Below are 64,714 nucleotides of genomic sequence, written 5' to 3' on the forward strand. Positions count from 1 at the left end.
GATCCAACCTTGTTTTGAGTGGTTTTAATCACAACAAAGTTTGAGTTTCAGGAAGATCATTTTAGAATTTTTTTTAATGAGAAGCCTGATTTACTTTTTGTATTTGTAATGGCATAAACAAATTAAAATGTGTGAGTATCTCTAAATACTTTTGCAAGGTACTGTAGTTCCAGTTTAAGAATGCTGTGTGTGTGTCTGTCGTTTCTGCATGTGTGTGAACTCCCGCCCATCACTGCCTCTTGGCTTACCATGAAATTAGATTCTTTCTTACCCAGTCACCATTACTTATGCAGGTGTCCTGCTCCTCCCCACCACCCCAATACTTTGTATCTCCGGCTGTTGAGAGTCTGCTGATAACGGTTTCAATGAGCTTAATTATAGTAATGCACCATATTTTATTGTCAGTAATGATAACGATGTCCCCATCAGTCTTCGAACTGAATGTGTCACCTGTGGTCATGAGGGTTGGGTCATGACCGAAAGAACTAGATCGCAGATACAAGCGTCTGAAATGGGTTTCCTCAGGAGGGTGGCTGGGGTCTCCCTTAGAGATGGGATATGAAGTTCAGTCATTCGCTGCTTCATGTTTAGAGGAGCCGGCTGAGGTGGTCCAGACATCTGGTAAGGATGCCTCCTGGACGCCTCCCTAGGGAAGTGTTCCAGGCACGTCCAGCTGGGACGAAACCCCGGGGAAGACTCAGGACTAGGTGGAGAGATTATATCTCCACACTGGCCTGGGAACGCCTTGGGATCCTCCAGACAGAGATGATAAATGTGGCCCGGGAAAGGGAAGTTTAGAGTTTTTTTAGTGGAACTCTTGCTCCCGCAACCTGATCCCGGATAAGTGGTTGAAGATGAGATTAGGAACAAATGTGTAATTTTTCAGGATTTAAATTGCACCAGAATATAATTTGCAGGACCTCCCAAACTAGTAAAAAATAAAGCACAATTTATACTCTGGAAACTGTGCTATGTGTAGCCGCATGCTGACACATTGGAGGGGGTTGGGGTCTTACTTGCTGACCAGTGCTCCAAACACCAACCAGATGAATGAGCTGAGCTAGAAACTGGAATCCACAATGAAGTAAAGACCTGTCAACACTCATTATCTTCTTATCTCATTATCGGCTTATTAGCGGCGGCGGTAATACACCAAAGTGCTTGTCAACCACCAATAATACCTCAAGAAGAAGAAAAAGGAGACGCAGAAGAAGAAGAAGCAGTTAAAGGCTATAGGCCTTGTTGGAGGAAGGTAAGTTAATAAGGTGTTAAAAGGACCTACAGAAACGTAAGACTAACGTTTATAAGTGTCGCTTCATTGTTCACATACGGTTAATTTGAGTCCGTTTTAAGCCAAGTGTAACACTTATCTAGTATATCAATTTTCCGATCTCATGCTAGGCTAATGTAGCCCGGTTGTCATTCAGTTCGTTTGCTTTGCGTACTGATTTTATTATTAAACTTCCCCTTGCTTCTTCTTCCTGTTGAGAGTAATGCATCATCTATAATTTATGTTTTATACACGTGACGGACTGGGATAAAAAACCAGTTCTGACGTTTGCAGCAGATCGGCCTAACGCAAATGTTAAGAAAAAGCCTGAGGTAAAAGATAACCGGATGCTTCATAGACACGGACCATTTATAGACAAAAAAAAAAAGGCGATTAATGGCACAAAGTGCAAAATTCATAGGGGGGAAAAAGACCATTCATAAACAGACTTACTGAACGAAGTCAAGTCATACTTATGAGATCACATCTGTGTTATAACTTGTATCTATTGTGTATTATACGTAAGGATTAAACAACTCGAAGCCGTGCATTATACGCGGAGTCTAAAACAGCGGAGTGGTGTTACTCCGCGAAGTGCATTCAAACCGTATAATGCACGGCTTCGAGTTGTTTAATCCGCTTACACCAAGTTCCCACACAGTGAGCTAACACACCAATTTTTAAGTTAACAGAACTTGATAAAAATGTGTAAGTATTTGGGACTATTTTATACCAGTCTCAAGACATTTTGTCTCAGATGCGCTTATCCTGTCTGCGGGTTCGTGCCGCAGCGGGCCACTCACACCGCCCCCTCGCTGCTGTGTGGAGCTCTGACCAACTGGCAACAGGTCCAGAAACTACGCTCCCTGTTTTGATGCCGAGCGCTCCGACAGCCTGCAAGGATAGAATCGTTCTCTTCTTTCCCGTCTTCAATCTTCTCCAGTTCGTCCGATGTTAAATCTTTACGTCGTTGCTTTTGCTGTTCTTCTCGTCTGCTCTCCTCCTCTTTCCATTCCTCAAACATTTTATTTTGGCCAAAAATATTAAAATTCACTTGGAAATCCATGTTTTATCGCATTTCTGTCATTCACCTGTCAAAACACAGCTGATCTGCGCCAACTGATTTGCGCGTTGCTATGGTGACGACCAGAGCGGAGTGATTATAACAAGTGACTTAACTCGCCGAACTATGTGTGCGTATACACGAAAATAATGCACGCCAGTTAGACATGGAATTCTCACTGACCATGGTATAAAGAAATATAATGTATTCATTAGTCTGTATTTTGTTTGTGTGTATATATAGCCTAATCATACATTGTCTCTTCAAATGACTAAAATTGATGACTTTCCTGCCACTAGTTTCCCTCTCTATATTATTGTGTGTATGTATATAAAGTGTGTTTGCACATACCTGTCTATAGTGTAGGCTATATCAGAATATTCTATTACTGTTAATCGCGATATGAATATTAAAATACAACAAACCATTTGTCCTGTATCATGGCTACATGTAAGACATTTACAGAAAAAAAAACACATGAAAATCGGTTTAGTATTCAGAGAGTTATGATGGATTAAATGCACTGCCATAGAATATCCCTACATCACCTGCCATAAACCAGTCCACATTCATCACCTGTGACAGTGCTGTTTTAATAAATAATGAATGATTCTTCATATGTGTATGCATGGCCCTTGTCTATGAATAGTCTCTTTTTTTTTTTTTTGTCTGTGAATGAATGGTCTGTAAACTGAGATAAAACCACAGAGACTAGGATTCAGACATTCATAAAACTGGACCTTTTTTTTCTTCCCCACCTTGACATTTCTCTGCGTTCTCCTCAGTCAGTCCATGAGAAATCACCAGAGGCCTTCTGTCTGACCATCCCCATTACAACACCAAATCAGAAAAAGTTGAAACAATATGGAAAATTTTTAGTGTCAACCCCAGATATTTCATATTTTGTGGGGTGAGCTTCATTTGATTTAATATACAGTGAGGAAAATAAGTATTTGAACCCCCCTTCGATTTTGCAAGTTCTCCCACTTAGAAATCATGGAGGGGTCTGAAATTTTCATCTTAGGTGCATGTCTACTGTGAGAGACATAATCTAAAAAAAAAAAAAAATCCAGAAAATGCAATGTATGATTTTTTTCTTTTTCTTTTTCTTTTTTTTTTTTTTTTAGAATTTATTTGTATGTTACTGCTGCAAATAAGTATTTGATCCCCTACCAACCAGCAGGAATTCTGGCTCACACAGACCTGTTAATTTTTCTTTAAGAAGCCCTCTTATTCTGCACTCTTTACCTGTATTAATTGCACCTGTTTGAACTTGTTACCTGTAAAAAGACACCTGTTCACACACTCAATCAATCGCACTTCAACCTGTCCGCCATAGGCAAGACCAAAGAGCTATCTGAGGACACCAGGGACAAAACTGTAGACCTGCACAAGGCTGCGATGGACTACAGGACAACAGGCAAGCAGCTTGGTAGAAGACAGCAACTGTTATGATTATTTATTAGAAAGTGGAAGAAACACAAGATGACTGTCAATCTCCCTCAGACTGGAATTCCATGCAGGATCTCACTTTGTGGGGTAAGGATGATTCTGAGAAAGCTCAGAACTACACAGGAGGACCTGGTCAATGACCTGAAGAGAGCTGGAACCACAGTCACAAAGATTACATTAGTTACACATGATGCTGTCATGGTTTAAAATCCTGCAGGGTAGCAAGGTCCCCCTGCTCAAGCCAGCACAAGTTCACCAGTGACCATCTGGATGATCCAGAGGAGGCATGGGAGAAGGTCATGTGGTCAGATGAGACCAAAATAGAGCTTTTTGGAATCAACTCCACTTACCATGTTTAGAGCATGAGAACAACCCCAAGAAAACCATCCCAACCGTGAAGCATGGGGGTGGAAACATCATCCTCTGGGGAGCTCTTCTGCAAAGGGGACAGGGCGACTGCACCGTATTGAAGGGAGGATGGATGGGGTCATGTATTTTGAGATTTTGGCAAACAACCTCCTTCTGTTGTGAAAGTGTAGTGACACGGACCCACAACAAGGGGGCGCAAATGAACGGACAATAGGAGAAGTCAAATTTGAACACTTTACTGTTGTGAATGCCACAACTACACACAGCAGATTATAGAATGTATACAAAGTCAGTCAATCAAGGTGTCGTGTGGGCAGGCTCGACGATAGGAGACGTCCGTCTGGAAAAGAACCGGAACAACACGATTTCCTCCGCCACCGAACCAGGAGAATACTGGAGCCGCCAGGTTCCGAGTCCCCCAGGTGGCCACCGTCTCCGCGTGTCGGATCTGGTACTGCTGGCGAAGAGCAAAAACAGTCAGGTGTGGGTGTGTGTACACCCTGTAACAAGTATGGTGGTTATTCCACCTCCACCTTTCATCCACACTCGTGCAGCTACTGTCAATCACTTATCTGGCGGGATGCAGAGCGAAGCAGTCGCGGCATACGCCGGTTCTTCAGGAAGACAGCTGCAACAACGTATTTACTGAAAACAACGTTAGTAACAGGCTGAGAAAGTTACCTCCTTGGTAGAACGATATCTCGGCGACGTGGTGGAGGTATCGTCCTGCTTTTATTAGGGGTGAGGCGCAGATGATTGGTGACAGCTGTCATAGCCGATGAGTGACAGCTGTCACCCCGGCCACTCTTGTGGGGCGGCAGCGCCCTCTCGTGCCTGAAGCCCGCACTTCAGACAGGGCGCCCTCTGGTGGTGGGCCAGCAGTACCTCCTCTTCTGGCGGCCCACACAACACCTTCCTTCAGTAAGAGCATTGAAGATGGGTCATGGCTGGGTCTTCCAGCATGGCAATGACCCCAAACACACAGCCAGGGCAACTAAGGAGGGGCTCCCTAAGAAGCATTTCAAGGTCGTGGAGTGGCCTGACCAGTCTCCAGACCTGAATTCAATACAAAATCTTTGGAGGGAGCTGAAACTCCAAACCTGAAAGATTTGGAGAAGATCTATATGGAGGAGTGGACCAAAATCCCTGTTGTAGTGGGTGCAAACCTGGTGGAAAAACTACAGGAAACGTTTGATCGCTGTAATTGCAAACAAAGGCTACTGTACCAAATATTAACATTGATTTTCACAGGTGTTGAAATACATATTTGCAGCAGCAACATACAAATACATTATTAAAAAATCGTACATTGTGATTTCCGGATTTTTTTTTTTATTTTTTAGATTATGTCTCTGACAGTGGACATGCACCTAAGATGAAAATTTCAGACCCCTCCATGATTTCTATTTGGGAGAACTTGCAAAATCGCAGGGTGTTCAAATACTTATTTTCCTCACTGTACATCCTGCAATTAAGGGCTGCAACACATTTAAAACAAAAAAGGGACCACGTCAGTTTATTCTGTATAAAATGATTAAATCATCATTTTTACACAAGTATTCTTGAAACAAGCGAGAGGATCGATACATGAATGTTTTCAAGTTATTGAATATGTTATTTGCATCAGTCATTAAGAACTACAAACAGTATGATAAATTTCTTTCAAGTAGACACTTTTAAAAATTGAGTGAACATGCTGGAAGAAGATGAGTGAGGGAAGCCAACACAACACCCAGATAACTCTGAAGTAGTTATAGGCTTTTGTGGTTGGAGAAATGGGTGGGCGAGCTGGGCGCTCCCTTAGAGATAGGGTGAGGAGCTCGGAGTCGAGCCACTGCTCCTCCACGTTGAAAGGAGCCAGCTGAGGTGGCTCGGGCATCTTTTCCGGATGCCCCCTGGACGCCTCGCTGGAGAGGTGTTCTGGGCACGTCCCATTGGGAGGAGGCACCAGGGAAGACCCAGGACACGCTGGAGGGACTACGTCTCTCGGCTGGCTTGGGAACAGCTCAGGGTTCCCCCGGAGGAGCTGGGGTGTGTGTGTGTGTGTGTGTGGATTGGGAGGTCTGGGCGGCTTTGCTTGAGGTGCTGCCCCCGTGACCCGACTCCAGATAAAGCGGAAGAAAATTAATGGATGGTTGGAGAAACTGCACATAGTGCAGCTTTTCTCTGTTGCATCACCAGTTGTACAGTTTCATGATGAAGTTGTATAGGCTAGGATTTTATCAAATGAACATTTCCTCTTTCTCTACTCTGGTCCAACATGAAACCATGTATGGGGGTGCAACAGGCAAATGTGTGCACCTTTCCCAGTTTCTCCACTCACATTCACAGAAGCCTGCAGTTATTTCAGAGCTGTCATAGGGTGTCTTCGTAGCTTCCTTCATTAGTGTCCTTCCAGCATGGTCACTCAATTTTTAAGAACTGTCTACTTGACACAGATTTTCCATACAGTACCATGCTGTTAGTATTTCTTGATTGATGTAAACAAAGTCCAAGACATATTTAGTGACTGAAATGTTCATGTGTCCTTCCCCTGACATGTCTCAAGAAACCTAGCTGTAAAAGTGATGACTTAATACTTATATTTAGGATAAACTGACCCCATACCCACTTTTTTGGAATGTGTTATAAGCCTTAAATGCATACATGAGTGGATGTATATTAATAAATAAAATGAAGTTGACCACAAAAAATAGGAATTTTCTTGTATTCGCACTGTCTGCAATGAAACAGAAGTTAAATTAAATGCAATGATCACTCTTTATTTGGATTTTCCATATGGTCCCAACTTTTTCTGATTTTGTGTTGTACTTTTACAGAATAACGTTCTCTGTAAACACAACATATATTCGTTAGTTTTTGAGATATTGGGCCTTTGAAAATGAAGTGTGATACTGATTTTACTATCAATAAGTCATTACTTCTGAACTGTCCATGCTAGGTGCATGAAGTTGAGTTTTTCTTTGGTAAAAATGTCTTTAGCTAGTGTAAAACTCCAGTTCCATATTTAGCAGTTTACAGCTTACTGAAAACTGGAAAAAAAAGTGCTTTGGAGAAATTTTGGTGTTCAATTGTGTTGTCCCCCCATATTGGAAGCACTCGTAGGCTTTCAAATTTTGGTATGTATTTCTCGTGTTGTGCTATTTTGGTGATAGTATTTTTTTTTCTTTGAGAAACAAAAATGTCTGATTTGAGAGATTAAAAATAAAGGAAAGTCACAGTTCCTTGACTGCCACTTGAGACTGCCTCCAACTGGTTTCCATCCATTTCTTAGTTTACATTGTCCAAATTTAGAACAGAAATAAAAATGTTTACAGCCTAGTACAAAAAAAACAAAAAAAAACTGTTTTGGTGTTTATAGATGGTTTCACCCTCCAAAACAACTGTAATGGAGGAGGTGAGACAGGCACTGGATAGAGAGAAGTGATGCTTGACAACTGGTCAATTCATGTAGATCTGGTGAAGGTGCCGGGAGTGACACATGGACAGAGGAAGGAAGATGGGGAGACATGTTGGTAGAATGAAGAGGTTTCTAAAATTAAATTGGGATAGTCTGAAAAATGACAGGAGTACCAGGTGGCATAAGGTGAAGACTGAGATGGCAGTTGCTGACGCCAGATTTCCACATACATTTGTGTTCCCTTTGCAGTCTGTTGCATCTGTGATAAGTGTCTGGAGCCAATAGATACCACTCAAGTCAATAGTTTTTTTTTTTTTTTCCACTAGCATCACTGCATTGTGCTTCCTGTGCAGCACTGCATACTGCTGCACAGCAAATGCGCAACGGGTTATTGTTGACAGATGTCTAAGCTGAAATGCAACTAAATTTCCAATCAGATTGTTAGCAATGACATTGTCATGCCCTGTCATCATGAATATTAACAGCACCCTTACCCACTGTACATGTTTTAAAATAAATACATTTTCAGGAAAAAAAAATTGCTTGAGCACAACACAGCTCCACACTAGTGGTCAAATAGTTGTTTCTTAATTTGATTGACAGCTGTACACGTTCTTTCTCTACTCAAAGAATCATCTGTGTCTCACTGTGCGCACACACACACACACACACACACACACACACACACACACACACACACACCCTGATGCATTCAATATTAGTGGTAAATTTCTGTCTTTCTCAGTCTCTCTCCCACACTGCAACAAACACAACATGTCAGATGGAGAAGAAAAAAAAACATGACGACATGATGGATACGCAAATGTAGTATGTGGAAATCAGGCTGAATGAAGATGCATATAGTGAACTGTAGTTGAACACTAAGGCAGGAGAAAAGTACTGACTGGGCAGACAGAGGGAACATGCTGACAAAGATGTGCCAGCGGTGAGGAGAAACTGCTTTTTGTGCAACTTGTAAATGTATCTTGATGGCTTACCTAAACGTATTATTACCTAATATTCTGTTGTTTCTGTTTTTATATGTATAAAACAGGTGAAAATACAAGTGAGTGCCATTTCCTGAATGCAGCCGAAGCGGACAAACTAATCACATGAGCCATGATTGGTCAGAAATCGAAGCTCGGCTGTGTAGAAGCCAATAACGTAATAACGGCAGATAACGTGATAAATTTTCCATTTTTAAAATATAATAGGCCAATAACGTAATAAAAGTCCTGAACTGATAACGTAATAAGCAACTTGTTTTCCGATGGATTGTTTGTTGTTGTGACTCTTTTCTGAACTTCACACGGTTGTATACGTTTCTTTTATTTCTGTTTAGCACTCTTCTGGTTATTAATTGTATCTACTCTGAACATTATTTAACTATAGTCCTGTTGTAATTCGCTAGCAGTTAGCATCAGTGATGCCGGTAACGCGTTACGCTAATCTGACCACTTTTTTAGTAACGAGTAATCTAATGCGTTAATGTTTCCAAATCAGTAATCAGATTAAAGTTACTTCTCCATGTCACTGTGCGTTACTATTATTTTTCATTGTGGGTCGATAGCAGCATTAAACTTGGTCTGTGGGCAGGAGGTCGGGGTTCGACTGAACTGCCCACTTTCAGCGAGCTGTGAGCTTTTCTTCCACGATTTTTTGCAGCTGCTCGACTCGTCCTCACCTCTTAAAACAGCTGATCCTCCGCAACACGTCAACAGCTAACACTATTTTCCACTCAAATGCACCTAAACTCTCTTTCTGAGGACCACATGATTTTAAAACGCAATAAAACTTTCTTACCTGTAAATCTGGTCCTGTTTTCTGCATAAATAAATGTTATCCATTCTTTGTGCTCAAATGCCAAAGCAGGGGCGAATCCAGATGGAATGGGGGCGTGGGGCAAAGATGTGCCCCCCTCCCCCACAACACCCCTAGATTAAAGGTCCAGTTTTGAAGCTGTTTTTATTACAACTACTAATATTGCTTAAAATAATAATAGTTTCGACAAGTAAAATGTTTAGAGAGAATTTAAATGTTAGAAAAATGTTAGAATTCAATAGTTACATTTATAAACAATGTAGGTTTGAAATTGCAAGTTTTACTGTTACAGTGCTGTCAGCAGTTAAATATGAGGTCAAGAAAGAGGTCTTTATTTTACTTTTTATAAAACAAGTATTTATTTTCATTGAAGTCAAGAAAACTATAAAGTGAGTTTTGGCAAAACAGGTATCATTGTCATGTTGACGTGGGTTGTTGTCGGCAGCTGGGGAAAGTAACTAAAAAAGTAACTATTAATCTAACTTAGTTACTTTTACAATTGAGTAATCAGTAAAGTAACTAAGTTACTTTTTCAAGGAGTAATCAGTAATTGTATCACTTTTTCAAAGTAACTGTGGCAACACTGGTTAGCATTTGCTAGCTAGGTCACTCCTCCCTTCCCACCCGTCGTTATTTTTATAGCTGGTTCTTTTTACCTGGTTAATACTTCTGTTAGTTTTTCAGTCGAACTGCTGTGAATTTTAAGTAATTATTTTACTCCTGTGTAAATCTTAGGAGCGACTAGCATTTTTGCTAGCGGTTAGCTTGCGTTAGCGGCTTCGGACCCTCATCTTCATTTTTTTATTTAATTTTTTTTATATACCTCTGTTAGTGTAACTGTTGTGAACTTTAGCTTAGTACTTTACTCTTGTGTTAATCTTAGGAGTGGTATATATACGAGGTCTGTTAGGAAAGTATCCGACCTTTTTATTTTTTCAAAAACCATATGGATTTGAATCACGTGTGATTGCATCAGCCAAGCTTGAACCTTCGTGCGCATGCATGAGTTTTTTCACGCCTGTCGGTTGCGTCATTCGCCTGTGAGCAGGCTTTGTGTGAGCAGTGGTCCACCCCTCTCATCAGATTTTTATTGCGAATAAATGTCTGAATGATTTGGAGCTTTGCTGCATCAATTTTTTCCAGAAACTGTGAGAGACCTCCAGGTGGTAACCAATCGGAAAATTCAAATGGCTTTGAGGGACAATTTTATGGGGATTACACAGATTAAGGAGTGCTCCAGCCGGTTTAAAGACCGCCCACAGCTGCTGAGAGCATGCCGCGCTCCGAGCGCCCATTGAAAGGCTGAAACCCCGCTGAAACAACCAGATCATTTCCAACGTGAAGACTTTGTTGATCCGGGACGTCGTCTGACTTACACAAAAATGGCAGGAGACGTGGACATCAGTACTTTTTCGTCACATTCCACTGTTATAGGAGTTTTTTTCATGGAAAGGAAAGCGGACGGATGCGCCACCGTGCCGCTCATGGTGCGGCACAAACCACCTCCGTGTTGGTCTCACAGGACGGCTTTGAGATGGTTTTCAGTCGTGTGACTAACCGAGAAATTGTGGATGAGCCTGGACATGCCAGAACATGTCCTGTGAGGCTTCATCACGGCGTTGCTTTGCGCCATGCGGCACCGCCGCGATGCGCGGAATTCCTCCGCTCCTCTTTCCATGACAAAAACTCCTGTAACAGTGGAATGTGCCGTTCATTTCCAAACTGGACACTGTCTTTTATCCAGGACATCCTCTGACTAGCACAGGAATTGCGGAAGACGTGGACATCAGCACTTTTTCGGCACATTGAGACAGACGTGCGCGGGAATTCCGCGCGTCGCGGTTGAGCTGCATGGCGCAAAGCAACGCCGTGATGAAGCCTCACAGGACATGTTCTGGCGTGTTCAGGCTCATCCACAATTTCTTGGTTAGTCACACGACTGAAAACTCACCGACAGCCGTCTGAAAGCCATCTCAAAGCCATCCTGTGAGACCAACACGGAGGTGGTTTTGTGCTGCGCCATGAGCGGCACGGTGGCGCATCCGTCCGCTTTTCTTTCCATGAAAAAAACTCCTGTAACAGTGGAATGTGCCGAAAAAGTACTGACGTCTACGTCTCCTGCCATTTTTGTGTAAGTCAGACGACGTCCCGGATCAACAAAGCCTTCACGTTGGAAATGATCTGGTTGTTTCAGCCTGTCGATCGGCACTCGGAGTGCGGCGCGCTCTCAGCAGCTGTGGGCGGTCTTTAAACCGGCTGGAGCATTCCTTAATCTGTGTAATCCCCATAAAATCGTCCCTCAAAGCCATTTGAATTTTCCGAATGGTTACCACCTGGAGGTCTCTCACAGTTTCTGGAAAAAATTGATGCAGCAAAGTTCCAAATCGTTCAGACATTTATTCGCAATAAAAATCCGACGAGAGGGGTGGACCACTGCTCACACAAAGCCTGCTCACAGGCGAATGACGCAACCGACAGGCGTGAAAAAACTCACGCATGCGCACGAAGGTTCAAGCTTGGCTGATGCAATCACACGTGATTCAAATCCATATGGTTTTTGAAAAAATAAAAAGGTCCGATACTTTTCTAACAGACCTCGTATATTTACTGTTCCTACATTTCTCATACTTCTACTATTTCAGTGTAACTGCTGTGAACTTTAATTCATTTATTTGCATCTGTGTGAGCCTTAGGAGTGGTTAGCTTATCCATTATTGGTTAGCTTGTGCTTGCTTGGCTATACTCTTGAATTTCCTAGTGCACAAAGTACACTACGTTACCTACTTTACACCCTCCATAAATCCTACGTGATGTTGGAAGATAAGGTGGCTCTCTTAGAGAGCCGTGTCCATAAGTTAGAGCAGCTTCTTAACGCAGTGGAGTTAGATGTTACGGGCACTCCAGATGAGGTTAGTGCTGGGCCGGCTAGCGAGCCCATTAGCATCAGCCTAGAAACGCCGGCTGTGGAGGACGGTTTTCGCACTGTGGCGAGGCGGAGGAAGCCTTGTAGGGCTTGGTGCCCGGTTGTGTCACCCTGATCACACTTGCCACTGCGAACTGTGAATCGGTTCTCCCCCTTGGATTTACCTGATGTGAATTCTCCGAGCCCACAAGTGACTTCCACTCCTATCTCCAGGCCGAAACACCGGACTTTAGTGATAGGGGATTCTATCACAAGCAAAGTCAGGTTACAGACGCCGGCTGACGTTAAATGTATTCCTGGGTCCAGAGCTCCCGACATTGCATCCCATCTTAGGGTGCTGACGCTGCAGAAGGGAAGACAGATGAAGGAACATGACATGAGATATAGTCACATAGTTATTCATCTCAGCACCAATGATATCAGGATGAAGAACTCAGAGGTCACAAAAATGGACATAGAGAGGACTTGTGACCTTGCCAGAAAGATGTGTCGGCATTGATTAATAGTCTCTGGTCCCCTCCCAGGGTACTGATGAGGCGTTGAGCAGGCTGACATCATTAAATAGGTGGCTGGCACAGTTTTGTCAACAGCAAGGCTTTAGCTTTATTGATAACTGGCCTTCGTTCTGGGGCCGCCGTGGCCTGCTGATGCCGGACGGCATCCACCCTACTGGGGAAGGCACCGCCATCTTGTCTGCGAACATAGATAGAGCTCTACGGGGGGTAACATTAGGAATGTACAGCAGGCCACGGAGCAGGTGATTAGAGACCCTGCAAGGCTTATGACAAATGTGGGTGTGGAATCCATTAGCTTAGTGGGGAAATTACTGCAGAAAATCCACTATGGTGATAGTGCAGTTTATCTGCCAGGGAGGGAAATTCAACAAGTTGAGACTGTGGCCTGCTCCCGTAGACGTGTCCATAAAAATCATAGAGGAATATGCTTTGCAAACTTAATACCCATTATTGTATTGGATCATGTTGAAATTGAGGATGGCCCAGTAGTTGTTCCAGTAATAGCAAAGATTTCGTGTCTGCTACCTACAACGCGTGTGGAATGTCTCAAACCTAAACCTACTTCTAGGCATCTTATATATGCTATTCTGGAACCACCTCTAAACCCAAACAGTTCAACTGTCAACCCCACTGAGGTCCTTAGACTTGGTCTCATTAACATAAAATCACTGTCCTCAAAATCATTGTTGATTAGTAATTTAATTATTGATCATCACTTAGATATGATTGGGTTATGTGAAACCTGGCTTAAACCTACAGCTGTCCTCCCCTTAGAAGCCTGCCCACCAGCATATACATTTAGTCACGTCCCTCATGATGCGAAGCAAGGTGGGGGTGTTGCTCTTATTTATAAATCTAGGTTAGCTTATTAGCTGTTGGGGGTCACAAATATAACTCGTTTGAGCATCTGATTCTCTGCGCCGCTCAGGATATTACGCATTGCCAAGGTCAGAAGAATAAAAATCAGCCGTATTACTTTGTCACTGTATATAGGCCTCCTGGCCCATATTCTGAATAATTGGATGAATTTGGTGCATTCATCTCTAACTTGTCAACTAGTGCAGAGAACATTCTGGTCATTGGTGACTTTAACGTTCATATAAATAAGCCTTCTGATCCCCTCTGCAAATCATTAATGGAAATTGTGGATGCATTAGGATTTCGGCAATGCATTCGGGATTCGACGTACATTAGTGGAAATACCCTGGATCTGGTTCTCGCACGTGGTATTGCTGTCACGAATATTGACATCATGCCTCTTACATCAGTGGTCTCTGATCACTCACTTATTAAGTTTACAGTTTCGCTGCCTTGTTTAGTGGAACAACAACCTTATTTATTACTGCAGCGATGCATCAACTCCTCAACTAAGACTGAACTAGAAGCTAGACTGCCTGATGTCTTAGCCTCACTTTTGACAAATACCCAGTCAGTAGACAGACTTGTGGATAGTTTAAACTCAGTACTCAAAACGACATTCTACATGATTGCACCACCTGTGTTGAAACCGCGGCCCCCCAAATCGCAGTCACCTTGGTTCAATGATTATCTGCGTGACCTCAAGCATAAAGCAAGAGGTCTAGAACGGAAATGGCGTCGTTCAAAATTAGAAGTATTCCACCTTGCGTGGAGTGATGCTATTTTAGACTGTAAGCATGCATTATTGGCTACAAAGCGGACCTACTATTCTGATTTGATCAACAAAAACAAGCATAACTCAAAGTTCTTGTTCGACACGGTGGCAACACTTATTCGTGGACAAACACCTGTAGCTCGCTCTCCTTTTACAGCACAAGATTTCCTAGATTACTTTGAGAAGAAAATAGATGACATTAGGTTGAACATATCCCAGCATGCCTTAACCCAGCCACTACACCCTGCTATTGAAGTGGGCGCCACTACTCAGGTATTACCTACATTTACAGAATTTGATAGTATCTCTCTAGACCTGCTGATGAAACTCATAACGTCAACAAAAAGCACAGCCTGTTTATTTGATCCTATGCCAACAAAACTGTTTAAGGACCTGTGGCCCACTCTTGGGCCGATTGTGCTGGAAATTATTAATCTTTCTTTAACTTCTGGATCTGTTCCTAAACATTTCAAATCTGCAGTGATTAAACCATTACTTAAGAAACCTAATGTTGACCCTAGTGTATTGAAAAACTATCGACCGATATCAAATCTGTCATTTTGCTCTAAAATTCTAGAAAAAGTGGTGTCACGACAGCTCGTAGACTATCTTACTGAGAATAATCTCTTTGAGCCACTGCAGTCTGTTTTTAGAAAATATCATTCCACAGAGACTGCTCTCACTAAAGTGGTGAATGATCTTCTGCTTACAATGGATTCAGACACCACTACGGTTCTGCTGCTGTTAGATCTCAGTGCTGCATTTGATACAGTGGATCATCATATTCTACTTGATAGGCTGGAAAATCATTTTGGGATTACTGGGAGCGCCCTTGCATGGCTGATGTCATACTTGACCAGTCGTTCTCACTGTGTTTTGTACAGTTACACTACCTCTAACCTTAGTGACATGAAATTTGGGGTTCCTCAGGGGTCTGTCTTAGGCCCCCTGCTTTTCTCCCTTTATATAGCACCCCTTGGGCACATATTGCGGCGTTTTGGGATTACCTTTCACTGCTATGCAGATGATACTCAGTTATATATGCCGATTAACTGCTGGTAATCTCATTCACATAAAATCCTTAGAAGATTGCCTTGCAGCAGTGAGAAGTTGGATGTCTAGAAACTTCCTACTTTTAAACTCTGAAAAGACTGAAATGATGGTTCTTGGTACAGTGAGACATCGGCATCAATCTGACCAGTTAACACTCAGCCTAGGCTCGTGTGTCATACATCACACTGACAAAGTGAGGAACCTTGGGGTAATTTTTGATCCTTCATTGTCCCTTGGCCTCCATATTAGAAATATTACTAGGACTGCTTTCTTCCACCTGCGAAATATAGCGAAGATTCATCCCATCCTGTCTATGGCTGATGCTGAGACCCTGATCCATGCATTCATCTCTTCTAGATTGGACTAGTGCAATGTTCTATTTTCTGGTTTACGGCAGTCTAGCATTATGGGTCTCCAGTTGGTTCAGAATGCTGCAGCCAGACTTTTGACACGAAGCAGAAAGTTCGACCACATTACACCCATTCTGGCATCTCTTTACTGGCTTCCTGTCCCAGTGAGATCAGATTTTAAGGTTCTGCTACTAACCTATAAAATTATTCATGGACTGGCACCTCCCTACCTAGCTGACCTAATTAAACCTTACGTACCGGCCCGGGCTTTACGTTCTCAGGGTGCAGGACTACTTTGTGTCCCTAGGGTGAATAAGAAGTCTGCAGGTCACAGAGCTTTCTCTTATCGTGCCCCTGTTCTGCGGAATGGTCTCCCTGCGTCAATAAAACAATCAGATTCTGTGGAGACCTTCAAGTCCAGACTTAAAAACCACTTATTTTCCCTTTCATATGTCTAGCATACTGGTACAGTTTTTTGTTTTACGCTTTTTACTCTTTTAATTCATGTTATTAGTAATTGGAGCGGGCCGCTGCCTCAACTTCACCTAAATTCTGGGTCTTTTAGTGAAGCTTAGGGCTAGCGGCCGGCGATCACCTTAGTATTTCTTTTTTTCTTGTTGATTAATGCTGGCAAATTAGACAGTATTTTTTTGTCTTGTGTTTGTGTTGGCGACCCTCCTGTCCTGTGCACCAACAGCAATTCTTGTATATTCGTCCGTGAATTGTTCTGTGAATTATTTCTGTAATTTATGTTTGTAGCATGGCCCAAGCAGAGGGTCACCCCTTTGAGTCTGGTCTGCTTGAGGTTTCTTCCTCAGAGGGAGTTTTTCCCTTACCACTGTTGCTCTCGGTGTTGGTAAGGTTAGACCTTACCTGTGTGAAGCGCCTTGAGGCAACTCTGTTGTGATTTGGCGCTAAAGGAAAATAAATTGAAATTGAAAAAAATTGAAATAAATTATTACGTTATCAGTTCAGGAGTTTTATTACATTACTGGCCTGGTTAAAAAAAAAATTTATTTGCAAATGTAATACTTTTGGCCAATAATGTTATTGTTATTTGCCTGGTTAAAAAAAATTCTTTCAAATGTAATAACTGAGCCAATAACGTAGTAATATATTAATATCACTTTATTTAATTTTTTATTATTGGATATAACTGTGAAAATGCATACTCTAAGTCTCTATGTCCCCCCCCCCCCCCTGCATTTAAGACTGTTTGTTTAGCTTGATGGTCAGAATTACTACATCCTGCCCTGCCTTCAGTTCCTTACGCCATTTAAGTTCCAACGCTTGTTTACAAACACAGACAATTACTTATATATTGCATGTAGACCTGTAATATGAAAACTGTGCCGCTTTGAGGATGACCTATTCTCAAATGAAATGACCACACATATTGGCCATGAAAAATGTAATCTTTATTTAACCTTTGGAACAATTGTTCAGGAAAAACGTCTTTCAAGACCCTGAACTGTAAAATAGAACATAAAACATGAGCTACAAAATAACTTTTGTATAATTGTCCCTTTTTTAAAAGAACTAAACAACATAAAAAAATCTAATTTAAATTATTTGCTAACAAAAACAAACAACAACAAAAAAACACCAACTAAAAATGGTCAATACGTCTTCCAGTAGATGTCCTTAATTTTGTACTGGCCAAAGGCCACGTGACTTAACATGATCCGGGCTTTCATCCATCTACTGGCCTTGCTAAACAGCTCTTTAAGACATGTGCTGAGACCTCTGCCATGTCCTGCATCCTTGTAGTTTCATAATGCTAATGGTGCAGTTGTTGTTTTTGTTCCAAATTCTCTGCAAGTTGCTCTCTGATGTAAATATGGGGATGAAATGGTGCAGCTAGGTCACGGAACAAGACGAAGACACGACTGAATGTCCCCAGCATGGACATGTCTTGCTTGAGACAACAGTCAGTGATCATTGATAGGAATTCTGTGATTAGCTATGGAGGCTCATTGACTGACATGGTAAAGTGGCTTCTCTCCACTTTACCCTAGCTGCGGGGATGATATGGCGAGCTCTCAATTATTTTCGCCTAAAGGGATTCCATGAGTTTTTTTTTTTTTTTACTGCACCCTTGAATTCCTTTCCTTGATCATGCTGTATAACCTTCAGTGGACCATTCTCAGTTATGCTCAGGATGTACCGATACGTAGCTCCAGCATGTTTACTCACAATTTCCACATGTCAAGCCGGTCTATCTGGTAACGAACTTGAACTACTTTGGCTTTAATGGATTTTGGAATGGGTTTGTTTTAAAAGGTAGTCTTATGCAGTTGGTAGCGTCTTGATCTGTCCAATGTGTCTTGAACACTAGATTGACTGATACCACAGTATTCTTCTCTGAGGTTTATGTTCAGTTTTCTTGCACCAGAACCTTTAGTTTCATCAAGAGCCTTGTTCACAACTGCAGCGATAGTTGACTTCCTAGCTATCAGTTTTCTGTTGAATGTAATTGCTTGGCCATCCTCACTGAGGGCATAGTGTTGCCTCTTCCACCACTGTCGAACAAGTGCAGCACGCTGGATCCTTGATCTCTCTGCTACAGGAATATTAAATTCCCCCTTGAGTGCATTGAGTATCACATCATAAGTGTCATCTGACAATTGCATCAGTCCGTGTCCTGTACATTCCCAGATGATACAGAGCACAAAGATTGTTTGTAGCATTCTCATCTTTTCAGATCTGTGAAATACATGCAATTGTGTTAAAGATTAAGGTATATTATCCTCTTCTTTAAACTGTAAACTCAGAATATTAAATGCCCTAACATACAAAACCTGACAAAAGCCACAAAGCTTTAATTCAAGGCAATACATGGATATTCATTCTAAAAATATCAGTCTCTTTCCTTGTAGCAGTGCTATCCAGTGACAGTCCTTCAATGCAGTGCCAGATACTTTTAATCTATTGAGGGTTTGTCCCATATTTTTTCTATTAATTTATCCATTCCTTTCCACAAAATTCACCAGAAGTCACCAGCTAAAACACACACACACACACACTTTAAAAAGGTTGATCTGCCCCAACATTATCAAACTGTAATAGTTAATAATATCTAGCCAACAGTTAGCTAGTTAACTGATGCCAACTGTCAGTTAACTTTGAATACGCTCTCAGTAATGTTATGTTCTCTTGCACTAAATATATAAGATTGTATGTGGTATATGCAAGAATTTCAACAAAATTAACTGTTCACCAAAGAAAATTGATCACTGATTAAATTCACCATGTGTGCTAGAAAGGAAGGAAGGGAGTTTGGACAACTGAAGAAAGTCAATGTCACACCAATGCCATTTAGTAGTCAATTATGGGAAATCAAAAAATTAACTGAAAAAAATATATATCTTCAAGAGTGAGTTACATGTCATACCATACATATTTCATATCATACCATTGTCTGTTTGCAAACATGTGCTTCCACTTCATTTGGAGATTAATATTAATATGTTATTGGCTCAGTTATTACATTTGCATAGATTATTTTTTTTGTAACCAGGCCAGTAATATAATAATCAGCCAATAATGTAATAAAAGTTATTACGTTACTGGCCAAAAGTTATTACTTTATCAGTTCAGAACTTTTATTACATTATTGGCCAGTTATTACGTTATTGGCCTATTACATTTTAAAAATTCCAAATTTATTACGTTATCGGCCGTTATTATGTTATTGGCCTGTTACATTTTAAAATTGCAAATTTATTACGTTATTGGCTTCTACAGGCTGCAATGAAGCAGTTGTGTGGTTTGAGCACAGAGTGGAGACATCAGGTCGACCAGTGGGTTTTTCAGTGACTGATACCAATTTTTAGAGCATATGGAGCTGATACCTGATGTGCCCCCCCCCCAACCCACCATCATTATTGTCCACCCATTTTAAAAAAAATGCAACAAATTAAAAGCACAAAAAACAGCCATGTTTTGACATTTATTTGTATTGCATTGGAGTGCACAGAGACGTTGAGATCTCTCCGGATATAAGTAGTTTGACAGAATAAATTTTAAATAGTATTACAGTTTTCTTCATAAATGTCAGTGGGTGAATACAGGAATGTTTCCAAGTTAATGGATATATCTTGGACTTGATTTACATCAACCATCAAGATAACTGTGTGGTACATTTGTTAGCAATAGTTAGTGCTCAAAGACTGAGTGACAAAGAGCAGGTTAGGTTAAGTAAGCCAGCAAATGACCTTTGAGATCTCTGGAGTAGTTGTTGTACTTCTGTAGCTGTAATTGGAGAAGCTGTACTCGTGCAACTTTTGTTCGTTGCACCCCCATTTACAGAGGCAGACCTCTTTATACATTCACTACACGCGTTGTGTAACAGCCCACAAATGAAGAAAGGCTCTGCCTTCCCTTTGTGTCACAGGGAATGATGATGACGACTTTGATGGGATGATGAAGTCAAAGGTCATTTTCATGGGAAATGCTGTACAAATGTGCTTTCCTGAATGGCCACATGGGCAAGAGACAGTTATGTTCATGATTATTGCATAAAAATGGAGGTTTGGGACACACATCGGCTTTTGATTTGATTTCCACTTGTGATACTTCATGATCAAATATTTAAAAAATTAGATTAGATAGAACTTTATTAATCCCTTGGGAAGACTGCCTCAAGGAAAGTGAGGTTCCAGCAGCATTGTATAGTAGCACACAGCGTAAGAAGCACACAGAGTAGCAGTGATGAAAGATTACCGGAAATACAGGTTTTTACTCACGTGGTGAACATTTCCGGGCTATTTTTGATAACATATGTCAGAATCCAGTCATTTAGTTCCACGCCCAAACAGTTGGTGGCAGTAATGCTCTGTGTTGGTTTGCAAGCCGCCAATAAGCATAAAGGTTATTTTTGTTTTGGGTTAAGGCTGTTTATTAAGCCATATTTTTTGGGGACTGTGTGGTTGTTTTAATGGTTTCCTTTGTTGTGGACATTAAAGTTATGAGCTGCGTTTTTTTTTTTCTTCAGTAGTCATACATTAAGTGGAGCTAATGGGTGAAGCTAAAGATGCTAATGCCTTTAGCCTACAGACAAGCGTTTAACTCTGTCTTTGTCACAACCACAAGATTGAGTTTGAGCAACAAGCTTCTGCAAATTTGTCTGAGTTGAGTGAGTAAATTTAAAAAAAAAAAAAAATACATGATGTTAGTGCTCTGCTGAAATTAATCAGTTAACGTTAGTGTTTAGCTGCAGGATGGAATCACTGTCTCGCGGAGTGAACATTTTACACTCAACAAAAATATAAACGCAACACTTTTGGTTTTGCTCCCATTTTGTATGAGATGAACTCAAGGATCTAAAACTTTTTCCACATACACAATATCACCATTTCCCTCAAATATTGTTCACAAACCAGTCTAAATCTGTGATAGTGAGCACTTCTCCTTTGCTGAGATAATCCATCCCACCTCACAGGTGTGCCATATCAAGATGCTGATTAGACACTATGATTAGTGCACAGGTGTGCCTTAGACTGTCCACAATAAAAGGCCACTCTGAAAGGTGCAGTTTTGTTTTATTGGGGGGGGGGGGGGGGATACCAGTCAGTATCTGGTGTGACCACCATTTGCCTCATGCAGTGCAAGACATCTCCTTCGCATAGAGTTGATCCGGTTGTCAATTGTGGCCTGTGGAATGTTGGTCCACTCCTCTTCAATGGCTGTGCGAAGTTGCTGGATATTGGCAGGAACTGGTACACGCTGTCGTATACGCCGGTCCAGAGCATCCCAAACCTGCTCAATGGGTGACATGTCCGGTGAGTATGCCGGCCATGCAAGAAGTGGGACATTTTCAGCTTCCAAGAGTTGTGTACAGATCCTTGCAACATGGGGCCGTGCATTATCCTGCTGCAACATGAGGTGATGTTCTTGGCTGTATGGCACAACAATGGGCCTCAGGATCTTGTCACGGTATCTCTGTGCATTCAAAATGCCATCAATAAAATGCACCTGTGTTCTTCGTCCATAACAGACGCCTGCCCATACCATAACCCCACCGCCACCATGGGCCACTCGATCCACAACATTGACATCAGAAAACCGCTCACCCACACGACGCCACACACGCTGTCTGCCATCTGCCCTGAACAGTGTGAACCGGAATTCATCCGTGAAGAGAACACCTCTCCAACGTGCCAAACGCCAGCGAATGTGAGCATTTGCCCACTCAAGTCGGTTACGACGACGAAATGGAGTCAGGTCGAGACCCCGATGAGGATGATGAGCATGCAGATGAGCTTCCCTGAGACGGTTTCTGACAGTTTGTGCAGAAATTCTTTGGTTATGCAAACCGATTGTTTCAGCAGCTGTCCGAGTGCCTGGTCTCAGACGATCTTGGAGGTGAACATGCTGGATGTGGTGGTCCTGGGCTGGTGTGGTTACACGTGGTCTGCGGTTGTGAGGCTGGTTGGATGTACTGCCAAATTCTCTGAAACGCCTTTGGAGACGGCTTATGGTAGAGAAATGAACATTCAATACATGAGCAACAGCTCTGGTTGACATTCCTGCTGTCAGCATGCTAATTGCACGCTCCCTCAAATCTTGCGACATCTGTGGCATTGTGCTGTGTGATAAAACTGCACCTTTCAGAGTGGCCTTTTATTGTGGGCAGTCTAAGGCACACCTGTGCACTAATCATGGTGTCTAATCAGCATCTTGATATGGCACACCTGTGAGGTGGGATGGATTATCTCAGCAAAGGAGAAGTGCTCACTATCACAGATTTAGACTAGTTTGTGAACAATATTTGAGGGAAATGGTGATATTGTGTATGTGGAAAAAGTTTTAGATCTTTGAGTTCATCTCATACAAAATGGGAGCAAAACCAAAAGTGTTGCGTTTATATTTTTGTTGAGTGTATATCTGTAAATTGTTCAACTTATTTTTACAAAATAAAGCTACACAGTTTTTTTTATTTATTGCGTAAGTGCAAGAACATTTTGTCAACTTTAAATAACTTAGACATTTTTATTTTAATTTTTGTAACTATCGAGTAATCAAAGAAAATGGCACAGTGCTGTTTCATATTTCTTTATATTTTAAGAAATATATTTCTTGTTCCACATCAGAAACATTTCAGCATTTGCTGAATGAATCTACCAGACTTAAAAATGGACACATAACATTTCATGCTATTTTATTTTACAACAGATATGTTTTAAATTTGCAGATGAACATCAAAGGATTCTAAAGAATCTTTTAATTAAAATTATTTTAATTACAAGTTTTCTAATGTAAGAACTTAAAAATGTACATTAATCAGAAATTAATCTTGAAGTAAAAACAGATTTGTAAGGATTTTAAGGTGGCCAAGAATTTGAAAACAGAGATTATCAACAGCTCCAAAGCTCCTGCCAAAACTAGGAAAACTCAGAAGTGAGTGAAGGTTGAACAAGTTGACGCATTAATGTGCCATAAATACTCCTATTGTTTTAAGGTTCTGTTACTAATCTGTAATATTATTCATGGACTAGCACCTCCCTACTTACTGTAATTTCCGGACTATAAGCCGCTACTTTTTTCACACGCTTTGGACACTGCAGCTTTAACAATAATGCAGCTAATTTATGGATTTTTACAGGTTTTCTGATAAGTCGAAGTACGTCAATTGATGTTAATTAATTTCCTGAAAGCTGTGCTCCTCATGCAGTGTAAATTCACACACAGTGTAAATATAAGGTATTACCTGTTCGTTTTAGTGAAGAAATTAAAGTCCCTCTCTGGCACTTTGAAACAGAGCTGCACCGTCAACTCATAATAATCAACTCATCATATAACCTGGACTGCACTAAGAAATTTGTAATCGTGACAGGAATTTTATTTCATGATGATGAAAGTCAGCAAAATTAAATGAATTGTTACACAGCTTTAAAATGTTTGAGCGTACTTCACTCACATTCAGATTATTATTATATTGATTAACTTATTGTTACAGTGAGGCAAATAAGTATTTGATCCACTGTCGATTTTTCAAGTTTTCCCATCTACAAAGAATGAGAGGTCTGTAATTTTTATCATACAACCCCTGGCAATAATTATGGAATCACCGGCCTCGGAGGATGTTCATTCAGTTGTTTAATTTTGTAGAAAAAAGGCAGATCACAGACATGACACAAAACTAAAGTCATTTCAAATGGCAACTTTCTGGTTTTAAGAAACACTATAAGGAATCAGGAAAAATAATTGTGGCAGTCAGTAACGGTTACTTTTTTAGACCAAGCAGAGGGAAAAAAATATGGAATCACTCAATTCTGAGGAAAAAATTATGGAATCACCCTGTAAATTTTCATCCCCAAAACTAACACCTGCATCAAATCAGATTTGCTCGTTAGTCTGCATCTAAAAAGGAGTGATCACACCTTGGAGAGCTGTTGCACCAAGTGGACTGACATGAATCATGGCTACAACACGATAGATGTCAATTGAAACAAAGGAGAGGATTATCAAACTCTTAAAAGAGGGTAAATTATCACGCAGTGTTGCAAAAGATGTTGGTTGTTCACAGTCAGCTGTGTCTAAACTCTAGACCAAATACAGACAACATGGGAAGGTTGTTAAAGGCAAACATACTGGTAGACCAAGGAAGACATCAAAGCATCAAGACAGAAAACTTAAACAATATGTCTCAAAAATCGAAAATGCACAACAAAACAAATGAGAAATGAATGGGAGGAAACTGGAGTCAACGTCTGTGACCGAACTGTAAGAAACCGCCTAAAGGAAATGGGATTTACATACAGAAAAGCTAAACGAAAGCCATCATTAACACCTAAACAGAAAAAAACAAGGTTACAATGGGCTAAGGAAAAGCAATTGTGGACTGTGAATGACTGGATGAAAGTCATATTCAGTGATGAATCTCGAATCTGCATTGGGCAAGGTGATGATGCTGGAACTTTTGTTTGGTGCCATTCCAATGAGATTTATAAAGATGACTGCCTGAAGAGAACATGTAAATTTCCACAGTCATTGATGATATGGGGCTGCATGTCAGGTAAAGGCACTGGGGAGATGGCTGTCATTACATCATCAATAAATGCACAAGTTTACATTGATATTTTGGACACTTTTCTTATCCCATCAATTGAAAGGATGTTTGGGGATGATGAAATCATTTTTCAAGATGATAATGCATCTTGCCATAGAGCAAAAACTGTGAAAACATTCCTTGCGAAAAGACACATAGGCTCAATGTCATGGCCTGCAAATAGTCCGGATCCAATTGAAAATCTTTGGTGGAAGTTGAAGAAAATGGTCCATGACAAGGCTCCAACCTGCAAAGCTGATCTGGCAACAGCAATCAGAGAAAGTTGGAGCCAGATTGATGAAGAGTACTGTTTGTCACTCATTAAGTCCGTGCCTCAGAGACTACAAGCTGTTATAAAAGCCAGAGGTGGTGCAACAAAATACTAGTGATGTGTTGGAGCGTTCTTTTGTTTTTCATGATTCCATAATTTTTTCCTCAGAATTGAGTGATTCCATATTTTTTTTCCCTCTGCTTGGTCTAAAAAAGTAACCGTTACTGACTGCCACAATTTTTTTTCCTGATTTCTTATAGTGTTTCTTAAAGCCAGAAAGTTGCCATTTGAAATGACTTTAGTTTTGTGTCATGTCTGTGATCTGCTTTTTTTTTTTTTTCTACAAAATTAAACAACTGAATGAACATCCTCCGAGGCTGGTGATTCCATAATTTTTGCCAGGGGTTGTACATACAGCTGTGGCTCACTCATCCCGTCTCTAACACCAACTGCTCTGCCAGAGGCGGAACCAGCCTTTTATAGGGGCTGAGGCCCCCTCCTGGTTTCTCCAGACACCACACTGACTTTCTCTTCGTGCCACTGTTTCACTCCCCACTTGTTTTCAATCAATCAATCAATTTTTTTTTTATATAGCGCCAAATCACAACAAACAGTTGCCCCAAGGCGCTTTATATTGTAAGGCAAGGCCATACAATAATGATGTAAAACCCCAACGGTCAAAACGACCCCCTGTGAGCAAGCACTTGGCTACAGTGGGAAGGAAAAACTCCCTTTTAACAGGAAGAAACCTCCAGCAGAACCAGGCTCAGGGAGGGGCAGTCTTCTGCTGGGACTGGTTGGGGCTGAGGGAGAGAACCAGGAAAAAGACATGCTGTGGAGGGGAGCAGAGATCGATCACTAATTATTAAATGCAGAGTGGTGCATACAGAGCAAAAAGAGAAAGAAACAATGCATCATGGGAACCCCCCAGCAGTCTACGTCTATAGCAGCATAACTAAGGGATGGTTCAGGGTCACCTGATCCAGCCCTAACTATAAGCTTTAGCAAAAAGGAAAGTTTTAAGCCTAATCTTAAAAGTAGAGAGGGTGTCTGTCTCCCTGATCTGAATTGGGAGCTGGTTCCACAGGAGAGGAGCCTGAAAGCTGAAGGCTCTGCCTCCCATTCTACTCTTACAAACCCTAGGAACTACAAGTAAGCCTGCAGTCTGAGAGCGAAGCGCTCTATTGGGGTGATATGGTACTACGAGGTCCCTAAGATAAGATGGGACCTGATTATTCAAAACCTTATAAGTAAGAAGAAGAATTTTAAATTCTATTCTAGAATTAACAGGAAGCCAATGAAGAGAGGCCAATATGGGTGAGATATGCTCTCTCCTTCTAGTCCCCGTCAGCACTCTAGCTGCAGCATTTTGAATTAACTGAAGGCTTTTTAGGGAACTTTTAGGACAACCTGATAATAATGAATTACAATAGTCCAGCCTAGAGGAAATAAATGCATGAATTAGTTTTTCAGCATCACTCTGAGACAAGACCTTTCTGATTTTAGAGATATTGCGTAAATGCAAAAAAGCAGTCCTACATATTTGTTTAATATGCGCTTTGAATGACATATCCTGATCAAAAATGACTCCAAGATTTCTCACAGTATTACTAGAGGTCAGGGTAATGCCATCCAGAGTAAGGATCTGGTTAGACACCATGTTTCTAAGATTTGTGGGGCCAAGTACAATAACTTCAGTTTTATCTGAGTTTAAAAGCAGGAAATTAGAGGTCATCCATGTCTTTATGTCTGTAAGACAATCTTGCAGTTTAGCTAATTGGTGTGTGTCCTCTGGCTTCATGGATAGATAAAGCTGGGTATCATCTGCGTAACAATGAAAATTTAAGCAATACCGTCTAATAATACTGCCTAAGGGAAGCATATATAAAGTGAATAAAATTGGTCCTAGCACAGAACCTTGTGGAACTCCATAATTAACTTTAGTCTGTGAAGAAGATTCCCCATTTACATGAACAAATTGTAATCTATTAGACAAATATGATTCAAACCACCGCAGCGCAGTGCCTTTAATACCTATGGCATGCTCTAATCTCTGTAATAAAATTTTATGGTCAACAGTATCAAAAGCAGCACTGAGGTCTAACAGAACAAGCACAGAGATGAGTCCACTGTCCGAGGCCATAAGAAGATCATTTGTAACCTTCACTAATGCTGTTTCTGTACTATGATGAATTCTAAAACCTGACTGAAACTCTTCAAATAGACCATTCCTCTGCAGATGATCAGTTAGCTGTTTTACAACTACCCTTTCAAGAATTTTTGAGAGAAAAGGAAGGTTGGAGATTGGCCTATAATTAGCTAAGATAGCTGGGTCAAGTGATGGCTTTTTAAGTAATGGTTTAATTACTGCCACCTTAAAAGCCTGTGGTACATAGCCAACTAACAAAGATAGATTGATCATATTTAAGATCGAAGCATTAAATAATGGTAGGGCTTCCTTGAGCAGCCTGGTAGGAATGGGGTCTAATAAACATGTTGATGGTTTGGATGAAGTAACTAATGAAAATAACTCAGACAGAACAATCGGAGAGAAAGAGTCTAACCAAATACCGGCATCACTGAAAGCAGCCAAAGATAACGATACGTCTTTGGGATGGTTATGAGTAATTTTTTCTCTAATAGTTAAAATTTTGTTAGCAAAGAAAGTCATGAACTCATTACTAGTTAAAGTTAATGGAATACTCAGCTCAATAGAGCTCTGACTCTTTGTCAGCCTGGCTACAGTGGTGAAAAGAAACCTGGGGTTGTTCTTATTTTCTTCAATTAGTGATGAGTAGAAAGATGTCCTAGCTTTACGGAGGGCTTTTTTGTAGAGCAACAGACTCTTTTTCCAGGCTAAGTGAAGATCTTCTAAATTAGTGAGACGCCATTTCCTCTCCAACTTACGGGTTATCTGCTTTAAGCTACGAGTTTGAGAGTTATACCATGGAGTCAGACACTTCTGATTTAAAGCTCTCTTTTTCAGAGGAGCTACAGCATCCAAAGTTGTCTTCAATGAGGATGTAAAACTATTGACGAGATACTCTATCTCCCTTACAGAGTTTAGGTAGCTACTCTGCACTGTGTTGTTATATGGCATTAGAGAACATAAAGAAGGAATCATATCCTTAAACCTAGTTACAGCGCTTTCTGAAAGACTTCTAGTGTAATGAAACTTATTCCCTACTGCTGGGTAGTCCATCAGAGTAAATGTAAATGTTATTAAAAAATGATCAGACAGAAGGGAGCTTTCAGGGAATACTGTTAAGTCTTCTATTTCCATACCATAAGTCAGAACAAGATCTAAGATATGATTAAAGTGGTGGGTGGACTCATTTACTTTTTGAGCAAAGCCAATAGAGTCTAATAATAGATTAAATGCAGTGTTGAGGCTGTCATTCTCAGCATCTGTGTGGATGTTAAAATCGCCCACTATAATTATCTTATCTGAGCTAAGCACTAAGTCAGACAAAAGGTCTGAAAATTCACAGAGAAACTCACAGTAACGACCAGGTGGACGATAGATAATAACAAATAAAACTGGTTTTTGGGACTTCCAATTTGGATGGACAAGACTAAGAGACAAGCTTTCAAATGAATTAAAGCTCTGTCTGGGTTTTTGATTAATTAGTAAGCTGGAATGGAAGATTGCTGCTAATCCACCGCCCCGGCCCGTGCTACGAGCATTCTGACCGTTAGTGTGACTCGGGGGTGTTGACTCATTTAAACTAACATATTCATCCTGCTGTAACCAGGTTTCTGTTAGGCAGAATAAATCAATATGTTGATCAATTATTATATCATTTACCAACAGGGACTTAGAAGAGAGAGACCTAATGTTTAATAGACCACATTTAACTGTTTTAGTCTGTGGTGCAGTTGAAGGTGCTATATTATTTTTTCTTTTTGAATTTTTATGCTTAAATAGATTTTTGCTGGTTATTGGTAGTCTGGGAGCAGGCACCGTCTCTACGGGGATGGGGTAATGAGGGGATGGCAGGGGGAGAGAAGCTGCAGAGAGGTGTGTAAGACTACAACTCTGCTTCCTGGTCCCAACCCTGGATAGTCACGGTTTGGAGGATTTAAGAAAATTAGCCAGATTTCTAGAAATGAGAGCTGCTCCATCCAAAGTGGGATGGATGCCGTCTTTCCTAACAAGATCAGGTTTTCCCCAGAAGCTTTGCCAATTATCTATGAAGCCCACCTCATTTTTTGGACACCACTCAGACAGCCAGCAATTCAAGGAGAACATGCGGCTAAACATGTCACTCCCGGTCTGATTGGGGAGGGGCCCAGAGAAAACTACAGAGTCCGACATTGTTTTTGCAAAGTTACACACCGATTTAATGTTAATTTTAGTGACCTCCGATTGGCGTAACCGGGTGTCATTACTGCCGACGTGAATTACAATCTTACCAAATTTACGCTTAGCCTTAACCAGCAGTTTCAAATTTCCTTCAATGTCGCCTGCTCTGGCCCCCGGAAGACAATTGACTATGGTTGCTGGTGTCGCTAACTTCACATTTCTCAAAACAGAGTCGCCAATAACCAGAGTTTGATCCTCGGCGGGCGTGTCGTCGAGTGGGGAAAAACGGTTAGAAATGTGAACGGGTTGGCGGTGTACACGGGGCTTCTGTTTAGGGCTACGCTTCCTCCTCACAGTCACCCAGTCAGCCTGCTTTCCCGGCTGCTCGGGATCTGCCAGGGGGGAACTAACGGCGGCTAAGCTACCTTGGTCCGCACCGACTACAGGGGCCTGGCTAGCTGTAGAATTTTCCACGGTGCGGAGCCGAGTCTCCAATTCGCCCAGCCTGGCCTCCAAAGCTACGAATAAGCTACACTTATTACAAGTACCATTACTGCTAAAGGAGGCCGAGGAATAACTAAACATTTCACACCCAGAGCAGAAAAGTGCGGGAGAGACAGGAGAAGCCGCCATGCTAAATCGGCTAAGAGCTAGTAGCTACGCTAAGCTAGCGGATTCCTAAAAACACGCAAAGTGAATAATGTGTAAATAATTTAGAGGTGATTCAGCAGAAGGAGTGCTTTAGTTAAGGCACGTAAAGATTACACTGGGAAACAAATCGTAATCTAGATAACTAGATCAATCTAACTGCGCAGATTAAACAGCTAACAGATACAGAAAAACACCGCTGTGCTCCGGAACAGGAAGTGATACAATACCCCAGTGAGAGCCAACCACCAGTAGAGGCAAGCAAGGTGTTTTGGATTTTACTTTTACTCAGTACATTTTATATGAGAAATTTACTTTTGATACTTAAGTACAGAAAATGTCACATACTTTAAGACTTTTACTCAAGTAAAATTTTTAATATAAAAATAAAAATAGTTACACAATGGGGGGAAAAAAAAAATTCTGTATTGAAAAAAAATATGAATCAAGATGCAATCGAATCACAGTCCCTCTGAATCGTGAGGTACCGAAAGATTCCTATCTCTAGTGGGGATGAATGGGGTGTCTGCCTGGGTGGTTGCTATCCAGGACTCAAGGTGATTCCGTGGTTTCTTAGACATGGTGAAACGCGAGACCCGCACATGATCCCAGACTTGACTTAAGAATAAGGGCTGCAACATTCGATGAAATAGTAATTTTGCAATTATTTGGAAAATGTTGCACTGTGTAATTGTGATATGTGTGGTCTTGTAATGTTACAATTTGATCCATAATTTATTTAGACAGTGACAGTTTTTGCAATTTTGCCTTTGTACGCCACCACAGTGGAGTTGAAATGAAACAAATATATTCTTGTAGTGTAAACTTTCATTTTTAATTCAAGGGGTTAAAAAAAAATCAACTTAACATCTATTAAAAACTCTTTATTTTACTTTTACCACTAAGGCCCCATTAAAAAAAAAACAAAAAAAAAAAAAAAAAAAACGGTTTATCATCCCCACCCGCATGCCAAAATTGGCCTTTTTATTTTTTTTAATTTTTTTTTTTTTTTGGCCAATTTTACCGACGGCTGTACAGCTGGTGCAAAAACTGATGCATCTGCTAGGGGGTGAGCGTGCTTTGACCGAAGATGGCCGAAGTTTACCGAACTGGACGCAGAACTTACTGCTTGTCATAATTGACAACCACAGACATGAGGACGATGCTATTTAGAATGATACAGATTTCCGACAAAGCCAAGAAGCTGAAGCCATGATGCGGAATGAGCCCACCTCCACCTCCCCGAGGCAACCATGAGCAATATTTCCAGCCACTATGCGTGTGGTATGCTGGACAATGGAGGCAGCTTGGTCGTTATAAGTACGACGGTTGCCAGATGATTCTCCCCCCACCAGCCCATAGGATACATATTTTTGTGGATTTTAATTAAATACTATTGCAGAGCTGTGAGGCTGGTTTTGTTGTAGTTCTAAATGAGCCTCACAATTTTACTGTATTTTTTGTGCTCTAAGGGAAGAAAATCTGTCCTCCGTCATCACTTTTTGTTTAATGGGGCATAATTGAGACAAGAGGCATAACCATAGGTGCATGCAAAATGATTGATTAAAATCATAGCTCAAGAAAGTATTGTATGGGGATGAAGGTGTATGTCAGATTCTGCTCACAAATGCAAAAATATTGCAGACCATGGCTCTATGAATAACCCTGCAGTTGTGATTCTTTAGTGTGAGGGTGGGGGACCACAAGAGAACTGACACAAGAAAGGTTTTTTTTTTTTATACAAGAGCACAATATCGAGTTCAGTGGTCCAACAAATTATTCTATTTATACCACTTGCTGCTTTATCGTTGTTTTGTTGAATATTCTTTAATTTTTGTTTTCCATGTAATTACTTCCTTACAGACATGCTGCAGCTGTTCATGAGCAAAAGGGAAATGCTGCAAGAAGAGCAGGAGTTGATTCTGAGTGTTGACCAGAAAGACATTAAAGAAGAACAAGAGACAATCTGGCCAAGTCCAGAGGGACAGCAGCTTCACTGGCTGGAGGATGCAGATATCACTGAGTTGCCTTTCACTGCGGTTCCTGTGAAGATTGAAAATGAAGACCATACGCAAACCTTACTTGCTCATCAAACGGAAATGGAGGAGAACACAGGATCTGAGCCTCTGGCCAGCAACTCAACTGCACACAGAACATTGACAGCAGACGCTGATGAAGAGGACTATAGAGGACCACAATCTGCCAGCATTTGGGGCCCATATCGTTATTTACAGCCAGATACTAATGGTGGAATTTCAGACAGTTCTGAAGCTGAAACTGACGATAGTTATGAATGGGAACCAGGCACAGAACATTGGTCAGGTTTAAACTGTGAGGAAAAGATTGAAAGCATGACTAACACAGCAAGGAAACAGTTTCATTGCTCTAAATGTGGAGAAGCATTTCGTCACGTGAACTATGCAGAGCAACAAAATAGAATTCAAGAAAGTGAAAAATTCTTTAGCTGTGCAGAGTGTGATAAAAGGTGGAGACAAAAAGGCAGTCTGACCACACAAGCAGGAAGTCATACAGGAGAGAAAATGTTTGTCTGCTCTGAATGTGGTAAAACATTTGGGCTAAAGGGCAATCTGAATACACACATGAGAATTCATACTGGAGAGAAACCATTTGCCTGTTCCGAGTGTGACAAACGTTTTGGAAAAAAGAGTGTCCTGAACATACACATGAGAACTCATACGGGCAACAAACCATTTTGTTGTTGTGTGTGTGGTGAAAGATTTGGACAGAAATGTAGCTTGAATACACACATGAGAATTCATACAGGAGAGAAGCCATTTGGCTGTCCTGAGTGTGGTAAAAAATTTGGACAAAAGTGCCACCTGAACACTCACATTGTAATTCATACAGGCAAGAAGCCATTTGGATGTTCTTTGTGTGGTAAAAGATTTGCAGTGAAAAGTGATTTAAATAGACACATGAGAATTCATTCTGGAGAGAAACCATTTAGTTGTTCTGAGTGTGATAGAAGATTTGGGGAAAAAAGTGATTTAAATAGACATATGAGAATTCATACAGGAGAGAAACCATTTTGTTGCTCTGTGTGTGGTGACAGATTTGGGGAAAAAGGCATTCTGACCATACACATGAGAAGTCATACAGGAGAAAAACCATTTGTTTGTTCAGAGTGTGGTAAACGATTTGGAGTCAAGAGCAATCTCAATAGACATGTGCGAGCGCATACAGGAGAGAAACCATTTCATTGTTCTGAGTGTGGTAAAAGATTTGGAGAAAAAAGTGATCTGAACAGACACATGAAAATTCATACAGGAGAGAAGGAGGGGTGGTTTGGAAGTCCTACTGCACGCTAACCTCGAGTGTCCTCGGTCCCCACTGCAAAGGGATTTACCAGGAGAGATCCTGGTATGAGGACATTTAAACAAAAAGGAACCCCAGCTAAAAACTCTACAATTAAAAATGAAAAAGTCTAACAAGGATAAATTATATTGGCCAGGTGTCGTCCAGGATAAAAAGGTCCCCAAATCATGCCTAGGCGCCACGGTGTGTGGAGAGAGCAATGGTGCAACTTCTTCCAGTGCTGCGGGGAGACATCTCTCCTGTGGCAGCACTCAGCTGGTAATTCACCAGATCAGCATAGTTCTGATCCTGGACCCCAGCAACAACAGCATCAAAGGACCAAACAAAACTACACTATTGTAAACTGGAGCATTGAGAAGAAGAAAAAGATCTTCCACTGCTTTCCTTACTCAAGGCATGAGAAGTGGAGCAGGAGGACAAAGGCACCATTTTTGGAAAATTGAGGGGATGGTCACCATCTTGAAGAGAGCCCTCAGATACAATGCCAGCAATGTTTAAGGTGAAACTACAAACTTGGGTCTGGGGCCCATTGCATTCTATTACAAAGAAATCAAAGAGAAATGAGGGGAAAAAAGAGAGAATCATGAAATATCAAGACTTTAAAAATGACCGAACAAAATGATCATTGAAAGAAGTAGATATAATACCAGTTGTGGTGGTGGCGACAGGGCTTATGAAGAAATACCTTGAGGTAATCCCTGGTCACCCAAGTGCCCAAGAGGTGCAATTAATGGAATGGTGACCATCTTGAAGACAGTCCTCGGCTGTAGTGCCAGCAATGTTTAGGGTGCAACAATAGTTGCAACTATTGCATTCTGTTAAAAAGAAATGCAAGAGAATTGAAAAAAGAGAACACATACGGCTCTTTGACCTAGGCTGAATCTCAAATTGCCCTGTACCACCAGAGGATCACACAGATGGGATATTATAGGATTGGGATGGCCCATTGTGACATATCAACGATAATGCCATGTGGCTTACTATTGTGGGTTTGGGATGTATTTTCTGTGATCTATGAAGTTGTTGATCCTTAGACATATGATGCTCAAAGGCAGTTCTTCTAAATTGTTATCACTGGTTATTGGCCTTTGGTGGCTGGAATTTCTGAGCTTGGTTGTGGTGGTATGCCTCTGCAGCATGATTAGGAATTTTTTCAGTCGGCTGAAGTCCGGTGTTCTTATTCCATAGATATAAATTGATCAACATGAATGTGTGGTCTGAACTGGGGTGGGAAAAAAACATGCGAAACTGAAAAACCACAATATTTTGTGAATATCAAACCAGGACTTCCCTCAGAAATTCAGAGCATTATAGTGTGGGATGTCAGGGGGAGAAGATCTAGCATTTTGCATTTTCAAAAAGTGTTCTGCAAACATGGCACCATTAAAAAATGTTGTAGTATACATACACCAGGCCTGTATGTGGCGCTGTAACACTCCCACAAAAAATGGAGAGGACGACATACACATAACCGGTGTAAACCAGTCATTGGCTGTTCTTATCAACTCTGCGCTTATAGACTTATTGCATATTTAATGCACAGTGTTTTCATGTACTTTTAAAAACACGGCACTGTGTGTTGGTCCACTGGTTGCTCTCCACCTCGCACATGAAGGGAAATTATGCGCAGTGTAACAGAATCAAGTTTAACTATTCAAAAAATGCCTTTATCATGCTGATTGTTATTGGACTAGATCAGAGTCTTCATCTATTCTTCAGCAGGGTGCACAGTGGATTTATCAATGCGGCTTTTACAGAAAAGCTGCACTCCATGGTCTAGTTCTTTTACAGGCTACATTCACTTGGATGTGCAACCTCTCGACTGACTCAGGATTTCAACAACCGCCACCACTCATGGTCAGAGAAAGCTCTGAAAATCGTAACAATGTGATAAATAATTACCTGGGAAAACAGGGCAGGAACACCCTAAATTTGAAAATCTGCATGGCATCGCTAAGACCCAACATGATGGCACAGCATAATTATGCCACTACATAGGGAGAGCCCTGACACACCATGGGTTGCATACACTTTCCAAAAAAAATGTGAGTTTTGCAACATTGACTATAAATGATTACAGCTCTTGGTGACATTCTATTGTACCTGCATTAATGGTAAATGTCCACCAGGTGAAGATATTGCTCCATTTCAAGAAACTTGAGTACAGGCTGAGAGACACGACAATGACAAACCTGTTGCTTATTGTAGTAGATATTGTCTTGTATGGCTGCAGTTAGCGAATGATTTTGGAATCCCGTATTCCATCGATTGAGTAATCAGATAAAAAGTACTTTTGCATTTTTAAACCGCAATATCAGTAGTACCAGGGCTTGTTGATAAAAACTGATCAAATCAGAGTGAAGGCATTTGTTGAATAAATTTGATTCAGTTAAAGTACACGTCCATTCGCTTCGTCTGCAAGGCAGAGAGCAGCCAGTGGACAAAAACATAGCACTGTTTGTTTGTTTTTTCTTCAAAATACACAAACACTGTTTCACTTTAAATATGCAGTAAGTCCATTTCAGATGATCAGTGCAGACCCTTTTTCTCTTTTGCTTCTGCTGCTACATTGATTAGTTCCTTATACCAGTTACGTGCATGCTTGTATGTTGTTTTCTTTTTCTTGAGTGTTACAGCACCATATACAAACCTGATATGTACAGTGTTTTCAGTGGTGCCATGTTTATGGAACACTTGGTTGACAGGAATTAAATGAAGCCTGAAGGCAAAGAATTTGCCTGGGAACATTTTGTACAACCAAATTGAGTTATTCGGGTAATCATTTCATCCCTATTGTCATGTTTGTTTTTTTGTTTTTCATTTAAAATGTGATTATGCAAAACACAATGTAAACTGCAGGAGGAATGTTCAGGATGTGGAAACTGTTGATTCATAAGGCAAGTACTGAGTATTTAAAATGATGATTTCCTTTTTTTTTAAATTTGTCTTTAAACCTGTATGCTGAAGCGTGGGGGAACATACTATGATTTGAACTGGACCATGACCTTGAAATGGTGATTGTTTTGTATCAAAATGTGAGGGAGATGAACCATTTTACACCCCTGTTTTGAACATTGATTTCAGATCAAACTAAGGATGATAACTTCTACATTTTGTAATGAATTCTTTGAAAAAAATTGTGCGTTCCTTTTCTGGGGATCAAGGAAACCATTCAACGCATTTTATGCGTGTATCTATGGCACTGATTTTTATTTATTTGTTTTTAATTATTCTTAATCCACTGGAAGAACATACAGTCGAGTTCATAGCAATACGGTTGAGAACATACTAAAATGTGTTTGCATGACTCGTTTTCATAATCAAGAACTTGTTACTTAACTTGTCTGTTTAGATTTTCTACATCTCTAACTATGAATTACAATAATTAAAGGAGCACTTGTATTATGTGAGATTGTAGACAATATGGGTTAATTGATGGGAAAAGTAATGATTTAATGCTTATATAAGTATTTGGAATAAATTGCCCCGTCCCAACTTTTGTGGGATGTGTTGCAGACCTTAAATGCAGGAATGGATGTAACATGAAGTTGACCACCAAAAAAAAAAAAAAAAAAGTGTGTTCATACTGTCTGCAATAAAATAAAGTCAAGGTAAATGTAAGGATCATTACAATTTTTATTTACTTTATATATGTGTATATACTTTATATATGCTCCTCTATGGGAGCGAGGCATGTTTAGTCAGTTTTAAGCATAAACAATACGATTTCACTTCATTTAGCTACTGATGCACCGAAATGACGTGGGCACAGTTGCACGTCAGACATCTGCCATGCTGCTGCTGTCTTATTACAAAAATAATGCTGAATTTATGAAGAACTGATTGTTGTACAAAAGCTTCAGATATCTTTCGCTAAGACAGATGATGACTGGAGTGCAGTTTTAAACAAACGACGTGATAATCGGTGGGTCGCAGCTGACTCTTAGCAATGACTATGGTGACGCTCTGAAATGACACATGCACAGTGAAGGCAGGGCAGACTGATTTTTAGGGGGGACCGTTCAGTCTGCAACACTGGATTGTGCACATTTGAATTTATTAATATTGAAAAGCCCATTTGATGTACATTTTGCATTATAGCTCAATCAAAAGCGCCTCCATAACTCATTTGTGACTGAGGTGCAAACTGGCACTCTCAATGAATAGACTAAGTTTAATCCATATCTGATCCATATTGTGATTTAGAGGATATTTGATTGTTTACACTGAAAAGGCCTTTTGAGCTATATTATGTATTATATTTTAGCTTATGAAAAGGGACTTCTGACAGGACTTTGACCTTGAAAAATTTTTTCCAAGGTAAAAAATTGTGGAATTGGAAATTAGCACTGGCGTAAGTTTGTGCTCTATGAGCGCGGTGCTCTAGTTGTTTTTTGTCTGTTTGTGAACAGCCTGGATCCCACAATTTTTCATATTAATATGAAATTTTTACTGAAGATTCATATCCTGATAGGCAAGAAGTGATTCAATTTTCAAGGTCAAAGTCAAGAAAAATCTTGGAAAATGGAAAAAAAAAAATGGCATCTTCAACATTGAATGAATTTTCAAAAATTAATAACTCAAAGAAGATCAAATTTATTTGATATTTGAGTTTGTGATGTAGGTTGGCATCATTTATCTACTGACAACATTGGATTTAGATCTGATCCGGATTGTGGCTTTTGTGGACATTTGAATTTAATATTGAAAAGCCCTTTTGGTGCACATTTTGCATTATATCTCAATCAAAAGTGCCTCAATCACTCATCTGTGACAATGAGGTGCAAACTGGCACGCTGAATGAAAGTGATCTGATTCGTATTGTGGATATTTGATTCTTTTTAACATTGAAAAGCCCACAAGATTCTCTGGTCTGATGAGACAAAGTTTAAACTGTTTGGTGTGAACGCCAGGCGTCATGTTTGGAGGAAACCAGGCACCGTCCCAGTAGTGAAGCTTGGTGGTGACAGCAGTTGCAACAAGACAAGCAAACCGACAACGACTGGTTATGAATTTTATGCAATGACAAACTGTGTGACAAACTTTAAATTCTGACAGAACAGGAAAGTGCAGCAAAACTGTTATCGGAATCCCCCCAAGGGGGCCCTTCAACTAGTTGCCGACAGTAGCTAGCCAGCCAGATTCGTGATTCCTGCAGCCGGCAAAACATAAAACTTCAGCAATCATGAAGCGGAGTTATCAGTCAGGAAGCCAAAAGATGAAGAAAAGAAAAAACAATTTCTTAAGTTCAGTTTTGATGAAGGTGGCATAGCTTCTCTGCTATGCTAGCTATTTTGACGTGATTATCTACTAAATAAGGCGTAGGAATAACATACAATAATTCTGTACATCATTATATATCCAGTATTATGTTCTTTTATTGTGAGTGATCTCAAAAAGAATTGGACAAGAATCGGACTTCAAAGTTTAGATGTACTGAAAAAAAGTTCAAACCCTGATACAAAAAGTCATCTAACAGCGCTGGGGTCTTTGAACCAGATCACATGAAAACATCTAGAGCAAAGAGCCCAGAATTTCTCTCTAGACTAACTTTTCTTCCTCCAACCAACCCCATGTGGGCGGATCTTAGCCCGTTGTGACTCAGCATCTATGTGATTGGCTGCAAAGTGAAGGAAGGGAGTATTATGGGGTGTCTGCTCCCGCTGCATTCAAGGTTGTTATGTAAAAATCTTATAGTGTTTGTAAGTCTGCAATATAGTGTAGTGTCACGCAATAACTCAGAGTGTTCCATCATGCTGATTCTTTTCCAAATAGACGTGAATACTTTGTTTTTTATCAATTAGACAGCTTATAAAAGGATCAGATAGTTGAGCCAAATACAAGAACATTTTGAAAAGCAATTAGGTTAAGATCAGATAGTTATGCGACACTTGTCTGGACTAAGCGGTTGAAGATGAGTGAGTAGCCACGCATGCCAGCTGTTCACTGCCTTTTAAAGATCAGGTGCATCTGTTTAATTCTCAAATAACAAAATGCTTAAATCTGCTATGTGAAACTACAAGTACTGTGTACTAAACATAAACATTAGCTTGGGGTGGTTGTGAAAGCAACTGGATTCCTTTTAAATATCAAAATCAGGAAAAAAAAAATATGGTAATGCTGACTCTCACCATATCTTTTCTTTCTCTCTCAAGGTGCTTTGCTTAAATTTGTAAGCCCTCTGTCTAAAGATGCCTCCATTAATGAAGTTATGGTGAATTTCTCTCACTGAGCTGTTAATACTGACCTCTTCCAATATGCTAAAATTGTTATAAAATGGTCACACATATTTTCGCTGTACATTTCAGATTTTTGAATATGGGGCTCTCCTCCTCTCTATGTGATGAACTCTGTACATGAAACACACGGCCAATATATCAAAGAAGTGGCTTCAGGACAACTCTGTGAATGTCCTTGAGTGGCCCAACCAGAGCCCAGAACTGAATCTGATTGAACATCTCAGGAGAGATCTGAAAATCGACGCTGTGCATTGACGCTCCCCATCTAACCTGATGGAGCTTAAGAGGGTCTGTAAGGAGGAATGGGCAAAACTGCCCAAAGATAGGTGCACCAAGCTTGTGGCATCATATTCAAGAAGAGTTGAGGCTGTAATTGCTGCCAAAGGTGCATCAACAAAGTATTGAGCAAATACTTATGTACATGTGAGTTCTTAGTTTTATATTTTTAATAAATTTGCAAAAATTTCAAAAAAAAAAAAAACAAACTTTTGTCATGTTGTCATTATGGGTTGTGAGTAAAATTTTGAGGGGAAAAATGAATTTACTCCATTTTGAAATGAAGCTGTAACACAAAATGTGGAAAAATTGAAGTGCTATGAATACTTTCCAGATGCACTCAATACTTGGTTGGGACACCTTTTACATTGATTATTGCATCAATGTAGCATAACATGGAGGTGATCAGGCTGTGGTGCTGCTGAGGTGTTATGGAAGCTCAGGTTGCTTTGATTGTGTTCCTTCAGTTCATCTGTATTGTTGGGTCCAGTTTCTCTGACCTGCTTCCTGACAATACCCAATAGAGAATCTATGGGGTTCAGGAAAAGTGAGTTGGCTGGCCAATCAAGTACAGTAACACCATAGTCATCAAACCAACGTGCCAAGTCCTGGAGGAAAAGGAAATCAACATCTCCACAAAGATGGTCAGCAGATGAAATCATGAAGTGCTCTAAAATCTCCTGGTCAACAGCTGTGTTGACTTTGGACTTGACAAAACACAGTGGACCAACACCAACAGATGACACAGCACCACAACTCATCACTGACTGTGGACACTGGACAACAAGCAACTTGGATTCTGTTTCTTCTCTTCCTCCAGACTCTGGGACCTTGACTTCCAAATTAAATGCAAAATGTAATTTCATCTGAAAAAAGGACTTTGGATCATTGAGCAACATCCAGCTTTTTTCCTCCTTACCTTAGATAAAATGCTTCTGACATTGTCTCATTCCATGAACATGCTTTGATCCATTCTGACCCACTGTGGCTGACCGTCCTTGTACAGTGTGTCAGTGTTTCCTGGACAACTGTCAACAGTCTTCCCTATGATTGTGTTTGTGTGTACTGAACCAGACTGACAGATTCATGATATTTACATTGCAGAAACTGTAGGTTACTCAAACTTGAAATATTCCAGTATCTTTTTTTTTTAGCTATAGGCTGCAATTATCAAAATAATTTACAAATGCTTAAAATCTTTTAGTTTATATGTGAATGTAGAACATGTAAAATTTCTCACTTTCTGAAATAATTGACAAAAAATGCACACACACACACACACACACAAAACAACTTTTCACAATGTTCTAATTTTTTGAGAATCACTTATACATCAAGGTCCCAGAGAAACAATTTGTCTTTTCCCCTGTATACACACACACATGCGCTTGGTCAGACCCAAAGTTTGAGTGAGGATTTTGCTTTCGCCTTCAACCATACCTCCCAACATGTAAATGAGGGTTCAGGCTAAAGTGTGAGAAAGGAAGAAAATAAACAAGGTGACAGATCCTGAAATCCTCTAAAGCAGCAACAATTATTAAATGAATTACTATTTTAATAAGCATTCTTTTTTTAAATGTCCATTTTCTCTGATTTCAGCTCAAGTGTAAATCTTACCTGTTTTTTTTACAGTTTGTTTCTCCTCACAGTGTTACTTTTCACCATTTTCTTAGCTAAACAATTAATGTAGACCATAACCGACTGATTAATGAATAATGAAACCAATTCTGCTGAATGTCAGGGCACTGCCAAAATTTAAGTAATTTTCCTGATTCAAAGCATCATCGTTCTACAACAAACTTTCTCCAGTGGTCTGGTTGTGGAAGAAGTCCAGCAAATTGTTCAGATTGAGTTCGTCAGTAAGTCCTCCAGCAAAACTGCATGCAAATTCCTCTTATAAAGATAAAAAAAAAAAAAAAAAAATACCTTAATACACAGCAATGATTACCTCCTCTATAGAGGACATTTTACTTGAGCATGTTAAGCTTTATTCAAAACATTTTAATCTCCACGAAAACCAATTAAATGATTAAAACTATCAAGAGGAAGAACTCTAATTTTTATTTACATAGATGAGACATTTTCAACATTTCAATTCACTTTTCAAAACCTAGTTCACCAAACTTAATGAAATCAACAAGGCATCCTGCAGAACAATAAATTACACACATGGGTGCTAATGACATCACTACATTATTAAAAAAAAAAAAGTGCTACAAACACACAATGATGTAAAAAATCCAAGACAGCTCCGCCTTGATGGAAGTATGTGCACTGATGCACCAGTTTGCCTTCACAGAGGAGCAGCAGAGTCCGTTACAAATGATTTATTTTAGTGATTCTCATACCCACTCCTCAAGTACCACCTAACATACACATTTTCCCTCTCCCTCCTTTGCCACATGCCGATTAGCTCATTCAGGTTTGCAGCCAATCGAGTACTAAGAGACACCTGAATGAACTAATCAGCTTTAGGTGGTACCTGAGGACTACGTTAAGAACTAATAATTTATTTCACATGTCCAGAAATCAACTTCAGCCTGGCGATTGCTCAGTAGTTTCTAACACAAACACACTGTGGGCGTGTGCCTCATAAACCCTGTTCTCAATAATATTGGTTTGTTTACACACACAATTAGTGTGTAGTTTCAGTGGCCTTGTGTTAGTGACAGCACCTTTACACATCTGCTGACGTTTAGCTCACAGAAGCATGTTTACACTAACAAGAAGACTGATGTTTCTTTTTATTAGTGGCATCAAAGTGTTTGATTTGGCACAGTAAAGGAAGGAAGAAAAAAAAAAAAAAAATCAGTCCCCACAGTGACATGAGCACTGACACTAAACTAAACTAAACACTAACATTTCTGCATATGTGAAATTTGTTTTTGTTGCTAAACAAGGTGTTGTAGCCTTTCATCTTGTAAATGACATTTTCACATACTGAGCACACATTGTGGACCTGATAAAGTTACACTTTTGATGGCACAATATTCCATCCATCCATTTTCTATACCTGGTTACGTCAATTAAGGGTATGGCATGTCTTATCACAATTGTTCATATTACACCATGATCAATGGTAACTTTTGTCCAATTAGTTAACTTCATTAGATGTTATTCAAAATGCACAAAATACCTTTGTGCATTGGTGGTTTACTTTTTATGACTTCCAAATGCAACTTCATCATAAATTTTTTAAACCACTTCCATACTCTTTCCACTGCAGAAAACTGCTTTTTGCACATTTTAAAACATGAACTTGTCACAAATTTCTCACAAGTATGTGATAAAGTGCTTGTTGATTGAACAGAATGATGCTCAGTCAATCACATGATTGTAATACCCTGCAAAAATAATAATGTGAATGTCAAGAAATTTTCTTCAATGAAACATCTTGATAACATAATGAACTCATTTGTGTTTCTTTACAGCATAGCTGTCAAACTAATTCCAGAAAGGGCCAAGAGGGTGCAGGTTTTCTTCGCAACCACCTACTCTACCGGGTGACTTCACTGATTAACTGATTTCATCTGCTCAAAGTAATGTGAATCAGTGACATCACCTGAAGAAATGGGTGGTTACAAAGATAACCTGCACACGCTTGGCCCTTTCTGGAAGTCAGTTTGAGAACTCTGCCTTAAAGGATTATGTTCACCTTTTTACAACCTTAGTCATATTAAAACCATGAAATGCTCTACTCACCTGACAATTCAACAAGAGAAATCCCATTTTCTAAAACTACATAAAAGGCAATAATTGGATATCAACTGTATTCCAACAGCACAGCTCCAAATAAACTCAAAACATTTTTGAACCACTGTACTTAGAAGCACACTTGGCATTTCATGACTACTTACAGTATAATTTTAGTGACATTAAATTAATGTATAAAGGAATTCATGCAAGATTATACTGCTTTCTATTGCTAGTAGAAATCACCTATTTCACCACTTCAAAAAGGCCTTGAGTGGAGGAGCTGCATATGTAGGTTTTGGCGCTACATACCGCTTTCTCTCCCGTATGTATTCTCATGTGTTTGTTCAGATCGCTTTTTCCTCGAAATTTTTTACCGCACACAGAGCAGCCAAATGGTTTCTCTCCTGTATGAATTCTCATATGCCTGTATAGATAGTTTTTCCTTCCAAATCTTTCACCACACACTGAACAGCCAAATGGCTTCTCTCCTGTATGGAATCTCATGTGTCTCTTCACATCACTTTTTTGTCCAAATCTTTCACCACACTCAGAACAGTTGAATGGCTTCTCTCCTGTGTGTGTCCTCATATGCCTCTTCAGATTTCCCTTTTGTCCAAAACTTTCACCACACTCAGAACAGCCAAATAATTTCTCTCCTGTATGAACTTTCATGTGTTTATTTAGATCACTTTTTCCTCCAAATCTTTTACCACACACAGAACAATCAAATGGTTTCTCTCCTGAATGAATTCTCATGTGTCTGTACAAATAGCTTTTGTCTCCATATCCTTTACCACACTCAGAACAGCCATATGGTTTCTTGCCTGAGTGAATAATCAGGTGTTTCTTCAGACTACCTTTTTGTCCAAATCTTTCACCACACTCAGGACATCCAAAAGGTTTCTCACCTGTATGAATTCGTATGTGTGTCTTCAGACAGCTCTTTAGTGCAAATGTTTTACCACAATCAGGACAGCTAAATGGTTTCTCTCCGGTATGAATTCTCAAGTGTGTGTTCAGATCAGTTTTTCGTACAAATCTTTTCCCACACTCAGAACAGACAAATGGTTTCTCTCCAGTATGAATTCTCATGTGTGTGTTCAAATCTGTGTTCCGTCCAAAACTTTTACCACACTCTGTACAACCAAATGGTTTCTCTCCTGTATGACTTCTCATGCCTGTGCTCAGGTTACTCTCTTGTCCAAATCTGTTATCACACTCAAACCAGCCAAACTGTTTCTCTCCTATATGAATTCTGTCTGTGTTCAGACTACTCTCATGTCCAAATGTTTTACCACATTCAGAGCAAACAAACATTTCCTGTCCTGTATAATTTGTCAAGAGTGTATTCAGATTGCTACTTTGTTGCCACTTTTTATTACACTCAGGACATTTAAAGCATTCCTCACTTTCTTGAATTCTCTCTTGTTGCTTTGAATAGTTCATGTGACCACATGCTTCTCCACATTCAGAGCAATCACACCGTTTCCCAGTAATGTCAGATGAATCTCTGTTTTTAAGACAGCTATAACCTGACCATAGTTCTCTGGTTTGGTTCCATTCATAACTATCATCAGTCTCAGTTTCAGAACCACCTGAACTCATACCATTATTATCCAGTTGTAAATGACTGTATTGACCAGAGTTGCTGGCTGGCTGCTGTCCTCTGTTGTCCTCTCCATCAGCTTGTGCTGTCAGTGTTGAGCTGCCAGCTAAAGGCTCTGCATCTGTACTCTCTTCCATTTGACTCTGATCAACTTGCAATGAATGTGGGCTTTCCTCATTTTCATTCTTCACAATGACAACAGTGAAAGGTAATTTGGAGATATCATTCTTATCCTGTCGGTGAAGCCGCTGTCCCTCATGACATGTCCAGAGTTCCTCTTGTTCCTCTTTAATGTCCTTCTGGTCAACATTCAGATTCAGGTCATACTGTTCAGGAACCACTTCTTCTAGTTGCAGCATGTCTGTAAGGAAGCAATGAGATTTAAAAGAAAATTAGCTGTGCTGTACTAATGCACTTTGTGTTTGTGCCAGAAAAATTAAAACAGGAATGCCAGAGAGTTATTTGCAGCACCATTACCCAATTGTGGTCATTGCAAATTTGCAAAGACGTGATTGACATAAAAATTCCTGATTTGTATGTAGTCTTAAATATTAACAGCTGCTAGAAAAGCTATGCGAACATCAATGGTACTGTATTATGTTGCCCAAATCAGAGAAGTAATTTTTTTTTAAATGTACAGGGCATGTACGCCAACGCCAGAAGTCGAGTACGAGTCAACGGCCAGTACAGTGAAGAGTTTGGAGTGGGGGTTGGAGTTCACCAAAGCTCTGTCCTCAGCCCACTCCTATTCATCATAGTGCTGGAAGCGCTGTCACATAAGTTCCACAATGGCGCTCCTTGGGAACTCCTCTATGCCGATGACCTGGTGGTCATTGCAGACTTCCTGGATGAGCATATTGCCAAACTGAAAGCCTGGAAGGAGAACACGGAACGCAAGGGTGTCAGAGTCAATATGAAGAAGACTAAGATCGTGGTCTCTGGCCTTGGACTGAAAGTCCTCAAAGACTCAGGCAAGTTTCCCTGCGCCGTCTGCCGCAGTGGCATAGGTGAAAACTCCATTGTTTGCTCACAGTGCAAGCTGTGGGTGCACAAGAGGTGCAGTGGCATCGCTGGCAGACAAGTCGCCAACCCTGACTGTGTGTTTCTGAGATGTTGTGGTGAAGCTCGCTCAAGTGATGGGAGGCCAGTTAGCCAGTGGATGGGGTTGGGACCATGCTCAATGTGGAACCCAGCTTTTGCTATCTCGGTGATATGCTATGTGCCGGAGGAGGTTGCAAGCTCGCCATCATCGCCAGATACACTACAGCATGGGGAAAGTTCAAGAAACTCCTCCCTATTCTTACGTCCAAACACATCTCACTAAAAACCCGAAGGAAGATATTCTCAACCTGCGTTCGCTCTGCTTTGCCGCATGGTAGTGAAACCTGGGCACCAACTGCTGCAGACCTTCAGTGGCTCCGCCGCAATGACAGATCCATGATACGATGGATCTACGGCATAAAACCACAGGATGATGTCTCCTCTTCTGTGCTCCATGCAAAGCTAGGGGTCGAGGTGGTTTCTGCAGCACTACGTACCCGGCGGCTAAGATGGTATGGGCATGTGAAACGGGTGTCATCGTGCATCAACTCTGTCATGGATATGGAGATTCCGGGTCACAGAGGGCGTGGCAGACCTCGGAAGACATGGGCCGATTGTGTGAGGACTGACATCAAAGACTGCAACCTGGCCAGTACTGACCAACTGGAAAGAGATGCCTGGAGAGCTGGTGTGAGACATAACCGCCTGCTGCCTACCCCAGAACCTAGGACATCCGCAGCAGATAACAAATAAAAATTGGATGTAGTAGTAGTAGTAGTATAAGTATAAAGTGTTCAAGTTAATTATTTATATTAACCGAAGGTTTTCAAGAAACATGACTGAGTCGTGATTCGCTGTGTACATCAAATGCACAGTGGTGGCCACAGCTAACCAAAACATGAGCTTCGATAACCACTGATCCACTAACTGAAAAGTTAACTTTTATAACGCTAAACTGATAAACCGCTAAAAAAAATTTAGCAGAAGTTACAGCTAATGCCTAACTTTTAGTACTGATTTGGTACACTGTCAGCTACTGAAAAGCCAGCTTCGAGTTTAAGCACCGCTGAGGCTTCCGAGTTTTTACCAAAACTGGAACAACTAAAACTTTTGACCCCTGTACAAACTGAAACTGACTTTTGTCACCATTCTTGCTGTTTTTACACCATAACTCCATAACATTCTGTCACAGATAGTCCAAACTATACATTTTTGGAATATTTATGACCAGACAAATAATGCAGTATAGTTTTCAATATGATTGGAGCATCTTTTAATTTTGACCCCTGTGTAACTCTTCAACTGACCCTACCTGGCTGCCTATTGCAAATTCAAGTGGCCAATCTTTTTTTTTTTTTAAAAGAGTAAGGTCTAAGGAGTATTTGTGCCAAATTTGGTGCTTCTATCACCATTTGCAGGATTGTTTCAGTTATCTGCTGCACTATGATGGCTGTGGTAAACGCTGAACATGAATGAATGAGGCGCTGTGACTCTCTGCCCTTAAATAATCTGTCTCTTTTCTCTCCTTGTTAAAGATAAGGCATCCAATTGCCACAAAAATTCAAAGGCCATACACCTTTAAATAATATTACTTAGATTAGGTCAACAATACATTTCACCTTTTGCTAAAGGAATGTGGCACTACATTTCCATATTATTTCCACTAGCAAGTGCATTCAAATTCTATAGATTCTGGACTTTAAAAGTCAATTTGTATCAAGGAGGAGACAACTGAGCTAAAGCTCGAGCAGTTTATCAATGTCGCCCATGAATGAATTGAGTCAAGTGCAGTAATTAATCAAGTGCAAAAATCTATGCTGCCCCACCCACACCCACTGCAGAGCACTCACTAATTACCCACATGGCTCTAGTCAATTAAAAAAATAAACAAAAACAACTGTACTTTAAGAGTTGAGATTTTATATGAATTGGTGTAAGAATTAACAGATGGCAGGGCTTGCCCCGGAAATTTAGATTTAGGTCAGGCATGGGGGGCAAGCCAAGTTTACGTAATTGTGATTTTGTGTCATGGTGACTTGATTTTAAAGTGAAGACTGCGTTATTTTGATGCAGCTGCAATAAAGCTCAGTCTGATTGTGGTGAGGGACAACCTCATGGAGAGCCTGTGCAGCCTTGTTCTCCAGACATACAGTACTTCAGATCCAACCACACACACAAGCCACCATTAACATTAGACAAAGTGTCCATTGTCTCTTCCCTGTGCAGCCATGAGTCCTATGAAGCCACTGTCACTCTCAAAATACGTGCGTAGCCAAGCTGGCCATGGCGCTGGGGAAAAAAAACAACAAAAAAAGAGAGATTCCGACTCTTTCTGAGCATGTGCTGATCAGAAATGCTGACCTGAATGAATTTTCATCAGTGGGATGAATGTACGTATCCAGAAAGAGTTTTGAAATAAAATTTTTCTTGTCACCTTCTCACCAGACAATGTGGACATCCTCATCTCTTGTTTAAAACAAAAACAAAAGATAAAGTTATGAAAGATCAGTTTTGCTCCTTTTCTCTCTTTTGTAATTTTTTTATTCATAAATGCTGTTTATGTTGCAGTTTAATCCACCCACTGAGTATTTTAAAATATTTTGTAAAACAATGGACACCTTGTGGGCAGCATGGTGACTTAGTGGTTAGCACTGTTGCCTCACAGCAAGAAGGCCATGGGCTCGATTCCCACCTTTGGCTTTCTGTGTGGAGTTTGCATGGTCTCCCTCCGGGTTCTCTGGCTTCCTCCCACATCCAAAGACATGCAGGTTAGGTGAAATGGAAACTTTAAATTGTCCGTAGGTGTGCATTCGGGTGTGAATGTGTTTGTTTGTCTAGATATGGCCCTGCAACAAACTGGTGTCCTGTCCAGGGTGTACACGCCTCATGCCCTATGACTGCTGGGATAGGCTCCAGCCCCCCTGTGACCCTCAACTGGATTAAGCAGCTGAAGATGAGTGAGTAAGGGAGTGGACACCTTGTTCTCACTCAGCACCACAGAAAAAGTTCCTTATTCTCATTAAGATATTGTTAATGGGCATCTTTATTATTGGTACAATATCTCAGAATAACTAACTTGTGCGAAAGTATTTCTTAGCCTGTAATTATTATTATTAGACGGCATTGCTTAAATTTTCATTGTTACGCAGATGATACTCAGCTTTATCTATCCATGAAGCCAGAGGACACACACCAATTAGCTAAACTGCAGGATTGTCTTACAGACATAAAGACATGGATGACCTCTAATTTCCTGCTTTTAAACTCAGATAAAACTGAAGTTATTGTACTTGGCCCCACAAATCTTAGAAACATGGTGTCTAACCAGATCCTTACTCTGGATGGCATTACCCTGACCTCTAGTAATACTGTGAGAAATCTTGGAGTCATTTTTGATCAGGATATGTCATTCAATGCGCATATTAAATATGTAGGACTGCTTTTTTGCATTTGCGCAATATCTCTAAAATTAGAAAGGTCTTGTCTCAAAGTGATGCTGAAAAACTAATTCATGCATTTATTTCCTCTAGGCTGGACTATTGTAATTCATTATTATCAGGTTGTCCTAAAAGTTCCCTGAAAAGCCTTCAGTTAATTCAAAATGCTGCAGCTAGAATACTGACAAGGACTAGAAGGACAGAGCATATCTCACCCATATTGGCCTCTCTTCATTGGCTTCCTGTTAATTCTAGAATAGAATTTAAAAGTCTTCTTCTTACTTATAAGGTTTTGAATAATCAGGTCCCATCTTATCTTAGGGACCTCATAGTACCATATCACCCCAATAGAGCTCTTCGCTCTCAGACTGCAGGCTTACTTGTAGTTCCTAGGGTTTGTAAGAGTAGAATGGGAGGCAGAGCCTTCAGCTTTCAGGCTCCTCTCCTCTGGAACCAGCTCCCAATTCAGATCAGGGAGACAGACACCCTCTTTACTTTTAAGATTAGGCTTAAAACTTTCCTTTTTGCTAAAGCTTATATACTCAACAAAAATATAAACGCAACACTTTTGGTTTTGCTCCCATTTTGTATGAGATGAACTCAACGATCTAAAACTTTTTCCACATACACAATATCACCATTTCCCTCAAATACTGTGCACAAACCAGTCTAAATCTGTGATAGTGAGCACTTCTCCTTTGCTGAGATAATCCATCCCACCTCACAGGTGTGCCATACCAAGATGCTGATTAGACATCATGATTAGTGCACAGGTGTGCCTTAGACTGCCCACAATAAAAGGCCACTCTGAAAGGTGCAGTTTTGTTTTATTGGGGGGGATACCAGTCAGTATCTGGTGTGACCACCATTTGCCTCATGCAGTGCAACACATCTCCTTCGCATCATCCGTGAAGAGAACACCTCTCCAACGTGCCAAACGGCAGCAAATGTGAGCATTTGCCCACTCAAATCGGTTACGATGACGAACTGCAGTCGGGTCGAGACCCCGATGAGGACGACGAGCATGCAGATGAGCTTCCCTGAGACAGTTTCTGACAGTTTGTGCAGAAATTCTTTGGTTATGCAAACCGATTGTTTCAGCAGCTGTGCGAGTGGCTGGTCTCAGGCGATCTTGGAGGTGAACATGCTGGATGTGGAGGTCCTGGGCTGGTGTGGTTACACGTGGTCTGCGGTTGTGAGGCTGGTTGGATGTACTGCCAAATTCTCTGAAACGCCTTTGGAGACGGCTTATGGTAGAGAAATGAACATTCAATACACGAGCAACAGTTCTGGTTGACATTCCTGCTGTCAGCATGCCAATTGCACGCTCCTTCAAAGCTTGCGACATCTGTGGCATTGTGCTGTGTGATAAAACTGCACCTTTCAGAGTGGCCTTTTATTGTGGGCAGTCTAAGGCACACCTGTGCACTAATCATGGTGTCTAATCAGCATCTTGATATGGCACACCTGTGAGGTGGGATGGATTATCTCAGCAAAGGAGAAGTGCTCACTATCACAGATTTAGACTGGTTTGTGAACAATATTTGAGGGAAATGGTGATATTGTGTATGTGGAAAAAGTTTTAGATCGTTGAGTTCATCTCATACAAAATGGGAGCAAAACCAAAAGTGTTGCGTTTATATTTTTGTTGAGTGTAGTTAGGGCTGGATCAGGTGACCCTGAACCATCCCTTAGTTATGCTGCTATAGACTTAGACTGCTGGGGGGTTCCCATGATGCACTGAGTGTTTCTTTCTCTTTTTGCTCTGTATGCACCACTCTGCATTTAATCATTAGTGACTGAGCTCTGCTCTCTTCCACAGCATGTCATTTTCCTGGTTCTCGCCCTCAGCCCCAACCAGTCCCAGCAGAAGACTGCCCCTCCCTGAGCCTGGTTCTGCTGGAGGTTTCTTCCTGTTAAAAGGGAGTTTTTCCTTCCCACTGTCGCCAAGTGCTTGCTCACAGGGGGTCGTTTTGACCGTTGGGGTTTTTCCGTAATTATTGTATGGCCTTGCCTTACAATATAAAGCGCCTTGGGGCAGCTGTTTGTTGTAATTTAGCGCTATATAAATAAAATTGATTTGATTTGATTCTAAGACAGATGCAGGCTGTATGACTATCGCTCCATTCAAATACTGAACAATACTGTTGAAACATGACTTGCTATAATCCTTTCAATTGCTAAGTCAAGCTTGAGATAATAATTTGTCAAACTGTGTTTGTCTTTTAGTGCACTTGAATATTGAACAATATGAAGTACAACTCTGACACCAGGGGCAACATGGTAGACTGAAGTCACAGTTCGGTTCATATTAGTGTGTAGACATCACGGTTTGGTACAAATTCAGTTTTTAACTACAGTATCTGTGAGCAGCAAGGAGCTGCTATCAGCCAGTTTAACACCATGAGATAAAGTGTAAATGTTAACAAATTGGATTACCTCTCGTCATTCACGTTGGGATGAATTTACTGTGCAGTGTGCTAACTATTTAGCTTTTCTGTCAGCAACGCATGAAGCCAGACTGCCTTCAATATTTTGACCATTTTACGAGTAATTTTATTTCTGTGCAATTGACAGCATCTCATAAAACTCCAATCTGTACAGAATACACTGTCACTATTCAGTGGCCACCTAATCTGTCAAATTTTACAATGATTCATATTAAACGTCAACTTTTGTCATACACTGGTGGCGTTTTCTGTATAAAGTCGGATGCGGACCGTCTTCTTACAGGGACAGTAATTCTACACAAATGCGTATTAGTGCACTTTTGCATTTCTGTTCATATTTTGGAACAAAAAAGTAAATTAAGCAAGTCCATTTATGCTCCCAAAGAGTCCGAGCTAATAATCTGGATACTCACTTAAATAGGCTTTTTCCCCTCTGACTTGGACACAGCAAAGATGAGGGGGATGACCACACCTCCTGCACTGGCCCGCCTTCCTGCCTGCACAGAGCATGAAGCTAGAGTGACACAGTCTGTGGACATAAGATGAAATGTCAGTGACTGATGGAAACAAATACACATGCTTGTATAATCATACTGTTCACAGTGATACCGTGTATTCTGCATACATTTCTGTGCACCGAACCAAACAAAAGTCTAATTTTTCTTCAACTTAGGCTCGAAAATGCATTCCAAAGCGTCGAGAACCCTTTAGCTTCCAGGTCCCAAGGTAGGCCACAGTACCCCATCCTGGGGGTTTACTTTTCCTCAGATTTCTCTGTTACTGAATCAAATCCCTGATATACAGTAGTGTGAAAAAGTATTTGTCCCCTTGAGCTTTTACATGTTAGGAATTTAAGACATCAAAAAACAAAACAAAAAATTTAGGCTTTGTATATTAAAATTTCTAAAATTGTGCCCTTTAAACACAGTGAAAAATAATCTCTACATCATGCATTAAAAGAAATACAACCCCAATTCAGATGAAGTTGGGACGTTGTGTAAAATGTAAATAAAAAGAATACAATGATTTGCAAATCCTCTTCAACCTATATTCAATTGAATACACCACATAGACAAGATATTTAATGTTCAAACTGATAGATGGGGCACCACTTTGTGAACAACTGCATGAAAAAATAGTCCAATAGTTTAAGAACAATGTTTCTCAACGTTCAATTGCAAGGAATTTAGGGATTCCATCATCTACAGTCCATACTATAATAAGAACATTCAGAGAATCAGGAGAACTTTCTACATGTAAGCGGAAAGGCCTAAAACCAACACTGAATGCCCGTGACCTTCGATCCCTCAGGTGGCACTGCATTAAAAACTGACATCATTGTGTAAAGGATCTTACCACGTGGGCTCAGGAACACTTCAGAAAACCATTGGCAGTTAACACAGTTCGTCCCTACATCTACAAGTGCAAGTTAAAACTCTACCATGCAACATGAAAGCCATACATCAACAACATCCAGAAATGCCGCCACCTTCTCTGGGCCCGAGCTCATTTGAAATGGACAGATGCAAAGTGGAAATGTGTGCTGTGGTCTGATGAGTCCACATTTAAAATTGTTTTTGGAAATCATGGCTGTTGTGTCCTCTGGACAAAAGAGGAAAAAGACCATCCAGATTGTTACCAGTGCAAAGTTCAAAAGCCAGCATCTGTGATGGTATGGGGGTGTGTTAGTGCCCATGGCATGGGCAACTTACACATCTGTGATGGCACCAACAATTCTGAAAGGTACATCCAGGTTTTGGAGCAACACATGCTGCCATCGAAATGTCTTTTTCAAGGATGTCCCTGCTTATTTCAGCAAGACAATGCCAAGCCACATTCTGCACGTGTTACAACAGCGTGGCTTCATAGTAAGAGTGCAGGTACTAGACTGGCCTGCCTGCAGTCCAGATCTGTTGCCCATTGAAAATGTGTGGCGCATTATGAAGCACAAAATACGACAACGGAGACCCCGGACTGTTGAACAACTGAAGTCGTACATCAAGCAAGAATAGGAAAGAATTCCACCTACAAAGCTTCAACAATTAGTGTCCTCAGTTCCCAAACGCTTATTGTGTGTTGTTAGAAGGAAAGGTGATGTAACACAGGGGTAAACATACCACTGTCCCAGCTTTATTGAAACATGTTGCAGGCATCTATTTTAAAATGAGCAAATATTTGCACAAAAACAAAGTATATCAGTTTGAACATTAAATATCTTGTCTTTGTGGTGTATTCAATTGAATATAGGTTGAAGAGGATTTGCAAATCATTGTATTCTGTTTTTATTTACATTTTTCACAACATCCCAACTTCAATGGAATTGCGGTTGCAAAAATCTAAAAACCAAAATGATGGTGTGAATGCACTGAGTGTTTCTTTCTCTTTTTGCTCTGTATGCACCACTCTGCATTTAATCATTAGTGATTGATCTCTGCTCCCCTCCACAGCATGTCTTTTTCCTGGTTCTCTCCCTCAGCCCCAACCAGTCCCAGCAGAAGACTGCCCCTCCCTGAGCCTGGTTCTGCTGGAGGTTTCTTCCTGTTAAAAGGGAGTTTTTCCTTCCCACTGTCGCCAAGTGCTTGCTCACAGGGGGTCGTTTTGACCTTTGGGGTTTTTACGTAATTATTGTATGGCCTTGCCTTACAATATAAAGCGCCTTGGGGCAACTGTTTGTTGTGATTTGGCGCTATATAAATAAAATTGAATTGAATTGAATAAGTCCCCTTTAGTATAGCACATGTAAACCATCACTTTTTGTGGATCTTGTGTGCTTAAGGGTTTTTTTTATTTTTGGGGGGGAAGTGATGCACACAGGTGCAGGTGTATATAATTAAAGCGGCCACCTCATTGTGGTGGGTTTTTTTTTTGGGGGGGGGGGTCACAGAGAAACTTGTGGCTCTACACTAATTGTTTTTCTTCCATTATTTTTTCTATTTTTGCACTGGATGCACACGCAGAACTGCTGCATTTAATGAATGTCAGCACAGGTGAACTGTAGCCTGATGCATGGATATGCACACAGGCTGGACTGTGCAGGATTGTCTTTTTTGGACTGCGTTTAAAAAGTCCTTCAACTTTAAAACACGTCCTTGTACACTGTAAATTGTGATTTTGTCTGTTATCTTAACATATTATTCTATGTCATTAAGACACATGATTACTGAGGTTGTTATAATAACATGAAATTATTAGTTAAAAACGTCTCAACTACAAAATAAATACTAATTTGAAAATCCAGGCCCAACTGAATTAGAAATGTAAGTCAACTTGACTTTGGGGATAAAAACGCCTGCGTCATCATGCTTTTCTTGAAATGCATTGTGGGAATGCAGCTGCGGGCGGGTGAACATGTGCTCCTTTCCTCCCTTCCTCCATTTTGGACGCAAGTTGGAGGGCATCATCGACCGCATGTTTCTTCGGAGGTAAAACTTTCACTCGGTGAAATTAATCGATTTCATTTAAGTGTGTGTGTGTGTGCGCGCAAATTCAAATCACAACCAAGCAGGTCAATCAATTAATAAATCCAAGTCAAGTTAACTGACACAAAAGGTTTACACAACTTACAGTTTTAATTAAAATGAAACAGATTTGCTAGTTCAGACAACTACCCTAAATAGTTAAATCAATTGACAAATCCAAGTCAACTTAACTGAAAGGTTTATAAAACTGACCATTTCAGATTTAAACAACTACCTGAATGAGTTAAATTATGAAAGATAAATCAACCCAAACTAACGCAAGTGTTTACCCAACAAGGAATATCTAACCTAGATAACTTATTTTCTTTCACTTAACTTGAAATTTTAAGGCAGCCCTTTCACTCGTATTTTTAAGTTGAAACGACACGTTAGATTTTACAGTGTACTGCACTCAGCCCACAAAGGCGGGCCTAGACAGTAGAAAGAGCACAGCCAAACATCAACAGCCTGATAACGGCATTCCCTCACATGATCACTGATAAAATAATTGTACACCTCCAAAAACTTGAAAGCCTTCACGTCATCATCACCATGATTTAATTTCTCACAATAGTGCTTTTGATCTTTGGGATCAAGAGCTGACACGTAGTCTTAAGTCATCTTCCCGCGCGTTTTCTCACCACACGTGCTTGGAGTCTAGAGTTTTCTGCCTACCATTCTGTGCACATGCACAGGAAAGTCAGAAGTAAAGAACAACAGTGATCCCTTCTATGCCTCACATTCACCCATTCACACAAACACACTCACACATCGATGTCAGGGTGCTGCCATGCAAGGCGCTCACTTCACACCGGGAGCAGCTACGGGATTAAGGACCTTGCCCAAGAGCCCTTAACGATTTTCCAGTCAGGTTGGGGTTTGAACCAAGGATACTCTGGTCTCAAGTCCAACACTTAACCATCGCCTCCCCCCTATGGAGCTGGAATTACCCGGACTGCTGGCACCAGACACACACACAGGCTGTGTTTGGGTCAAATGACCTCACCTCTCCCACAATGCAGTGCGTCACCCGAGATTGTGAGCCGGTTTATAGTCTTTAACATGCCACATCTGTAACCTATTCTGACCCTAAAACATACTGTATCCAGAGAGACGACAACGTGGCTTACCAACACTAACATACCGCCACCGATATGATAGGGAGGTTATACCAACCACAAGGAAAGATGATCATGTCAGGAGGACCAGAGGCCACAGGCAGCCACAGTGTTCACTGACGGTGCGCGCCTTTGGACGTCGTCTTCACAAATGGTGGGAGGACAGACATTAATTTGACCATAAAAGCAAGTTGCTAACGAATTTAGCCAAAACCACACACACAAGATAGAATTCAGATAGTTCCTGTGTTTCCAGATCTGAGCCCTTCTCCCACTAATAACAATGTCAAAACGCAGACCGCATGCTACATTAGCTTAGCATGAGATCGGTAAAAGCGCTGTGAATCGTTTACAAACGCAAGTTATCTGAGCTAATTATCATAACAACAGGACGCAACATTTGGGACTTGTAAGAAACAAGTCTTACTTCACTGTTCGGCGTTTATACACATTGGCCTTACCTCTCTACAACTACAGCCTTTGTTGTCGTTTCTTCTTCTCTTTTCCTTTTACGTCCTGAATGTGTACTACCGCCACCTACAGGAGTAGAGTGTTGGCACGAGTCATTGTACCCAATTCAAAACAAAACAAACAAAAAACTTTCTGGATGGTACTCCTGCTAATTTTGATTATTTATTTATTTGGCAAACAACACATATCAAGAGCACAACATCGCTGGTTGAAACAATAAAATACTGACACATGGAATAAATGCTGAGGATAACACAAAAAAGTTCAAAAAGCAAACCCTATTAATATTCTGGCCTATAACTAGAAAGAGTGATCACCCACTGAGTTATCTCCTTTGATGTTGGAGTTATGGATCCTGTTGACACATCAGTGCATTCAGAGAAATAAACCAACAACAACGTTGGGATCTCAAACTTTCAGAAACTGGTTAATCAAGTCATATTGCCCAATTCAGTCTGCATTAGAATAATTATTAATAATAATAATTACTGTCTGGTACAGGAATAAATATTAGAATTGGGGGAAACCCCCCCATCAAACCAAAAGCAAAGAAAATAAATTAATTCATTTTCTATGCTAGCTTACTCCAATCAAGGGTCACAACCACCAGAACACAAGTAGGGAGGGTGGAGCGGGCCGGAAGGCAGGCGCGCGTGTGCGCACCCGCACACACACACACACAAGAAAACAAAAGGGCCACCAAAACAACACGCTATGCGGGCAAGGGGACGTGACAAACAAAAACATCTGGGAGCCGGCCATGTGCCCAACAGGGTGCAACCAGACCCTCAGAAGGATGCCCATAAGGCCAGTCAGGGACAGACAAAAAACAGTGGACACATAAAAGAGATGATAGAGGACATGGTGAACATCAGGTGGACAGCAATGCTGACAACAGCGGTGAGACAGGAGGTCAGAGGAACAACAGTGAGGGCAACACAGGACAGACAAAACAGAGGACTGACTGCAGAGAAACCAATGGACATACAGTGCCTTGCAAAAGTATTCAGCACCTTGGTATTTCACACATTTTAATTTGTTTATGCCATTTCAAATACAAAAACTCAATCAGGCTTCTCAATATAATTTTTTTTAATTATCTTCCTTAAACTCAAAGCAAATCTCAAGAACTTGATAAAATTAATTTAAAATATAAAATCCAAGATGATGGGTTGCATACAGTGAGGAAAATAAGTATTTGAACAACCTGCAATTTTGCAAGTTCTCTCACTTAGAAATCATGGAGGGGTCTGAAATTTTCATCTTAGGTGCACGTCCACTGTGAGACACATAATCTAAAAATTTTTTTTAAAAATCCGGAAATCACGATGTATGATTTTTTTAATAATTTATTTGTATGTTACTGCTGCAAATAAGTATTTGAACACCTACCAACCAGCAAGAATTCTGGCTCTCACAGACCTGTTAATTTTTCTTTAAGAAGCCCTCTTATTCTGCACTCTTTACCTGTATTAATTGCACCTGTTTGGACTTGTTACCTGTATAAAAGACACCTGTTCACACACTCAATCAATCACACTCCAACCTGTCCACCATAGCCAAGACCAAAGAGCTGTCTAAGGACACCAGGGACAAAACTGTAGACCTGCACAAGGCTGGGATGGACTACAGGACAACAGGCAAGCAGCTTGGTAGAAGACAACAACTGTTATGATTATTTATTAGAAAGTGGAAGAAACACAAGATGACTGTCAAGCTCCCTCGGTCTGGGATTCCATGCAAGATCTCACTTTGTGGGGTAAGGATGATTCTGAGAAAGCTCAGAACTACACAGGAGGACCTGGTCAGTGACCTGAAGAGATCTGGGACCACAGTCACAAAGATTACATTGGTAACACATGATGCTGTCATGGTTTAAAAGTCTGCAGGGCAGCAAGGTCCCCCTGCTCAAGCCAGCACATGTCCAGGCCCGTTTGAAGTTCACCAGTGACCATCTGGATGATCCAGAGGAGGCATAGGAGAGGGTCATGTGGTCAGATGAGACCAGAATAGAGCTTTTTGGAATCAACTCCACTTACCATGTTTAGAGGACGAGAACAACCCCAAGAAAACCATCCCAACCGTGAAGCATGGGGGTGGAAACATCATACTCTGGGGGTGCTCTTCTGCAAAGGGGCCAGGACGACTGCACCGTATTGCAGGGAGGATGGATGACGTCATGTATTGCGAGATTTTGGCAAACAACCTCCTTCCCTCAGTAAGAGCATTGAAGATGGGTCATGGCTGGGTCTTCCAGCATGACAGTGACCCCAAACACACAGCCAGGGCAGCTAATGAGAGGCTCCGTAAGAAGCATTTCAAGGTCCTGGAGTGGCCTGGCCAGTCTCCAGACCTGAACTCAATAGAAAATCTTTGGAGGGAGCTGAAACTCCAAACCTGAAAGATCTAGAGAAGATCTGTATGGAGGAGTGGACCAAAATCCCTGCTGCAGTGTGTGAAAACCTCATGAAAAACTACAGGAAATGTTTGACTGTAATTGCAAACAAAGGCTACTGTACCAAATATTAACATTGATTTTCACAGGTGTTCAAATACTTATTTGCAGCAGTAACATACAAATAAATTATTTAAAAAAAAAAAATACATTGTGATTTCCCGATTTTTTTTTTAAGATTATGTCTCTCACAGTGGACGTGCACCTAAGATGAAAATTTCAGACCCCTCCATGATTTCTAAGTGGGAGAACTTGCAAAATTGCAGGGTGTTCAAATACTTATTTTCCTCAGTATAAGTAATGGGCACCTTTGTACTTTCTGGCAAATTGTAGCTGAACTTTCAGGTCTTTTTAAGAATAATCCTCCTCTATACCACTTTATCATGAAGCTGCATAACTGGGGATACAAAACGCAGAACATGCACTGTGTACAATTTCTCCAATCATAGCCACAGAAGCCTACAACTTCTTCTGCATTGTCTGATTGCCTTCCTCATGCTTCTCCTTCTTGCACAGTCACTCAGTTTTTGAGTGACTGTGACTGTCTACTCCACACAGCTTTACCATGGAGTGCCATACTGTTTGTATTTCTTCATAATTGATGTGAATAAAGTCATATTCAAGACATATTCAGTGTCTTGGAAATGTTCATGTATCCATCCCCTGACCTGTCTGAAGAATACTGGCAATAAAACTGATTATTTAAAAGGTATTACACCAAAGGGGCCCATTACCATCTTGGCTTTTATATTTTTAATTAAGTTATATCAAGTTGTAGAGATTTGCTTTGTTTGAATTTAAGGAAGATCGTTTTCGAAATTTTTATATTGAAAAGCCTGATTTACGTTTTGTATTTGAAATGCCATAAACAACTTAAAATATGTGAAACACCAGGTGGCGAATACTTTAGTAGGCACTGTATGGTATGGTACAAACCATTTCCTGGCATTGAATGTAAAACATGATGTTGCTGAAGAACAAACCCAGTTTTAGCTTCAGTTTCTTTAGAAGGTTTTCTATATGGGACTTAAAAGAGAGATTTTCATCAATTAGAATTCCTAGATATTTATAGGTGGCCACAAACTCAATCGGAGCACCTTTTGTTAATCTAATAGATGGGAGGACTGCTGGCACTTTCTTTTTGTTTGAAAAAAGCATACCCTTTGTTTTGTCAGTATTTAGCATCCATTTGAGATGGAATAAGTCTGACTAAATAATGTCAAATGCAGACTGCAAACGTTGAAAGGCCTGGGCAACAGTACTTGCACAACAACAAACAATTGTCTCCTCGGCATATATATGTAAATATGCATCAGTAATATTTTGAGCCACGTTGTTTACATAGATTGTAAAAAGAGTGGGTCCTAAAACTGAGCCTTGTGGCACACCATTTGTAACCTTTAGGTATTTTGGTGAAAGACCACTGTACTACAAACACTGCTTATGACCTGAAAGTTGGTTAGAAAAGGTGATATCTGAGAGTCTTTGACACAAAATGCCATGACCTACGGTATCAAATGCTTTGGACAGGCCGATGTAAAGTGCAGTATAGTAGTCCTTAGCATTCAATGCTTCAACAACATCATTAAAATTCTTAATGTGGCAGTCACTGTGCTGTTTTGTTTCTTGAAGCCAGACTGAAAGGAGAAAAAGTATTAAAAGAACACAAGTACTCCTTAATTTGATCATTCACCAGCTTTTCAAGAACCTTGGCTAAAATGCAGAGTTTGGAAATTGGTTGATTGTTGTTTTGTACAGTGGGATCCCCTCCTTTCAATAAAGGGAGCACAAAAGCTGCTTTCCAAACACCAGGAATAATATTCTTTTGTATGGAAAGACTGACACTGGTTCAGCTATACTATGGGCAGCCAGGCATAAAAAGTAAGGGGAGAGGCCTGCAGAATCTAAATCCTTCAAGGCTTTAAAAACTTAACTAAGAGAAAATTGAGAAAGTGAGAAGGTATGGCTGTTTGAGGCATGACTGGGGAAGAAAGAAGTTTACCATCAAAATCTGTATCAAACTGGGAGCTGGAGGCAACAAAATGTCTCTTAAACAGCAGCATCTCAGATTTGTTTGACACAGGGATGGAGCTGAGTATTGTGGTGGCACCTCTACAGAGTGGGTATTGTCAGAGAAGGATTTAACTCTCAGTGTCATTTAAACAGTTAGTGGTCTGAGAGAAATAACAAACACGCATTGCAGCTTTAATAGAAGCAGTACAACAATTTCGTAACTGTCAAAGTTTTAGCCAGTCAGTCACCAAACCAGAACTTCCTCGCAACTGCCCATAACCGATTCATCCTATGTAATGTGCATTTACACATAATGACAAGTCACGAATGCCACGAAGTATACATTCTTGGCCGTTGATCACGAATGTGATAATTCGGGGCAGAGGCGTCAGGAATCCTCAGGAACTGTTGCAACCTGTTACCACACGTTACAATTAATGGCACGTATCACTGGCGAATTATAACGAACCATTACGCACTGGGCCCTGTAACTGGACCCATATTACTGGGTAACTGTGCACAAAAGTGGGACTCAACACACTAACGCAGATGCTCTTTTGCGCAGAACCGCACGCTGTGCAGATACTGGACGGTGATGCCCCTGATGCTACCTACACTTTGGTGCACACAGGATCCCAAACAGTTATGGACAATGACCCCAGCATTGTGTGTGCCATAGAGACTCCCACCACCACGGCCCCTACAGTGGACCCCAGCACCTGTACCCCTTCTAACCCTCAGGCTCGTGCTGATCGGGCTTTGATCTGCAACAGAGTGACACTGACATCAGACAGGTTTTGGCCTGGCTGGAGGTTGACACCCCCTAGGTGGAGGGTGAAAGTTGCTAGTCAGGGTTTAAAGAGACTGTGGCATGAGTTTCCCCACCTGCCTTTCATAGATGGACTGTTGTGTAGAGTTGTGTGGCTGTCTGATGTGGGACAGACAACACAAATTGGGCTCCCTGTTGTTTTGGATCCCAAGGTGCGGGGACACCTGCATGGCACACCTTTGACTGCTCGCCTTACCTAGGAAAGGGTTTTGGCTCATGCCAGAGGTGTATGTTATTGGCTCACTATGTACAGTGACATTAAACCTCGGTGTGATCAGTGTTATGCATGTCAAAGGAGGAAATCCCTAGTTCCTTGACATCATGTCCCTGTGAGAACTTCCTAGGCAGAAAGGCCTTTCTAACGTGTCACAGCTGACATACTTGAGTTGCCAGTTACATCTAATGGCAACTGAAATGTTTTAGTTGTGAGGAACTATTTCACAAAATGCGTCAATCTGCATGCCACCATAGTTGCTGAGTGTCTCTGTCAGAATTACATGGCGTGATGGAAACACTGCACACAGATATGGGGAGACAGTTCGAATCAGATGTGGTGAGGCATTTGTGCAGAATGTTGGGTGTGAAGAAAACGCATACTACTGCATATAATCTGAAGTCTGAAGGTATGGTAGAAAGATTTAACAGGACTCTTACTGATCAGTTAGCTAAAATTCTCCTGTCATGCGAGGGGGAGTGGGACTCTTTCCTGTTGCAGGTTGCTTTAGTTTATAATACAAGTGTACACTCTAGCACCGGGTTCACACCTTACTTCCTCACACAGGGCAGGGATGTCCTCATGCCGGTGGACGTGGCGTTGGGCCACTGGTGCAAGGCAGGCCGGTGGAAGGGCCCCCTGAGGACTTTGCTAGTTCTCTCCTCAGGCACTTGGACACTGCTTTTAGTCAGACAAAGGACAATAACACTGTGACAAGCAGAAGGCAAAAGACTTTCTGATATCAGATTGAGGCACAGACCTTATGAGGTTGGGGACCTTGTGTGGTTGAATGACCCCACAGACAGCTGTTGTGCACTGGCTCCTCACTGCTTAAGAGGCCTTACTTGGTGCAACGGTGTATGTACAGGGATGATGAGGTGGGGGTCACTTACCAGATTAGTAGGCAATTTGGGGAGGACTGCCCTCTTCAGACCATCCACAATGACAGGCTGCAGCGCTATGATCTGCCTGTTGCTCTTCCCTTGGAGAGCCCGTTTAGAACCCTCCTCTCTACTTCCCCACCCACTACACTCCAGAGTAATGCTGCTGCGCCTAATAGTAAACTAAATCATATATGAATATAAATTTTGCAGATTTTTATTAGAACTTTTATTTTAGCTTTTAACTTCACCTTAGTGAGTGAAAGGATTTTAATGTCAAAATTCAATTCAAATGTATATATGTAGGACTCATTATTTTATCTTCTTTTTTTTTTTTCAAAACAAACCACAAGCTGCTTGGGTGGGCACATTTTTTTTTTTTTTTTTTTTTTTTTTTTTTTTTTTTACAGGCGGTTGTGCTGATTTTTCCCCTCTTGGTTTGGACTTGAGAGACATGCTTTGCTATTAATTCAGCAGGCATATTTTTGATCTTTTTCAATATTTAACAACATTGTTATCAATTGAATGCGTTTCAGTGACTTGTCAGGCTGGACTGAAGGGGGTTGGTGGCAACGTCACTCCGAGGAGAAAAAAAAATATTGAAAAAATTGATAAACTGTTTGTGCGCATGTGTTACAAGGACGCAGTAAATTTTATATTTTGCTTCCAGCCTTGATTTTGACGCAGGACATTGACGTTGTAGCAATGAAAACTATAATCCCTGTTAACATGACCCAATAGATCAGGCTACCTACAGCTGCTAAAAGTGCTAATGTTGTTAGTGGAGAACATTTAACAATTAATAAGATGAGAGTTTCCTTAGCAAGAATGTTACAGCAGGGATATAGGATCTAGGGCTGCAGCTATTAAATATTTTAGTGATCGAGTATTATTCTGGCGATTAATCGAGTAATCAGATAAAAAGTACTTTTGCGTTTTTAAACATCAATAGTCTAAGGCTCTCTGTAAGCAATAGCACAATGTCTCTGTGCCAAAATCTTAGTAAATCAGAAGAGACAAGCACATCCAAAATGTGTAAAAAAGGCGTTCGGTCAAAAAAGCAAAAAT

The 64,714-nt window shown here is 40.7% G+C and overlaps 2 protein-coding genes across 3 annotated transcripts; one reads left to right on the plus strand and one right to left on the minus strand.

The window, feature by feature from the left end:
• The first annotated feature begins 1,184 nt into the window (after positions 1–1,184).
• On the plus strand, positions 1,185–36,599 carry LOC117522513 (gastrula zinc finger protein XlCGF57.1-like). 2 transcript variants are annotated; one of them, XM_034183953.1, is made up of 3 exons: positions 25,111–25,115; positions 31,848–31,851; positions 31,990–36,599. In XM_034183953.1, the coding sequence occupies exon 3, from the start codon at positions 31,992–31,994 to the stop codon at positions 33,453–33,455; it is 1,464 nt and encodes a 487-aa protein (XP_034039844.1). In that variant the 5' UTR covers positions 25,111–25,115; positions 31,848–31,851; positions 31,990–31,991; the 3' UTR covers positions 33,456–36,599. The 2 variants fall into 2 exon arrangements, with proteins under 2 accessions (XP_034039843.1, XP_034039844.1); XM_034183952.1 differs by lacking the exons at positions 25,111–25,115; positions 31,848–31,851 and adding an exon at positions 1,185–1,252.
• A 7,150-nt stretch (positions 36,600–43,749) lies between these two features.
• Positions 43,750–52,732, minus strand: LOC117522503 (zinc finger protein OZF-like). The gene is made up of 3 exons (XM_034183932.1): positions 52,621–52,732; positions 44,813–45,640; positions 43,750–44,728 (listed from the first exon to the last, which is right to left on the minus strand). Exons 1-3 carry the CDS (start codon positions 52,715–52,717, stop codon positions 43,917–43,919), a joined length of 1,737 nt encoding a protein of 578 aa, XP_034039823.1. The 5' UTR covers positions 52,718–52,732; the 3' UTR covers positions 43,750–43,916.
• Positions 52,733–64,714: the final 11,982 nt, after the last annotated feature.

This window comes from Thalassophryne amazonica, chromosome 12 (assembly GCF_902500255.1).
Source record: "Thalassophryne amazonica chromosome 12, fThaAma1.1, whole genome shotgun sequence".
NCBI lineage: Eukaryota > Metazoa > Chordata > Actinopteri > Batrachoidiformes > Batrachoididae > Thalassophryne > Thalassophryne amazonica.

Excerpts from the sequence above, each read along its gene's own strand:
- LOC117522513 (XM_034183952.1), top strand. The coding sequence starts at position 31,992 with ATGCTGCAGCTGTTCATGAGCAAAAGGGAAATGCTGCAAGAAGAGCAG.
- LOC117522503 (XM_034183932.1), bottom strand. The coding sequence starts at position 52,717 with ATGCTCTGTGCAGGCAGGAAGGCGGGCCAGTGCAGGAGGTGTGGTCAT. Across the intron at positions 45,641-52,620 it reads AGGGGAAAAAGCCTATTTAA|ACATGCTGCAACTAGAAGAA; the intron begins GTGAGTATCCAG and ends GCTTCCTTACAG. Across the intron at positions 44,729-44,812 it reads AGAGAAACCATTTGGTTGTA|CTGAGTGTGGGAAAAGATTT; the intron begins CAGAGTGTGGTA and ends CATTTGTCTGTT.